Below are 60,948 nucleotides of genomic sequence, written 5' to 3' on the forward strand. Positions count from 1 at the left end.
AACTAGCTGAAAGTTTTCATTTTATTTGATTTCAGTTAACGTTTATTTTATTTCAAGTAACAAACATGTTTCTTTATGGTTTTAGTTTTAGTTAACCATGCTCTGAAAGATGACCAGTGCTTTCTGTTTTGTTCTTCACAGCAAGCTCCATCTTAGGTTTCCTGTTTTTGCGGGAAAAGTGGAAGGCACAGGAATTCTTGAGTGAGTTCTGCTCATCTTTCTTAGTATATAATATATTATATATATATATATATATATATATATATATATATATATATATATATATATATATATATATATATATATATATTAAAAAACAATAATCATAAATAGTGTTGATTGTTTTGTTGAGCAAGCTGTGTTTTAATAAGTAACAAGTAACTACTTATTTGTATTATTAATGCAAACAATTAAATGCAGTCCCTATGCAGTGTAATTGTTCAGACATTTCAGAAATGATTTCACACATTTTCTTTCGTTTGTAGAGCGCTACATCTTGACTTTCCTGGGCTGTGCCTTGACGGCGGGTGGCACTTACCTCTTTGTGACGTTTGGGCCGAACTCTCATGAAAAGCTGAATGCCGAGAACATAGTAAAACATGTTATTGGCTGGCCCTTCCTCTTATACTTGGTAATACACACCCTCATCTTTTAGAAAGTCATTGTGTGCTTATTTAATTAGTATAATATGCAAGTGTTTTTTGCCTGAGAATGATGTCATGCCTGAAATCATTACAGTCCAAATGATTTTTTTTTTATTATTGCAAATATTAAACCAATTTTTGTTGATGAGTGAAAACACCAGCTTGTCTTTTTCAAGTGTTGATTAGCATTGAATGCGGTTTGTGTTTTTCCAGCTTCTGGGGATCATCACATTCTGTCTGGTGCTGTATTTCTACAAAAAGCAGAATGCAAACTACCTTGTTCTGATTTTGCTACTGGTGGCACTACTTGGTAGGACAATTACACAACATATGTTGTCTGTAGAGCCCATTGTGTATAAAGAAGTCATAAATATACCAATGACCCAAAATAATGGAGCTTTGCCCCTTAGGTTCAGTGACTGTAATCACAGTGAAGGCGGTTTCAGGGATGATTGTGCTTAGCATCTTGGGTCCTCTACAGCTGTCATATCCCATATTCTACGTCATGTTCGTCTGCATGGTGGCTACTGTCGTCTTTCAAGCATCGTAAGTTTTGGTGTTTGTTGTGTTGATGTTCTGATGTTCTGTTGTTCTTTTATATGACTTGACTTTCTTTTTTAGATTTTTAGCACAGGCATCTCATCTGTATGATTCCTGTCTAATCGCCTGTGTGAATTACATTTTCTCCACAACATTTGCAATTGTGGCAGGTAGGACTTGCACATTTCTTTCTCTATCTTCATTTCAGCACCGTGTTATTGGTCTCATTCTCATTCCCATCCCATTTGTTTTGAAACAGGAGCCATATTTTATGAGGAGTTTAACCATGAAGACGTTCTGCACATATGCATGTTTCTGTTGGGGTAGGTTTTATGATGCATTCTAAGTACATACACTACCGTTGAAACGTTTTTTTTTGAGTTGTTTAAAGAAAGGCTAAAAAATACAGTAAAACAGTAATATTGTGAAACGACTTTTTTATTTCAAGATGTAATGTAATGTAATTTCTCATTATTATCAATGTTGAAAACAGTTGTGCTGCTTAATTTTTATGGAGACTGAAAATATATATTTGTAAAAGATTCTCATGATGAATAGAAAGTTCAAATGAACAGCATTTATTATTATTTAAAATAAATGTATTTATTATTAATTTTTTTTTTTTTTTTTTACAATTATAAATGTCTACTGTCACTTTTGATCAGTTTAATGCGTCCTTGCTGAATAAAAGTATTAATTTCTTCAAAAAAAATGTTTGACTGATCCCAGTCTTGTGAACTGTAGTGTATGCCATTCACAAAATTGCTGAATTTAATAATCACAGAAAGTTTACTAATTAGTTTTATTTCCTTGAATGTGTTAATGCATTAATTATGAAAAATGTAATATTTATATTAAATATTTATATCCATTGACAGCCCTAAATTTTACATTCAGTATCTCATTCATCAAGGTGGAAAATACTCACTATAGTACTATGTGATACACTGTAACACATCTGTGTCAGGAAGAAAACTGAAATTCCACACACGTTTGTTTTCTCAGCAGTAGCAGTTTGTTCAAACGTGTCTTTGTTCTTTGTAATTTTCCGCAGATGTGCTATATGCTTTCTTGGAGTGTTCCTGATTACTAAAAGCAAGAAGAAAGTCAAATCCTTTGAGCCATATGTTACTATGGACATGGTGAAAGGTATGTATATATATATTTATTTATTTTTCACCTTTTTTCATTAAGATTTGGAAAGGAAGCTGGTGGGAAGATAGTCATGTGCTTTGCTTGGAATCTGGCTCAAGATAAAAAGGCCAGCTGATGTCATATCTTATTTAGAGTTGGCTGATTTATTGTTATCGTCAAGCCAAACAACCAATCATGTGTCATCACAGGTATTCCAACCATTCACAACAAAGGCTGGGCTGTGCAGCCTGATTATAACGGCTCGTTTTCCTACGGAGCACTGGAGAACAACGACAGCGTGGCCCCTGTGACACTCCCAGTGGACCAAGAGCTGTCCGCCTCTCCCAGGCCTGTTAGCCCGTACCAACCATCAGAGCTGAAGAAAGACTGAGCGCAAATGTGCGTGAAATGAAATTAAGACTGATTTAAGATGAGAAATGCTACTCTGTGTTTAAGCATTACTGGGTTGATTATTGACAGCACTTATAGACCACAGTTCTGGAATATTGGACCATTCTAGAACTTCTGTATTTCTCTAGTTTCATCCTGAGCCAGGAAAGCAAGCTATAACACATGCTAGGATGCAAATAAGGACTTTCATTGGTGGCGTTGATTTTTATCCTAAGAAAGACTGGCATGTTATCTTATACTCATATCTGTAATCATGCTTTAAATGTGCTGACTGACATGCACTCCCGGTCTTTTATCAATGTGACAAAGCTCATGTCACTAACCTAAAAGCCTAAATATACCTCAGAAAATGTTTTGGATTCTGCTACTGCTTTGTACCAGAGATACTGTTGCTGGTCCAGCTTTATTAGCCAAAGACTAATGTGGATTTCACAATTCCCAGCTAGTTCTATACAAGTACATGTTTGGTACTGGCTTAATTTACTGAATGTACAAGCTCATACGAGTCTCGTTTTCCATTTTCAGGCCTAAATGTGTGCTGTGCCTATTATTTATTCCTTGTGCCTGTCTTAAGCATACCAAATAGACTTTCTGTTCAAATCTGCATGTTTATGGGTAATAGATTGAATATCAGAACACTGCTGGTGGTTGAAATTTACAGAGACCTTACATAAACTAAGAAACACTTGTGGATATTTTGTCATAAATACCATTGCTTAGACTAATGTGGTCAAATATTCTATTGCTGTTTTTGGCGTTTGGCTCTTTTTTTTTTAAGTTTAATGCAAGTAATCATTAATGCTGTATTTATGAAACCATTGCCTTGGACTTTTTTTATTGAACGATAATGGGAAACCTGACTGTCTAAGCAACATCAATACACTGAGTTTTGTTTAAGTGCAATTACTACTGTGTTGAGATCATGTAAATTTAATTGTTCATTTTTTTTTTTAAGAATTTTTATTTGGATTTAACCTAATGTTGTTTATAATATTACAACCATTCCACAATGACAATCATAATGTTTTTAACCAAAATAAATAATGAATAAAGACCAAGCTTCAGTCAGCATTCTGTGTTAGCACTGTGGTAAAAATCCTGTTGAACCAATAAAACGCATCTTTTTGTGACTGCTTGCTCTTTGATCTGTATTTACCTCTGGAGTATAGTTTATAGCTGTTTTACATAACCAATGTATTAAAACCTTGAATCTCAGTCATGTTGTTGTGGATTGTTGTATAATGGGGAATTTAACTGGAAGGTTGGAGGTTAGTCTCTCAAGGACTGACTTGAATTTGTAAAACTGCCTTTGTGTAATGAGTATTGTTATTTCATTGTTGGCCATGTATCCAGGACCATATCTATTTTAAGGAACCATATGTTTATTATATGACACTTTAGTAGGCTACTACATTATGGATGCCTAATGCAGCTCAGTACAGACTCAGAATTTGATTATGCAAGTCAAGATTACAACAGGCTGCCACTTCCTCATATTGAACACATAATGTAATGGCCATTTTGACTATAATTTATCTGTTACTGATAAATGTAACTTATACTGCTGTTACATGTAGGTCAGTGCACCACTACACATAGGCTACAAATAGTTTTTAATTATATACGTTTAAAATACGTTAATTCTTAAGTTAATTCATCAGCTGTCGAGGTAAAAAAAATTAAATAAATGTGTGTCAAAGATCATTCATGATGTATTCTGATGTCATATTCCAAACGGCGTCCTCCATCACACGTCATCAATTCTCGCTCTCAATCTCCACGAATCCTATTGGCTGATTATGAGATAAACCTGAATGTCATTGGTCATTCCTCACTGTCACTTGTCGTATTACAGTTTTTCTCAATTGCTTAAACACATTTCTTGAAACTATGCCTCGTATTCTCAAAACTGTAAACACAAATCCATAACGTCTCACCCAGTTCCCCAAACATCCTATTTTCAGGTCAAAATGAAGCTCTACACTCAAAACCATTCACTCTTGCTGAAAAACCTAACTTTGCCCTCAGACTGGACACACAAGCCCTCAAAATCACACACACTACAACACAGTCTGACTGCAATAATTTCAAAACAACATTTCCAAAACTGGTAAGTTATGTTGCCCTCACAAACCTTTTCACATGATGAACACAAAAGACACAACCAATGGATACATTGGCACATTTTTATTCATTCATGTACTACACAGTACAACACACTCACAAATTATTTTATTTTTTTACTCTCTCTTCTAAAAATTTTTTATTTTATTTATTTACTTACAGTAAGATGTGTGTGACCATCATGTGACAGTAAAAGAGCACACACAAACCTTATTCTAATATGGAATTGTATTGGAATGGTAAAGAGGGTTGGGACGTGACAGGAGGGCCTCCACTCAAGGATATGATATGATGAACAAGTCTAAGAATGTTCCACATATGGTTGAAATACCATCATTGGCCTTGAAAGATTACATTCTGGGAGTCAAGACTATAAAGGAGAAAGGATGCCCTCCCTTCACTGTCACACTCTGCAGCCACTCTGTGTGACTGTACGACTGCTGGCCTTTTCTTGCAAGAAAATAAACCTCATCAAACACTATTGGCAATGTTTGTCTCTTATTCAGTGGTAGAATTTTGTTTGCCACCACACCTCCCTGAAGGTTCTCGAGGCGACGGTAAAGCAACTCAAATTTGGCCATACTCGTAGCCCAGCCTCCCTCATAGTCATACCATTGACTAAGACATGGGCAACTAGTGTGGCTTGAATTTCATCTGAGACTGCTTGTCTTCTTGCCCTTGTCCTTCGTCCTCCTCCTTATCCCTCCTCGATCTCTTCCTTCATGTCTTTCTGGATCCATTGTTCCAAAACCCAATAAACTGATTTGGGCCCTTTTTGAAGGATCTGATTGATGTGTGTTAAATTTGGACTCTTAGTGTTTCCACTTGGGTAATTGTGTGCTAACTGAGCTGAAGCTGTGCTGACTTGAGTGAACAATATTGAATGCTAGTGCTTTATACATGACAACATGGTGTGTAGGCAATGAGAAATGAAGGGTTTTGTGTGTAGAGTTTTGCAGTGACAGTTCAACAAATCTGACTCATGTCAAAACAGGGAATAGTGTTTATAGTTTAGGGAAATGGGTGTGCTTTTTGATAAATGGCATTATGGTTTTGAAATTTTAGTTCAAAAGCCTGGTTATAGTGTTGAAGCAATTGAGAAAAACTGTAATAGCATACAATGCATTTACGGTTTATATGAAAATATGTCTGATTTAGTTTTAGCAATATCCCCTTATACCAGTCCGGCCTGTCGCTCAGATAAATATCATCAGTTGCAAAGATAACCGGTAATGTCAAGTGATCTATAAAACTTACATTATCATGCCATTACATTTTTCTGTGATATAACATATTCAAATGAAAGTGGCAGAATTAATAGAATATTACCTACGATGAACTCTTTATGACATTTATGTTGTCAGTGCTATAATCGGTTTGTTATAAAATGTAGTGCATCAGCGATGTTTTTCTCCGAAAAAGTCTGTGAATTATGTGTATATTACTCCTTTTTGTCGTCATAAATATACAAACAGCAACACGCATGTTTGCATCCTCTCCAGGTTAGCGAACACATACTTTATATTATAGAGACAGAATAATAAGATTACACTCATAAACAGTGTAGTCGTGTAACGGGCACAAGATGGCGCTATAACACACAGCGAGAGAGCTGTGAGTATATGAAAGTTCAAGCAAGTTCAGTTGTCAAGACATACAGAACAGAATTTTCCACTGTCAACAAGAAAACAATACTGTACTATTTTTATTTAGATTATTTATTTATTTATTTATTCATTTATTATTATTCGTTTTTTTATTGTATATTGACTCAAAATTATAACTACAATATGATTGTATATCTTCAATGTATTACCAAAAGGTTGTTTTGCATATATTGTTATTAATAGTCACCTTGTCAGGTTATTAGTCATCAGATCCTTTGTAAGTGTATTGATGCAGAAACTGGCTCCCTCACAGATCACCATTTCTAGTCAAAAAATGCACAAAAACTAATTTTTCTCTTTCCTAACTGTTTTACCTATAGCAAAACGCAAACTAGTTTGTTTTCGTATATCCTTGATTGCCTCAAAATGTCAACTGGATTGTGGCATTTTTGCTAACTCCCTCTCCTGGTGGGGCAGGGGAATGATGCGTGAAGTGGGAAATTGTGGAGCAACAGCTCAGAGGGTCACAGCAGCGACCCACGAAGAGGACGAAGAAGAAGAGATGGCATTCGGCTAGACTGAAGAAGACTCTGAAGAGATGATGGACTTGAGTGATCTACCTACAGCTCTGTTTGCCTGCAGTGTGCATGAGGCCGTGCTTGAGGAGGACAGGCAGAGGGTGAGAACAAATTAAATTAAATAAAAAATCTCTTTCTCTCCCCATTTTAATAGTTGATAATTCAGCTCATAGATAAACTATCCCAAAGTTCATTTTGGGATAGCTCACCCCAAAATGAACTTTGAAATGAATTTGGTCATAATTTTGTCATCTGTAAAATGTAAATTGAATCCTTTCCTCTGGTCTTTTTTTTTTTTTTACAAATTGAGTGTTCATCAGAGGGGTCCAAGACCCCATGACTTTTGGGAATGGATTCGAGGAGTTTTGTGGTTGAATGTAAAAAAGTAACAAATCCGGTCAAATTGACTCCCATAGGAATGAATGGAATGCGAGGAATGCTTCAGCACACATAGAAAAACCTAAACATGCTCAAAATTTTAACTAAAAATGCTAAAACTTTACCAAAAAAGAATTTTGTAATGTTTACATGTATATCTGAAATGCATACAGAAGTAAAATGACTTTAGGACCCAGGGCAAACAGCTCATTTGCTCCAAATAGTGCTATAAGGCCATCTAGTGGCCGCTAGAGTCATGAGATATCATGTTATATTATTTTTTTCCCACAAGAGGTCGGAAAAGACACCCAATGTAAGATATTTTGAGCTGAATTAAAAGGTTTAGGCATAAAATTGTGAGTTATTTTGAGTTGAAAGAATGTGAGGAATGCGCTTCTAAATGACTATTTATTTATTATTTATTGATTAAATGTAGTAATTTAAAGGTAAATAAAATGTAAAAAAAAAAAAAAAAAAGAAATAGAAAAAATATGATCAAAATGAATTAAAATAAGATTTCTGGACAAAGAAAAAATTAAGTATAATTTTAGGGCTTTAGGTCATTTTGACCCGCAAGGGATCTGTGTTGTTTTGGTCAAAAACAGTTGAAACGTTGGTGGAAATATCTTCTTTTGTGCTACACAGAAGAAAGGAATATATACAGGTTTGGAACGACACTCATTTTTGTGTGAACTATTCCTCTATGGTCTATGTGAGCTTGGGATGAGGCATTATGGGATAAAAGGCTTTCTGTTCCACACAACACACTCAGGTCCTCAGGCTTTGAGTGCATGCTTGCAAGGTCTCTATCTTTCCCAACAATCTCTAGTTTTCCAAATCAGGCATGTTCAAAACTAATGGAGGTCTTGTTGAAAACAGTTGTGCTGCTTAATTTTTGTGGAGACTGAAAATATATATTTGTAAAGGATTCTCATGATGAATAGAAAGTTCAAAAGAACAGCATTTATTATTATTTAAAATAAATGTATTTATTATTTTAAAAAACATTTTTTTTAACAATTATAAATGTCTACTGTCACTTTTGATCAGTTTAATGCGTCCTTGCTGAATAAAAGTATTAATTTCTTCAAAAAAAATGTTTAACTGATCCCAGTCTTGTGAACTGTGGTGTATGCCATTCACAAATTGCTGAATTTAATAATCACAGAAAAAGTTTACTAATTAGTTTTATTTCCTTGAATGTGTTAATGCATTAATTATGAAAAATTTAATATTTATATTAAATATTTATATCCATTGACAGCCCTAAATTTTACATTCAGTATCTCATTCATCAAGGTGGAAAATACTCACTATAGTACTATGTGATATACTGTAACACATCTGTGTCAGGAAGAAAACTGAAATTCCACACACGTTTGTTTTCTCAGCAGTAGCAGTTTGTTCAAACGTATCTTTGTTCTTTGTAATTTTCCGCAGATGTGCTATATGCTTTCTTGGAGTGTTCCTGATTACTAAAAGCAAGAAGAAAGTCAAATCCTTTGAGCCATATGTTACTATGGACATGGTGAAAGGTATGTATATATATATTTATTTATTTTTCACCTTTTTTCATTAAGATTTGGAAAGGAAGCTGGTGGGAAGATAGTCATGTGCTTTGCTTGGAATCTGGCTCAAGATAAAAAGGCCAGCTGATGTCATATCTTATTTAGAGTTGGCTGATTTATTGTTATCGTCAAGCCAAACAACCAATCATGTGTCATCACAGGTATTCCAACCATTCACAACAAAGGCTGGGCTGTGCAGCCTGATTATAACGGCTCGTTTTCCTACGGAGCACTGGAGAACAACGACAGCGTGGCCCCTGTGACACTCCCAGTGGACCAAGAGCTGTCCGCCTCTCCCAGGCCTGTTAGCCCGTACCAACCATCAGAGCTGAAGAAAGACTGAGCGCAAATGTGCGTGAAATGAAATTAAGACTGATTTAAGATGAGAAATGCTACTCTGTGTTTAAGCATTACTGGGTTGATTATTGACAGCACTTATAGACCACAGTTCTGGAATATTGGACCATTCTAGAACTTCTGTATTTCTCTAGTTTCATCCTGAGCCAGGAAAGCAAGCTATAACACATGCTAGGATGCAAATAAGGACTTTCATTGGTGGCGTTGATTTTTATCCTAAGAAAGACTGGCATGTTATCTTATACTCATATCTGTAATCATGCTTTAAATGTGCTGACTGACATGCACTCCCGGTCTTTTATCAATGTGACAAAGCTCATGTCACTAACCTAAAAGCCTAAATATACCTCAGAAAATGTTTTGGATTCTGCTACTGCTTTGTACCAGAGATACTGTTGCTGGTCCAGCTTTATTAGCCAAAGACTAATGTGGATTTCACAATTCCCAGCTAGTTCTATACAAGTACATGTTTGGTACTGGCTTAATTTACTGAATGTACAAGCTCATACGAGTCTCGTTTTCCATTTTCAGGCCTAAATGTGTGCTGTGCCTATTATTTATTCCTTGTGCCTGTCTTAAGCATACCAAATAGACTTTCTGTTCAAATCTGCATGTTTATGGGTAATAGATTGAATATCAGAACACTGCTGGTGGTTGAAATTTACAGAGACCTTACATAAACTAAGAAACACTTGTGGATATTTTGTCATAAATACCATTGCTTAGACTAATGTGGTCAAATATTCTATTGCTGTTTTTGGCGTTTGGCTCTTTTTTTTTAAAGTTTAATGCAAGTAATCATTAATGCTGTATTTATGAAACCATTGCCTTGGACTTTTTTTATTGAACGATAATGGGAAACCTGACTGTCTAAGCAACATCAATACACTGAGTTTTGTTTAAGTGCAATTACTACTGTGTTGAGATCATGTAAATTTAATTGTTCATTTTTTTTTTTTAAGAATTTTTATTTGGATTTAAACTAATGTTGTTTATAATATTACAACCATTCCACAATGACAATCATAATGTTTTTAACCAAAATAAATAATGAATAAAGACCAAGCTTCAGTCAGCATTCTGTGTTAGCACTGTGGTAAAAATCCTGTTGAACCAATAAAACGCATCTTTTTGTGACTGCTTGCTCTTTGATCTGTATTTACCTCTGGAGTATAGTTTATAGCTGTTTTACATAACCAATGTATTAAAACCTTGAATCTCAGTCATGTTGTTGTGGACTGTTGTATAATGGGGAATTTAACTGGAAGGTTGGGGGTTAGTCTCTCAAGGACTGACTTGAATTTGTAAAACTGCCTTTGTGTAATGAGTATTGTTATTTCATTGTTGGCCATGTATCCAGGACCATATCTATTTTAAGGAACCATATGTTTATTATATGACACTTTAGTAGGCTACTACATTATGGATGCCTAATGCAGCTCAGTACAGACTCAGAATTTGATTATGCAAGTCAAGATTACAACAGGCTGCCACTTCCTCATATTGAACACATAATGGCCATTTTGACTATAATTTATCTGTTACTGATAAATGTAACTTATACTGCTGTTACATGTAGGTCAGTGCACCACTACACATAGGCTACAAATAGTTTTTAATTATATACGTTTAAAATACGTTAATTCTTAAGTTAATTCATCAGCTGTCGAGGTAAAAAAAAAAAAAAAAATGTGTGTCAAAGATCATTCATAATGCATTCTGATGTCATATTCCAAACGGCGTCCTCCATCACACGTCATCAATTCTCGCTCTCAATCTCCACGAATCCTATTGGCTGATTATGAGATAAACCTGAATGTCATTGGTCATTCCTCACTGTCACTTGTCGTATTACAGTTTTTCTCGATTGCTTAAACACATTTCTTGAAACTATGCCTCGTATTCTCAAAACTGTAAACACAAATCCATAACGTCTCACCCAGTTCCCCAAACATCCTATTTTCAGGTCAAAATGAAGCTCTACACTCAAAACCATTCACTCTTGCTGAAAAACCTAACTTTGCCCTCAGACAGGACACACAAGCCCTCAAAATCACACACACTACAACATAGTCTAACACACTGGTGCAATAATTTCAAAACAACATTTCCAAAACTGGTAAGTTATGTTGCCCTCACAAACCTTTTCACATGATGAACACAAAAGACACAACCAATGGATACATTGGCACATTTTTATTCATTCATGTACTACACAGTACAACACACTCACAAATTATTTTATTTTTTTACTCTCTCTTCTAAAAATTGTTTATTTTATTTATTTACTTACAGTAAGATGTGTGTGACCATCATGTGACAGTAAAAGAGCACACACAAACCTTATTCTAATATGGAATTGTATTGGAATGGTAAAGAGGGTTGGGACGTGACAGGAGGGCCTCCACTCAAGGATATGATATGATGAACAAGTCTAAGAATGTTCCACATATGGTTGAAATACCATCATTGGCCTTGAAAGATTACATTCTGGGAGTCAAGACTATAAAGGAGAAAGGATGCCCTCCCTTCACTGTCACACTCTGCAGCCACTCTGTGTGACTGTACGACTGCTGGCCTTTTCTTGCAAGAAAATAAACCTCATCAAACACTATTGGCAATGTTTGTCTCTTATTCAGTGGTAGAATTTTGTTTGCCACCACACCTCCCTGAAGGTTCTCGAGGCGACGGTAAAGCAACTCAAATTTGGCCATACTCGTAGCCCAGCCTCCCTCATAGTCATACCATTGACTAAGACATGGGCAACTAGTGTGGCTTGAATTTCATCTGAGACTGCTTGTCTTCTTGCCCTTGTCCTTCGTCCTCCTCCTCCTCCTCCTCCTCCTCCTCCTCCTCCTCCTCCTCCTCCTCCTCCTCCTCCTCCTCCTCCTCCTCCTCCTCCTTATCCCTCCTCGATCTCTTCCTTCATGTCTTTCTGGATCCATTGTTCCAAAACCCAATAAACTGATTTGGGCCCTTTTTGAAGGATCTGATTGATGTGTGTTAAATTTGGACTCTTAGTGTTTTCACCTGGGTAATTGTGTGCTAACTGAGCAGAAGCTGTGCTGACTTGAGTGAACAATATTGAATGCTAGTGCTTTATACATGACAACATGGTGTGTAGGCAATGAGAAATGAAGGGTCTTGTGTGTAGAGTTTTGCAGTGACAGTTCAACAAATCTGACTCACGTGTCAAAACAGGGAATAGTGTTTTTAGTTTAGGGAAATGGGTGTGCTTTTTGATAAATGGCATTATGGTTTTGAAATTTTAGTTCAAAAGCCTGGTTATAGTGTTGAAGCAATTGAGAAAAACTGTAATAGCATACAATGCATTTACGGTTTATATGAAAATATGTCTGATTTAGTTTTAGCAATATCCCCTTATACCAGTCCGGCCTGTCGCTCAGATAAATATCATCAGTTGCAAAGATAACCGGTAATGTCAAGTGATCTATAAAACTTACATTATCATGCCATTACATTTTTCTGTGATATAACATATTCAAATGAAAGTGGCAGAATTAATAGAATATTACCTACGATGAACTCTTTATGACATTTATGTTGTCAGTGCTATAATCGGTTTGTTATAAAATGTAGTGCATCAGCGATGTTTTTCTCCGAAAAAGTCTGTGAATTATGTGTATATTACTCCTTTTTGTCGTCATAAATATACAAACAGCAACACGCATGTTTGCATCCTCTCCAGGTTAGCGAACACATACTTTATATTATAGAGACAGAATAATAAGATTACACTCATAAACAGTGTAGTCGTGTAACGGGCACAAGATGGCGCTATAACACACAGCGAGAGAGCTGTGAGTATATGAAAGTTCAAGCAAGTTCAGTTGTCAAGACATACAGAACAGAATTTTCCACTGTCAACAAGAAAACAATACTGTACTATTTTTATTTAGATTATTTATTTATTTATTTATTTATTTATTCATTTATTATTATTCGTTTTTTTATTGTATATTGACTCAAAATTATAACTACAATATGATTGTATATCTTCAATGTATTACCAAAAGGTTGTTTTGCATATATTGTTATTAATAGTCACCTTGTCAGGTTATTAGTCATCAGATCCTTTGTAAGTGTATTGATGCAGAAACTGGCTCCCTCACAGATCACCATTTCTAGTCAAAAAATGCACAAAAACTAATTTTTCTCTTTCCTAACTGTTTTACCTATAGCAAAACGCAAACTAGTTTGTTTTCGTATATCCTTGATTGCCTCAAAATGTCAACTGGATTGTGGCATTTTTGCTAACTCCCTCTCCTGGTGGGGCAGGGGAATGATGCGTGAAGTGGGAAATTGTGGAGCAACAGCTCAGAGGGTCACAGCAGCGACCCACGAAGAGGACGAAGAAGAAGAGATGGCATTCGGCTAGACTGAAGAAGACTCTGAAGAGATGATGGACTTGAGTGATCTACCTACAGCTCTGTTTGCCTGCAGTGTGCATGAGGCCGTGCTTGAGGAGGACATGCAGAGGGTGAGAACAAATTAAATTAAATAAAAAATCTCTTTCTCTCCCCATTTTAATAGTTGATAATTCAGCTCATAGATAAACTATCCCAAAGTTCATTTTGGGATAGCTCACCCCAAAATGAACTTTGAAATGAATTTGGTCATAATTTTGTCATCTGTAAAATGTAAATTGAATCCTTTCCTCTGGTCTTTTTTTTTTTTTTACAAATTGAGTGTTCATCAGAGGGGTCCAAGACCCCATGACTTTTGGGAATGGATTCGAGGAGTTTTGTGGTTGAAATGTAAAAAAGTAACAAATCCGGTCAAATTGACTCCCATAGGAATGAATGGAATGCGAGGAATGCTTCAGTACACATAGAAAAACCTAAACATGCTCAAAATTTTAACTAAAAATGCTAAAACTTTACCAAAAAAGAATTTTGTAATGTTTACATGTATATCTGAAATGCATACAGAAGTAAAATGACTTTAGGACCCAGGGCAAACAGCTCATTTGCTCCAAATAGTGCTATAAGGCCATCTAGTGGCCGCTAGAGTCATGAGATATCATGTTATATTATTTTTTTCCCACAAGAGGTCGGAAAAGACACCCAATGTAAGATATTTTGAGCTGAATTAAAAGGTTTAGGCATAAAATTGTGAGTTATTTTGAGTTGAAAGAATGTGAGGAATGCGCTTCTAAATGACTATTTATTTATTATTTATTGATTAAATGTAGTAATTTAAAGGTAAATAAAATGTAAAAAAAAAAAAAAAAAAAAAAAAAAATTGAAAAAATATGATCAAAATGAATTAAAATAAGATTTCTGGACAAAGAAAAAATTAAGTATAATTTTAGGGCTTTAGGTCATTTTGACCCGCAAGGGATCTGTGTTGTTTTGGTCAAAAACAGTTGAAATGTTGGTGGAAATATCTTCTTTTGTGCTACACAGAAGAAAGGAATATATACAGATTTGGAACGACACTCATTTTTGTGTGAACTATTCCTCTATGGTCTATGTGAGCTTGGGATGAGGCATTATGGGATAAAAGGCTTTCTGTTCCACACAACACACTCAGGTCCTCAGGCTTTAAGTGCATGCTTGCAAGGTCTCTATCTTTCCCAACAATCTCTAGTTTTCCAAATCAGGCATGTTCAAAACTAATGGAGGTCTTGCGAGCAGTACATTTTAACCTACATTCAGAAGCCAGCACTTTAAGGCCCCAAGGACAACATCTAATGTTGACACTGCGTTGCCTCAGCATTCATGGAATATTTTTTCTGCTCGTTGAAGCTGTAACCTCTTACCTGAGAAGTGGCAGGGACTGAGAAGAGCTTTTCCTTCTCCTGTGGTCCCAGCTAACAGGGAACGTTCCAATAACTTTTCACATGTAAATGTTAGGACAAAACATTCTTAAAATAATGTTTGAGGAACATTCTTATAATGTTATTATTAATTGTTACTATAAATTCTCATTATGTTCAGAGAAAACGTTTTTAGAATAACATTCTCGGAACATCCTTATAGGCCTGGTTTCACAGATTAAACCAGAACTAGGCCTTAGTTCAATTAGGACATTTAATTAGCTTTTATAAACGTGCCTTAGACAAAAACATTACTGGTGTGCATCCCGAGACAAAACAATGGTTCTGATATATTTTAAGATATTTCAGTGCATATTGCTTTCAGTTGAAACAGCTCAAACATGCTTTTTAGTCTGGGACCTTGTCTGTGAAACCGGGGGATAATGTTGTTATTATTTGCCGAATGTTTTCACAATGTTATCATAAAATGTTCTGAGTACAACGTTCATGGAACATCCTTACGATGTGAATGTTCTCGTAATGTAGAGAGAAAAAGTTGTGAGAACAACGTTCATGGAATGTCCTTACAATGTTATTTTTACTTGAACATTCTCATAACAATGAGAGAAAAAGTTCTTATAATAATAATAATAATAATACATGTTTTGGGATGTTTGCATAAAATGTGAGAACAATTTTAATGAAACGCCCTTAGAGTGTTATTTGTATGCTTTTCGCTATACACATTGTTTCAAAGCAGCTTTACGGAAAATCATGATAATGTTTATAATATCTTAAAATCTTTAGTTGCATTTAGTTCTCAGAACGTTCTGGCAAGGTTCTTCAGTAACGTTAATAGAACATTTGTTTCAAAACGTTCTTAATACATAAAAAAAAAAAAAAATCTGAAATATAATTTTCATAACTTAATGGGAATGTTTTAAAACATTCTAAGAACATATTTTTGTTAGCTGGGGTATAAGCGGAGATGTGATTTCTCAGCAGAGAGGGAGAGACTGGCTGAAAGCGTACCTTACTCCTCTGAAAACCTCTTGTGTTTATCTAAAAACATTAAACCCAAATCCGTAATTCTAGTGTTGGGAACACAAATGGACATCAGAAGAACTAAAACTGGTTTTCTTTTTTTCAACTAGGTCTCTTCTTGTTCTTTGTGTTTGATCTAAGCATCATATTATACATTTTCTAATATTTTTTTTACAGTTTATAATGTTAGTCAAGGGTTTTTTCCCGGTATTGTTGGTTAGTCCCATCCTTCAATAACTTCCTCTTTGCAAAGCTTCTTCATTACATTGTGACATGTTCAGAGACTGTTTGTGCTGTACAAGGTGTGAAGTTCAGACTGAAACGTTCGGGCACCTTTTTTCTGACATAGAAGATTTAGTTGACCTTTCCACATTTTACTCTGATCATTAGTTCTTCTAGGGTTCAATAATAATAATAATATTTTTCCACCTTACACCTTAGGTTCAAACAATACAGATTGTTTCCCTGCTCCAGGACCAGTAGTTTACTTGGCCAGCCTGCATTTTGTTAATTAGGTTTCTGACATCAGAAATCCAAGAATTTAGAAATGTGTTTTGCATCATACCCAGCTTTTAGGATTCTTTGATGAATAGAAAGTTTAATAGAACAGTATTTATTTGAATTAAATGTCACTTTTGATAACTTTAATGAATTTTTGTTTAATAAAGCATTATTTTCTATTATTTCATGTCTAGCCCATGTTAACACTAAGGCTTTGAAAATAGCATTAATTTGATACATAATATTTTATAACAATGTAAAAGTCTTACTATCTATTCATTTTTATTAAATTGTTCATTTCTTTAAACATATCTTTCTGACCCCAAACGTTTGAATGGTGGTGTAAATAAAACCTAAAAATAACAATTAGAAAATATATTTAGGTAAAGGCCCCGATATACTTCAAGCAAAATCAAAGGACAGTTCGAACAAAAGCAGGCCAAAAAAATTTTGTTTGGTGTTCGGCTTGGACAACATTGCCAGGTGTTTGCTATCAATACCAGTAAGAGCATGGCTAACATCTCTGTTATAGTGTGTATGTGCTATATGACTGTGAACATTGGTGCATTTTGTGTATTTGTGTGTTTGAATACTATATTTGGGTCATTATCCTGGGGGTAAAAAAGATGGATAAAACAGTGAGAACTAGATGTTACCCATAATGCATTTCACTCTGTGACCTTGTGTACTGCCCTGTAGATTGTGTGATTGTGTGATCTTGTACTAATGAACGCTGTTATTCAGAGCGGCCGTGAATGTACTGCAGTGACTGCGAGTGACAGCGAAATGGTATTTTGACAATCACTTTGTAACGTTAATCATGAGACGTCTATTCTAAATCACAATTTTCTCCTGTCAAAACAGGACAATTTATTGTACACACCCCTGAGGACTCTTGTGTGTGATTTGTGTCCTTCAGTAGAGATGGAAGCATCTTTACGGGCAAACAGCTGGCCTTTATTTTTGTTTTAGAAACTAGAGCCAGCCCACACACACACATACACACAAGCACACACTTCATAAGTCTTTCATTTGGTTGTGTCTGGCAGCCTGGCCTTGTTGTTTCATTAAGACTGTTGACCTGCTTTGGTGGCACGTGGACTCGCGACCCCCCTCCCCTCTCTGTTCACTGGGCTGTATCAGGGTCAAAGTCCTCTCTGGCCGCCCCAGCACAGAGACTCTTCAGATGGGTGTCAAAACAGTGGATCTGAGCCATGTATACTTAAATTAGAGTCTATAAATAGTCCCTTTATAAACTCACCCAAGAGATCAGGCCATTGGGAATGATGGATTTGATAGAAAATGTGTGATATGTAAAGGATAATATACATTCAGAAGTTATACAACATCATCCTGTCTGGGGTTAGTGATTATACATTTCATTATCCTGCTACTCACCAATGCTAAATATATATCTTTAAATAATAGAATTATATATACTACTATTCAAAAGTTTTGGGATTGGAAGATTTTTTAATCGTTTTGAAAGAAGTCTCATATGCTCATTGCTCACTAAGGCTGCATTTATTTGATCAAACATATAAGAAAATCAGTAATGTGAAATATTATTATAATTTAAATATTTAATTAATTTTTTTATTTATTCCTGTAATGGCAAAGCTGAATTTTCAGCAGCTATTATATTTTTAATGTCACATGATCCTTCAGAAATCATTCTGATATACTGCTCAAGAAACCTCTCTTATTATTATTATTATTATTAATGTTGAAAACAGTGCTGCTGGAAACCATGATACTTTTTTAGGATTGTTTTTCTAGATTTTTTAGATTTCATTTATTTTTTTGTAATGTACAATTCTTTACTGTCACTTTTGATCAATTTAATGCATCCTTGCTGAATAAAAGTATTAATTTCTTTATAAAAATCATACTGACCTCAAACTTATGAATGATAGTGTATATATACATTTTATTTGTGTTTGTTTGTTTGTATTGAATTGAACATTTGACCTGAAAATTAAAGTCTATTGTATAATGGTCATTATTCAAAAATATTTTCCAAACTCAAAACTTCCTCTTCATTCAAACATAACCGTTTATTGAAACTAAGTTGAATACACAATTTGTTCGGAACTTTTTCCTGACATGAGACATATCCATGATACCTATTTAGGGTTTAGCAACCACAGGTTAAAGTGTAAGCACAGGCACAAGCAGATAAGATATGTGATATGATATGATATATGATATGATATGATATGATATGATATGATATGATATGATATGATATGATATGAAAATTGACATCTTATTTATTTAAAAATTGTTAAAGACTTTGTAACCATATTGCGTAGTTGTGCTTGGAGTCTATTGGTTTATTTGTGATAACACAATGAAACATGCCAAATTGTGTGGACAAACATAATTTTTGTCCAGGCTGTCATATAAAGAAATCATAAACGCATGCAAAAACGAGAGAACCAGTCAAATATTAATAACTGATTATGTTGTAGTCAATGTATGCTTTTTCCTGTGAGCTTTTAGTTTTTCTGTGCATTTTTATTTTGTATTGTAAAATAAAACCTGTAGCTGTAGTTTGCTTTTTTTGCCAAATAATTTTGTCACATAAATACCTTAACCAAGTTAAGTGTCATTTAAAAACAAATATTCCCTTCCGGACATCACTTTTGGCCACTACTATATGATGATATGATGTGAAAAGTCTTTTGTTGATAAATTTGCAGAGACAAAAACGTCACTTAATGCAAATTGCAAGCATAGGATTGAAAAAATAAATAAACTTCTCAATTTTTTTAGAGTATTGCTAATCGTATTTTGTCCATTGTGTGTTCCATGTGTTAGAAGTTACGTGTCTGCTTTTGTTATGCATATTTCCTGTTTTTCTTGTTCTTCTTGTATCATGTTAATAGTTTTAAATATTGTTGGGCCTTGCACTTCACATTCGATTTTAACAACATTTTATGATAATTTACAGTGAACAGTCTTGCTAATGTGTTGGGTCGCCACTTGATGTCCAATGTAAAATCTGGGTCCTGAAGCAAAGCCACTTCCTTAAATGACACATCTGCACATTATTTATTGTATAATAAGGTTCATAAATAGATATACTGCATTGCTCATTTTAGTGCTGTAGTGAGCAGTCCGTGGTCCTGCTGCTGACCCGTTCATGAAAAAGATTTGAGAATATTGTGCTATTGTTATTCAGGTCAGGATATGGCTCATTTACATAGGTGACATTTTGGTGGGAAAAACATTGAAACTGCAATAGATCTAACCTGATTGATACAAACACAATACTATTCCTCTACAGTGCACTGGAAATATTGTACAAACTGATCTGATTCGTTGTTGTTGTTGTTGTTGTTGTTTTATACCTTTTTTACTTTCCACATGCCGTTTTTTAAATTATCTTCTATCTCAGCCTCTTCTACCCTCAGACTCTCCTGCATCCCATATCTGCTGCATCACCTTCTACTCCTCCTAGTGCCTGCACTCTCCTGCACCTGAACTCTCTCTCTCTCTCTCTCTCTCTCCTCTCACTCTAAATATCTCTCTCTCTTATTCTCCTCTCTGTGATATAAATAGCTTGCCCTAGTTTGTGATAGCTGCAGTGGTGCCAGGGGCTGGTACTGCAACACATGAGCGAGGTAGGCTGGCAGTCTTTACACATACACATTTGTAAGTCATGATGGTGCAGTGTCTCTGCAATGCTGTGTGCATGTGCGTCTGTGTGTGTGTTGAGACTGACCCTTCTAAGCACCGCCTCTTTCACAGATTGTCATCTAGAATCTTCCTTCGCTGGGATTAGAGAGTTTTCTGCCAGAACATTATACATTAAAGTTATAATCTAATCTAATTTCTTTAAAAAAAATTTAATTCTGTCATTTACTCACCCTCATGTTATTCCAAATATGTATGACTGACTTTCTTCTGCTGAACACCAAAGAAGATGTTTTGAAGAAAGTTGATAACCAAATTATTTCAGTTCCCATTTACTTCAGTTGTATTTCTTGTCCATATCAGGCCCGATTCTAGAATTAAATCACTAAGAGTGCTTCTAAAATTACTGAGGATGCTCTAGTTATTAAAGTGCAGATGTAATGTGTAAGCAGTGGCTCAGTACAGTGAGATGTTTATCAATGAAGCTGCCAACAATGCACAATAAACCTCTTACTTACATCATGTCTACACTTTGTTTGTTAAAGGGTTAGTTCACCCTAAAACGACATTTCTGTCATTAATTACTCATCCTCATGTTGTTTAGAACCCGATCTTCAGAACACAAATGAAGATATTTTTTATGAAATCAAAAAGCTTTCTGACCCATTCAGGTCCTAAAACACAACACAATGCCATTAGTAATTAAAAATATGGGTAAAACATGTGAAAAAAAGTCCTTCATATTACCAGTACATTGGGCACAATTTTGTAACGATTTGCTTAGAGAGGACAGTCCATTGCAGCTTAAAGGACAAGTTCGGTATTTTACACTTAAAGCCCTGTTTACAGATCATTTCTGATGAAATAGAACGGTTAAGATTAAAAATTGGACACATGCTGCTGTCCCGAGAATTTTAGGTTTCTTTCGCTTTCCCCCCACCTCCAGAATGGCTGCATATATGCACTGGAACAATCCTTCCTAAAACACATTAATTTGATTTTTGTGTGAGCATATCAGTGAACACCCCTGACCACTCGGTGAGTTTCACGTCTTTGTAAACGAAAGTTTAATGTGTTTTAGGAAGGATTGTTCCAGTGCACCTATGCAACCATTGTGGAGGTGGGGGGCACAGTCTATCAGTGGTACACTCCCTCAGAAAGTTAACAGATTCAGCAAAAGACCTTATTCACAGCCGCACCATCTTTGATTTTTAACGGGAATGAAAGAGAGGCTGTGAGGGACACACATCTCTTCAGTGGGTTATACTGTTATTTAATGTGTTTTTGGATTGTTCTGCTGATGAAACACTGCAAAAATATATTTCAGAGAAATTTCAGTGGACAAAAAAACCCAGACAATATGAACTGTGGAAAATTATGTGATCTCGGAGCTTTATAAAGCTTTTTTTCAATGGATGCCATTGAAAACACGGTAAGTCTATTCCTCACAGCCTCACTGTCATGGCACTGCTCTGAATAAGATCAGTTACTCTTTATGTAGAAGGGTGACACTTAGGGCGTGTCCGAATCCACTTTTGCTAGTTTAACGACGGGAAAAATGGTCGGCGCACACAGCGCATGGTCTAAAAGTTTTGTCGGGTCAAGCCGGATTCCACCATATCTTTATGTACACAATAATAATCTTTTACATTGTAATCCTTTTATTTTTAATATTTGGCATGTTTGTGTGCTGCTGCGCATCCCTATGTGTGTAATACGCAGAGTGTACATGCGTTGTGCACCCGCCTATAGGCGTATATTACTAATGCGCCCTTTAAATAGCCTAACAAAAAAATATAACGCCATTGACTTTAGACCAGGTTTTTGTTGGTCAATGGCACAGTCTAGCAACAATGTGCCCGCCCCGAACACACCTCGTTTTCAGACCAGCACACCCATAATGTATTAAATGGCTTAAATACATTTGCTATTTAAACAACGTGAAAATGATAACTGTGTCGGGCTGAAACTAGCAAAAAACACTTGCGTCGCGCTTGGCGCCGCATTGCGCCAGGTGTATGAAAAGGCCCGTTATGTTCCAGCAGGTCTGCTTGATCAGTTACCAAAGAAGCATGATTTTCTTGTCAAAGTGATCAAATGTTGTGTTGCAAAAATGAGTACACCCTCTTGAAAGTTATAAAACAATCTATAGTGCAAGTTAAGCTTTTGTTTTTTTGTTTTTTGCTAAGAAAAGAGCAGTAGAAAAGCCATGCAACTGTCTTAGATCTGGAAAAAGCTGTGTGAAGAGTGACTGTTTCATCTCACATAGTAAGACGTAACGTGCAGAAGTGAAATACATTGTTGTTGAACAAAAAACTTGTTTAGCCTTTTCCCAAGCCTATTAACAAAATAGATTTTTGGTAATCGGTTACAGGAACGTTCTCATAGCAAAAGAAGTCAATTCACATACCACCGAGTGATGTAATACAAAATCTTGAAACAGAGGATGCTCCCTATCCTGTGTTCTTGGGCACTTTTGTTAAAGTTGATCAAACATCAGGGCACTCAAGCATGTTATCACTCGACTGAATGGCCGTTTTCAGTGGTTATCAGCTCATAGATATGAGCCAGAAGGGGCCTCATCCATCCACATGGTTAATCACCGATACAAATAAGACTCCAAATCCAATCCCAGAGGAATACAGCTCGCCGGTAATCGGAAGTCTACTGAATGACGCGGCAACGTTGCGATATTTCCCGCTTGATATTTTCAGGTAAGACCATTTAAATGATAAAACCGAGCATTTAAACTGTAATTAATTAGTCAATAAGGGAAAACAATATATAAAATGTGTTTTAATGTTGAGTGACATGAGATTACCGTATTGCAATTAACCGTATTGCAATTGTGTAAACGTTATATAGGCTTTTACGTTATTAGCCTGTCGTTACGTTACATGCTTTATGTGAGCATTAACGTTGCTAGCATGTTTTTACGTCTGAAGCTAATGGGGAAATTTCGTTTTAAACACTAAGTTAGCCTGTAAAAAGGATTTTTCCACACTCTAAGACAGAAAGGCTTATTGCATAAGTTAGGCCTATATTGTGTGCTTGTTAACGCTTCACTGAAGCTATATCATAGGCCTACTCATATTGACTTGAATGAAATATTCAAACCCAAGACGTATTTTATGGCTGTTTGGAAACCTTGGGATCTTGACTAGAATGTAAATAAATTTCTGTGGGTTTGAACAAAGCTTGGCTGCATTTGATCCCACACGAGGAAGCTAACAATTTCATTCATGCAAAAGATGTTGTTTTAGGTTGAGGTGGCCCAGAGAGGTAGCCTAAGCCTTACAGTTGCTAATCTAGAAGCATTAGGCAAGTGTGTCTGAGAACGATGGTATGATCTGCAACACTGTCTTTTTTTTATTACTGATTTATTACTGACTAGCGTTTTCTTTCTTTGTTGTTATTCAACAAGAGATAACTCCCATTAATGAGAATCAAAAGGAAACCCTGAAATCCCTTTTTAAGGATGGAATGACACGAGTTGGTTCAGAATTAATACCAAGAGTTGCATCGGCTACTGGTTTGGACACCAGTGTCATAGAAGTAAGGTTTACTTTAGTGCCACACTAACAAACAACATGTCAAATAACTTGTATCATTCTGCTGCACAGCTTGTATAAATGAAGTGTTTTGTTAACATTCAGTTTAATTGGTGTAATACTCTTTCGTTATTTTTTCTTTTTCTTTTTCAGAACTGGATCGGTAATTACAAAAGATCAGTAATTACAAAAGCTTCGTCTGAGCCCCGGCCATCAAAGGCCAAAGTTCACATCAGAGAGCTGTCGCCTTACAATCTTTTTTGTAGGGACATACTCAGAAACAAAGGTGAGAGACAAAATTTAACGGCTGCTTTTAATTGTTATACTAAATGGTTTGTTGTTGTACTGTACATAGTGGCCCTTTTGACATCAGGGGTTTACAAGGGTCATGAAACAGATTTTCAAGATAGTATTTGGCAAGTACTTCACTCACGCAAGTTGCATTCATCAGTGTAAGACTGCTGTGTGTATTGAAAAGAATCATCAGGTCATCTACTTTACACTTTATATTGTTTTTACCGAGCTATTACAGAGAAATGGGTTTCACAACCCAAGTAAACCAGTGTGTTGGACAGATTGTTGTTGTATGAATTTACTTTAAAAAAGAGATGCTGACTGTCAAGTGTTAAGTTTTCTGTGCATTTATTTTTTCCTCAGGCACAATGAATGATATTAAGGGCAGGTGGGCCACATTGGGGGAAGATGAAAAGCAGAAATACTTTCAAGAGGCAGCAGCTCTGAGGCCACATGGGCAGGCACAGGACCTTAGCCCTGAGATCAGGGATGCCTGAATTAAAATGCACCTTAAGAAGCTGAAGTTAGAGGTTTGGAAAGAGGCTTAATTTGCTAGGCATTAGAGTTATTATTGTAGTATTAAATGAAAGGATGATCGACAGCAATTGTGATGTGAGCAGAACATTGTGACAGACAACTGGATTGTTTATCTGTAGATTGTTTCATAATTTCAAATGAATTCATCCCAAATAAATATTCCAGCTTATTTTTGTTTACAAGGCTATCAACATCAAATATTCTCACATTGAAGAAATAGTCAAAGGCTCATACCACCCTCTCAAACTAAATTCCTACTGGTTGGGCTAGTCTATTCAGATCAAGGTGGTCAATTGAAGCATTAGTAGTCACAAATGGCTATGAGTCAAATTATTAGTTGCATTTGGACTCTATGTAAACACAGCTAATGTATAGTTTATGTAACCCTGGTGGTCCCTGACCACTTATTTGCCACATGTGACAACACTGTTTTCATATATTGCCAAGCCCTGTTATGACTTGTTTCTTCAGTGTGCGTTGGGTTTTTAAAAGTAGGTTTTGTCTATTTTGTGTATAATCAATTATTTACTATTTTTGTGGTTGTCTTCTTTATCTAAATATTGTAAAGGTGTCCAAGCTTGAGGATTTGGGTGTGGAAACAGCCATTTTATCATTTGACTGCCAAAAGTCCACATTAGAGGTGTTTGAACTGAGCAGCAAATGAGCCACTGATTTCCTTGATTCAACGGACACAGTGAACAACTTTGCACTGCATTCGCAAAGGTATTGGTTATTTGAAAATCCACAGAAATAGACTCAGGCCCATAATAGTGCAAATATACATAATACATTTTTATGAAATTAATTGTTGCCTGTTGTTACATCTGTAGCCAGCTCCTCAGCCGCAACACCCAGTACCAGAGATCATGTGTAGTGTTCTGGTAGGAAAAGTGCAAGATCTATTCAACCAAAAATATAGTAAGCATAAGTTCAAATACTTTTAAGACTGATGTAAAGAAACTGCTTATCTTGATAACCTAATATAGCTTCATGAATCCATGGCATTATTATCAAATGAATAAATTATCTAATGTGCCCATAAACCATTAGATTATGACACCTTACCAAAATGACTGTTTGCAGCCTGTACACTGGATATCAACTAGAGGGGAGAGTCACAATTGTCCAACTGTGTAATATTGTGTAACGTGTGCATGCATGAGTGTGCCTGTGTCTTTCAGAGGAGGCCAGAGGTACTGGAAGGCTCCCCTACCAGTCCCTGGTGAATCAGGGCATGACCATTAAAGTTGCTGGACTGCCCAACAGCCTTACCCTCAAGAAGCCTTCCTTTTATGGAAGGAACCAATTGGTAGGCATTTTGAAAGCTGCAAAGGAGATTTCATTTGAAATAAGTAGGTGACATTACCAGTGGTTGTCTTTCTCCACTTGTGTTTTGGCAGACCATTTGGCTCTATGCAAAGTGGGGAAAATAAGTAAACTAAAGAATAATACAGGCCTACATGGAAGTCTTTGTATAGTGCTGGGCCATTGCATCTCTCTCTGTCCCTTCACCCCAACTGGTCAAGGCGGATGGCCGCCCACCCTGAGCCATGGTTCTGCTTGAGGTTTCTGCCTCTTAAAGGGGTCATATGATGCGATTTCTTGTTTTCTGTTGCTGTTTGTGCATGTATAAGATCTGCAGAGTTACAAAGCTCAAAGTCTCAAACCCAAAGAGATATTCTTTGTAAAAGTTAAGGCTCAGCCACACCTTCCTAAAACACTTCGTTCAAACACACCCCCACATCTCTACGTCAGTATGTGGGGGCAGAGTTTCATAACACCGCCCAAATGTATACGCCAAGAAAGAAGGCGTAACTTTTATTCTCACCAGCGCCGCCATATCGTGGAGACGCTGTGTTTTTCGTTGCGAAAGCCAAACTACTTTGTTTGGCCTTCCAAAAGACAGGAAAACAGTGGCTTTGCCTCTGTCACCTACAGTAGTGCTTGTTCATGGTAGGAATTGTTGGGTCTTTGTTAATAATATTATAAAGAGTATGGTCTAGACCTACTCTGTTTGAAAAGTTCTGTGAAATAACTTTTGATATGAACTGGCACTATATAAATAAAATTGAATTGAAACAGATTCAGGTTATAGATTTTATATGTGTCTTTGACAGTTTGTAAGGGATGTGACACTATGTCTCAGTTTCGTCATTATAATGTAGCACAATTTCTAGAAAGGCTCCTCTCCAGAATATCCTATAGCTGTTTAGTTGAATGTGACTAGTGACTGTGGCCCTTGGCAATGGTTTTGATCTTTTTCATGCTCATAAAACTATTCACTAATTAAATTCTATATATATAATTCCTGCGAATTAGGGAGTGAATGATGTGTGACACAGATCCTGGTGTCTCTATAAAGTCAATGAATTACCTGGCAGGGCAGTTTGTGTCCATAAACATGAAATGCTGGTATGGCCAACGAGATGTTTTTTCTCAAAACAATAATTCAGTTTTACACAGAAAATAAAATAAAAAGTACTTACATGCAAATGTGAGGCAACAACACAGGCAATGTCATATCTCACGCAATGTCTCACATCTTCGAAGTAGCTCATCGATGACATACAGGGGATAGGCTAATCTATTTCAACACAAATGTGAATGATGACACTTTATACTGAGGAAAAGTAAAAAAGAATTATACAAACAATATCCAGCCTCAAATTCAATACCTAAATACTAAATAAGGGCACTCAAAATGATCCAAACATTTTTCATGTTTTCTTATATTAGTGAAGATTATAGAATGGTGGTAAAGTTCAAATTTTGTAATGTTTTGGAATCTCCCATATACATTCCATGAGGTTCATATTTGGTGCCTGAAAAAAAAAAAAACTATTAAAATATGGCTTATGTTAGGGTCATGCTATTCTAAGCATTTTATGAATAGGTAGAATCAAACAGGGGAATTATCATTCTGGAACACTGGGTCTATAGTCAGAGATGTCACTACTGTGGCATAGACTTGCCGTTCTCCTTCACTCTAAAAACTCCTGGGTCAAAAATAACCCATAATGGGTTATTTTTGACCCAACTCCTGGGTTAAAAAGGGACCAACTAATTTATGGGTTATTTCAACTCAGAAAATTGGGTTATGCTTTTTGACCCACATTATGGGTTAAATACCTGACCCAAATGTTGGGTTTAAAAAACCCAACATCTGGGTAGAAATAACCCAAAAATTAGTTGGTCCCTTTTTAACCCAGGAGTTGGGTCAAAAATAACCTAACTTGGGTCACTATCCCAGTATGCCTTATTTCAGAAAATAAAACTTTGTTTTACATTATATTACACACTTCAAGCACTTTTACATTTTTATTGCATTAAATAAAAATCTATAAGAAAAAACACACACTTGGACATGTTTATTTTCATATTTATTTTAGGTCACACTGTAATAACAATATTAGAAATAAAAAATAGAAAAATAAACAACAATTCTCAGAAGAGCCTCAGGAATTTAAGCCTGGGGCCAACTTTGGGGACAAGATTTTTGATGGTGTCCTCATCAAAGAGAAGAAATGCCTCCTCATCTATCTGAAAGACAGAAAACAAGACAATATGAGTATTGTTAATAAGTCGAGACAATTGTGAACCACTCACCAGACACTCTTTCATTATCAAGCTAACAAATAATCACTTTTAAGGTAATGCAGTGGCTTTTTTATTTAATTTTTTTTACGTGGCCCAAATTGCTAGTTAACTAATGTGGTTCTTTTGCAGCATTAACATTACCCATTTTGTGTGAATGACATATTTTCTTTCATTAAAAAGTGTAATGACAGCCCATTCTTATGCATAACAGCTTGAAGACAAGGCACAGTAATCTTTTAGGGTTGTACATACCCCACTGTCGAAGAAGTAGTGACTTTCACAAAATCTTGCACTGACACATTTAAGTCTTATTAAAAAAAAAAAGTAGGTATAGAGAGATGATATAAGGGCAATAAGAGTAAAATGCTCACCTCTAAAATTCTCTGTCAGCTCAGACAGCTGCCACTCAGTTAGCTTATCAGCAGAGGTGGAAGTAACGAATTACAACTACTCACGTTACTGTAATTAAGTAGTTTTTTTGGGTACTTGTACTTTTTTGAGTATATTTTTAAATCTGTAATTTTACTTGTACTCAAGTACATATTAAGATAAGTAATCTACTTCGCTACTTGTAAAATCACATTTCGTTACTGAGTACAATTTGAATTGATATTCAAATCTTTGAATGGCATTTCGGTAGCCAATACAAATATTCGATCGTAAACGGACCAATAAAACCCCTGATATTTGGACTGAATGAAAGCCGCCGCAGTAGGTTTTGAAGAGCTGATCATGAAGGAGGCGAGGAGCTCAGAGTGATTAATGGCTGGACTGAAAGTTTGGAACAACAAACTACATAGTAGTATTGTCAAAATATCTATATTTTACCAGCTGCGCGTTCTCATTCTCTCATCTCAACGACAGCGAGTTTGACACACCCGCCTCCTCTCAGCGCGGGATTGCAGGTAACGTTAGGCCTATTACGCATAATTTTATTAATACCTGCAAGTTTCTATGGCATATTTTAATGGCAAATGTCACGAACAATATTATAACGCGAGGGCACATTCATGTAATCGCAGAAAACTGGACGCGAGCTCTCAAATATACGAACGAACTGGACTCGGATATTGAGTGTGCGCTCTCGGACTGTGTGTGTCATATCATGTGCAATCGCGAATATCTCCAAGTGGTTCTCACTGCAGACTCAAATGACGTCCAGCTCCAATCTCTCCATGCTCTTGAATTAAACGCTGTCAAAAGTTATGAAAAATCTAGTCTTTTTGCTAATTAAATTCAGTTTGAATTGAAATCAAGCTTCCTTGTGCTGTGTGTGAGCTATTGCAACAGTTCACGTTACCCTATTGTAAAGACAAATACACTGAGTGAGTAAATATTAGATTATTGTAATGGTTATTGATCAATGTTTAAATATGTAAACAAAAGCCTAAATTAAAATCTCACCTTATAAAGTGGACGTGTCTCTTTAGAAGACTTGAATTAAACTTTTCCATTCAAATAGATTACTGTTACAATGAGTGTTGTGCTTTTCAATGCTTGAAAATAATGATTGCCTTGACAAAATGGATGGACAAAAATTTAGATATTAAAATATTTAGTATGTAGTAGTTTTCCCGATGGTATTAAAAATTATAGGCTAGGCCTACTGAATATTGACATATTTCAAGGTGTCATATTGAAGTTAGAAATTCCAGTATCCACTAATTAATGTCCTTTGACAATAAGGTAAAAACGTGTTAAAAGTAGCTATTTTCTACATAAATCTATGATTTTGTTGAATATTTTTCATTGGTAATGCATTAACTATCGCCAGCTAAAAAGTAATTAGTAACTAGTACTCTGAGTAGTTTTTGAGAAGAGTAATTTGTACTTTTACTTAATTACTTTTTTGACACCAGTACTTTTACTTGTAATTGAGTATTATTTCAGCAATGTAACGGTACTTGTACTTGAGTACAAATTTTCAGTACTCTTTCCACCTCTGCTTATCAGCGACAAAACTGTGGAGAAAACATAGCAATATAGAGGTTAGCAACAATTTGAAGACTTGACCCGCTTCTTTAACTCTACCTAACGTTACTTCAGCCAGTAGAGCACTGTATAATATGATAAGCACGGCACAGCTGGTAAACATAACTCAACTATTGTGTTGCCTCGTCGCTCTGTAGCCGCAGCTATGGGGCTCGCACACCGGACGAGAAGCGCCGCGTCGCGTCTAGGACAACTCGAGGTATCGCTCACCGGACGTGCACTCTCTCAAGGGGCTCGCGAAGCGCAGCGCCGCGTCTTTAAAATTCGAACACATTATTCTCTATGAGTGTAACGGACACACACACACACACACACAGCGGCGGTCTGTCCGCGGCACCCAGCAACGGCTCAGGACCGTGTTCAAAATCGCGTCCGCTTGTGCGATAACGTTACCTCGAGTTGTCCTAGACCTAGATGTTGTCGTGATAGCCGCGGCTACATGCCAACCACAGAATTACCACGGCTAACGCTAGTCTCAACGTAGCAACGTATTTTTTTTTTTTTAGCAAATGGTGCTAAACTAGCAACAGGGACATGGACACAGAAAAGTTAACATTACATCAACACTGAAAATACTCTCTTACCTTGAATATAGATGAAGTTGCACCGATGAAGCACAGGCCAAAACGGATCGAGCGCGAAGCGACGGTTATTTCAAACACTGTTGTGAGAAAATTCCAGAACAACTGCGAGAGAGAGAAAGCCAACCCTATAACCCAGAACATGGGTTACTCTTTGAAAAATAACCCAGAAACCCAAACAACCCATGAATTGGGTCAAAATATTAGCCCTATAACCCAGAAAATGGTTACTCTCTGAAAAAATAACCCATAATTTTAACCCAACACAAATAACCCAGAAAATGGGCCGCCGCTCCCACCACGCGCATCACGCGCTGTGCGTAGGGCACCAAGTGCTGAGGGGGCACCAAAAATAGCCTAATGAAAAAAAAAATTATAATGCCGATATTATTTCATTAGCCTATAGAAATATTATTAGGCACATTTTAGCCATGTATATGTAACAAAAAAGGGGGAACAAGATCATTTATTTGCTCTAGTCTAGAAAGTACCGCCCCCCCCCCCCCCCATAATATCGACATAATATCTCGTTATTTCGAGATATTTCACATATTATGTCGAAATAACGAGATATTATGTTGATATAACATTATTATTAATAATAGCCTACATCTTTATTTGATTGTGCTGAATGTTGCGCTTGTTCAATTTAATAAAACTTTAATTGTGATCATTAAAATAACTGAATATTAAATATTTAGTGGCCAAGTTTTGCGCAGCTCCCCCTGTCAATGATCTAGCACACCCTCAGCACATGCGTTAAAAATTCTCTGGCGCCGCCCCTGCAGAGAAGCTACGTAGGCAGTGTAAATTTTATTTATTTTTTTTCGTTACCTCCAACCCCCGTTTTGAGTCGCCGGATTGTTCAGACATTGTATCAGAATTATGGATAGAGTATAGAGTTATGGATGTTATCCTGTTTTTTCTCCGTTCACAGAAGCACTACAGGTGAATACGATGATGAATCCCCCTATTCTGTTGCTGCTATTTTACATGCAGGCTAAAACAAAAAAAATATTTTTGGTAGGCCTATTTTTAATGGGTCACAGTCACTTGTTCATTCTAATTTAATTTAATTTTAATTTAACATAATCTTGTCGGTTAATGAATGGAAGATCGCGTCGGTTGAAGGTGGAAGCAAAAAAAACCCGAAATGAATTCAGTTTGTTGATAAAAAAAAACAAAAAACATTTCTCATTTCCGTTTAGTTTTTCTACTATCAACTAATAGTTATATTTTCCTTTATTTCAGGTTTATTTCGATTAGCATTTCAATGTTTTTAATAGTTTTAGTTTTACTTAACTAACCCTGCCTGGGCAAAACATCGACAGAACTGTCAATTTTACAACTCTTTCAAGCCACGAATTTTTACAAATATTCACGAATTATTTAATGCCTGTCTGGGACACAATATTAGGCCAATCACACTCATCCAGGCCAATTAACCTACAGCTATTGTTGCAAGCATAATTTACATTTCTTTTAAGAATAATGACTCAAATGTGGGAAAGAAATAACTAGGCTATGTTATTTTTATTAATGAATATAATATGAATAAAACACGAATTTAATTAGCCTACAAAAATCGGAACACTATTTAATTCTGGAAGGAGAAGCTTATAGGCCTATACCTACCAACAAATCTGCCACATTTTTTAGAAATAGCAAAAAATACATTCGTCTTATTTTTTTTTTCAAATAGGCCTATTTAAAACACACAAATTCATAGGGCATTCTATGGGTTATATCAATATGTTGTTATTCAGCACTTAGATGGAAATGTGCCGAGTTAAGCCAATACGACCTGGATTCTTTTCCTTGTTTAATAACTCCTCATATACGAGCATAAGAATTCGAATTGGATTACCACAAATGATCCGTGCTGAATTCGTCTGGTCTGACTCAGTTCATCATTGATTGGGAGAGAACAGTTCAAACTTACTGGCTGTGGAAATCAGTGGGCGTGTCTCATTATACTATAAGCAAAACGCCGTAAAATAGCGCGCGCTCTGTGCAACCAAAACGGCGTTTTTTACGGCGTCATATGGCGAGATGAACGGCGTAAAAAGCGGCGCTTTCCATGCACACTAAAACGCCGTCAAATACGGCGTCATTGACGTATTTCGCGCGACTATGGAACGCCTAATGGGTCATATTTCGCCACTTTCCTACGTCGTTTTGTTAAAAAAAACGCCGTAAAAAGCGCCGTTTAAACGGCCAGGACGCCGCTTTTTACGTCGCCGAAAAGCGAAACGCCGTAAAAAGCGCCGATGAATTGTGTAAACAACGGCGTATTTTTCGACGTTTTGGAGGCGGCGAAAAAAACGACGCTCTAAATGCCCATGTAACGCCGCTTTTTACGGCGCACAGTGTCCCCAATGACGCGTATCATAACGCGTCACAAGACGCGTACTGTTAAATGATAATGATCTCCACCCTGTCTTTTCCAAAGCCAATAAATTTGAACTGGTATCACCCAATCAGTAAAGAACAAGAACAGACGATATTAATCCAACCCAGCACAAGGATGAGATTCGATCCATGCCTCAGCTCACTGAATGTTGCTGAAACTTAGGTAGATGGTCTAGCTCACTGCTAACGTTATACCGCCTTGTAAGGCAAGCATATTTTATTTATCATTATAATAGGCCCACTTTAATCTGTTATTTTTCTATGTTCTTTTGTAGCACATTCTCGATTTTTTTCATCTGATTATTTGTAAAGCACTTTGCATAGCCACTTTATGCATTGTGCTTTATAACCTCTTGCCGCTACTCCCCCTTACACATTTGTTTGTGACGGTGTCATTGCTATGGGAACAATGATTGTAGACAGATAAACTGTAGCCAGTCGTATTGTTTGCCCAGTTGATTTGAAAAGCACAATCCAAACATAACGCAAGATCTCCGCTAGGTGGAGATAATATAATATAATATAATATAATCGTATGCCCTATTCTATGGCGTATAGCCAACAATTATATTGTATTTTTATGAAATAAAATCTTGAATTTAATTATTACAGTCAAACTTAACTGTAATAACGGAAATTAGGATACAATTATAACATGAAAAACAGCCCCAGCATGCGCTTGATGTTCGATGTCTAACTTCACAGTCAACTGAAACATGCAGTTTAATTTTAATAAATAAAGTATAGTCCTATCTATAATAAATAATTTATTAAACTGAATATATAAATAAGTCCTGCTGCACAGGTTTTTGTAATTATTGCAGATCATATAAAATAAATAATTAGGCATATTGATTGGCCTAGGCCTACTTGTTAAAAGAGCTTTGCGTTTTCATTTATTAGGCTATTCTACTGCTAATAAAAGAATGAACTAATTTATTAAATAAATAATAATATTGAAGAAATTCTCTCTCTCGCTCTCTCTCTCTCTCTCTCTCTCTCTCTCTCTCTCTCTCAACGTATAAGTCTGGCAAATGTATACGGTGACACATGCTGCCACATACTTTTTCCCCCCTCAATTATGTGGTAATAACGAGATCTTATGTTGTTTTAACGACATCTTTTCTCGTAATAACGAGATCTTATGTTGTTAAAACGACATATTTTTTTCGTAATAACGAGATTAATGTCGTTTTAACGACATCTTTTTCTCGTAATAACGAGATATGTCATTAAAAACGACATCTTGTTCTCGTAATAATGAGATGCTATGTCGTTAAAACGACATATTTTTTGCCCTTATAAGGACATGCAGTCATGTACAAAATATGCCTCTTTATCCACATAAAATTGACAGCCTATCGCGCCTTTATCACACTTTTACGTTCAAAAAGCTTAAGCAAACAGTAGCAGCCCCCAATCATGCAAAATTAATCAATGAGGGCCTTTTTTAAAATATATTTTATATAGGCCTATAAGGTTTTTTTTTTATATGATATATTAGGCTATATAATAAGATTTATTTTGTTAATAGGCTATATCTTCATAGAGATATCATTAAACAAAAAGTAGTCAAACACATCTAACAACATAGCCTAAGTTGTTTATTTTTTACAACATTGTGTTCTTATTTTGTTTAATTAACGAAATGTCAATCTTCGTCTTTATAACAGAAGATACAATACAATACAAAAATCTTCAAGATACAGCCACACAATCTTCACATGTAACAGATTGTCACCTTATAAACAGTCCTTTGGAATGGAATAATAAACCCTTATAATAAAGAAAAAGCTTCAGTGATAAAGATCAAATGCTGTACACAAAAGCAGATGAGCCCAGAATATGAACGCAATGAATTTAATACGTTAAGCGGTTTCCTTCCATAGAAACCCTTTATTATAAAGAAAATAAAGGTGGCTCTTAACGTGTCTTTCTATGGGAGGATATGGGATTGCGGTGCAGCAAATCCTTTGAATGGTATTCAATGCAAAACAAAAATGAAAAATACAAGTAGCCAATAAAATAAACAAATTATTGTGGCATTAATTAGCCCATAAACAATATTTATTTTAAAGCCTAAACGAATTTGTTTAAAGAAAAACACCAGCGTTGGGCGTTTATCTGTATAGGCTAAGTGTTTCAGCCGCTCTTTTCAAACTGGCGCAATAAAATGCAATAGAATTTGATTTGTTAAACATGAAGAGGAATTATCAGTCTGGCATGGCCGCTCGCTCTAACGTTAACCTATAAATGTTCGCTATTATTAAGCGCATATCCGAGTGTTTGTGCGGAGTGTGGAGCGCGCACTACATGACATGGAGGCGCCGGTGCCATCACTCGCATTTTCCTATCAACAGTGGAAACAACTTAAAAAATACTCCATTTCTGGTCATACAGAAAATAATAATACATCAGTCGCAACTACTTTTATTTGTGTAAACTCACAACAACAAGAACACGTTGTGCTTTTGTAAAATAAAAGAAAACGAACAGGGCGCGCTTTCATGATCTGTGAATTGGAGCGCATCTCAAAAATGAACTGAAAAACAGTGTATAGACAAGCCTCACAGACATGAGAAATCTAACTAACTATATAAAGTTTATTCAAAAAATGTCCACCAACGAAAAAAATCCAATGGCAAATACGGTAGCCTACCATCTGATTATGTAATCCTGTCCGTATGAAAGGCGCATCTAGGCAGCGGAGATGTATGGAGATATGTTTGCAGGGTGCCTAACCGCACTGATTTAGAAAAGACTAGTTCATTAATAAACAATTAAAATGCTTCGTTATTTTTTTCAGACACATTTATTATATTATTAGCCTACTTTTGCCAGTGCTTTGCGGCTGACAAGACAGGACAGGCATGTGACAGAGACTCATTTGGCCTTGGCTCATTTTCTGTGAGGAATATATATCAGAACACATTTTCAATGAAAACACGTACACCCCCCCTACACATTTATATTACACACAGGAGAAAAGTGTGGAAATTGTAGGTCCTGTGTTTACTCTGTCCTCCTCCTGTCAGGGCCTGCTGTTAGTGTGTGTGTTCTTGTATATGGTTTATGAGGACACAAATGTGTATAATGACATGGGTATTACAACGTAAACATGGTTTATGACGACATCTGTGTCCTCATACTAAAACATATGGTGTTTTTTGAAATTCAAAAAATGCCAAAAGTTTTCTGCCTACAGTTTGTTCCCAAGCAATGACACCGTCACAAACAAATGTGTAAGGGGGAGTAGCGGCAAGAGGTTATAAAGCACAATGCATAAAGTGGCTATGCAAAGTGCTTTACAAATAATCAGATGAAAAAAATCGAGAATGTGCTACAAAAGAACATAGAAAAATAACAGATTAAAGTGGGCCTATTATAATGATAAATAAAATATGCTTGCCTTACAAGGCGGTATAACGTTAGCAGTGAGCTAGACCATCTACCTAAGTTTCAGCAACATTCAGTGAGCTGAGGCATGGATCGAATCTCATCCTTGTGCTGGGTTGGATTAATATCGTCTGTTCTTGTTCTTTACTGATTGGGTGATACCAGTTCAAATTTATTGGCTTTGGAAAAGACAGGGTGGAGATCATTATAATTTAACAGTACGCGTCTTGTGACGCGTTATGATACGCGTCATTGGGGACACTGTGCGCCGTAAAAAGCGGCGTTACATGGGCATTTAGAGCGTCGTTTTTTTCGCCGCCTCCAAAACGTCGAAAAATACGCCGTTGTTTACACAATTCATTGTCCTGGCCGTTTAAACGGCGCTTTTTACGGCGTTTTTTTAACAAAACGACGTAGGAAAGTGGCGAAATATGACCCATTAGGCGTTCCATACTCTTTTGTCCAGTCCGGCGCCTCATAATGCGAAGGACGCGTTCGCGCGGACGAAGTTTGACAGACAGACAGTTGGCAACTTTTTTGGAAATGGCCCCTAAAAGACAGCAGGAGTTAGGATCTGAGAAAAGAAATAACAAGAAACTGCGAGATGATGCCCGTGCATCACTTGCAGGTAAGTCCATGTTTTCGTCCAATTCTTAAATACGGGAAATGTGCTGCTAACGCGCCTCGAACTTGGTGATGTTAATGTTAGCAAACTATGTTATTATAACTTATAACTTCGGTGCAAGCTAAATTGAGATTTTACTGTTAAACATGACCTATTTTACAAATAACTGACGCCAGCTAGCTGTTACTTTCTTTACTATTTTTCTTTAGATATTGAGCAGTAGTTTTTGGTTTATTTTGACGTGACGGTGGTTAATACTTTCTCAGTAAGTTAACAGTTAACGTTAGCAGTCAGTGCAGTGCACATGGTAGGCTAACAATTCCTGTTAAATATATAAAAAATATAAAATGTCATTATGAATGATATAAAGCAAACAATACTGTTTAATTGTGTGCATTATTGCACCTCATTCTATTATGATTTTATATTATATTTATCAAATAGTTGATAAATAAGGAATAAAGGGGGAGAACTCCTTGGCTGCCATGCTTTCAGTTTTAAATGTTTATAATTGTTTCCGGTATGAGATTCTTTGTTTGAATATTTTGTCTAATAAATGTAATTTATTCAAAGTGACATTGAATTTGGGAAAAACATGTCTGGATTATTTTGATAAATTTTTTTTATCTTGCTATTCTGTTTACTGAAGAAAAGTTTGCACTTTCAAATGTGTAGTGTGTGTTGGCTATTCTACATATGTTTACAAAGTCAGCAAAGCTGTGAAGATTGTACTTTCTCTTTTTAGTTTTCTTAAGTTTTATACTGTGATACTGCTATTGTGTTATTGGTATTGAGTTATATGTTTGGTAAGTTAAACTGACAAAAACAAACGTTTTTTTTTCTCGGGGTCGGGGTGGGGGGCATCATAAAGGAATTATGCTTAGGGCACCAAAATGGCTAGCTGCGGCACTGGAAATAACCCAGGAGTTTTTAGAGTGTTGGCTCATGTTGACAAACATTAGGGGCATTTCATGACGACAAGAGGCTCCAAACACTCCTGTAACATCAAGTTTCTTTGCTTGTTTTTATGACCTCAGCACGTTGCCAGCCTTGAAGTTACTGCAGTCCTAAAGATTTAAGCAAAACATAGATTTATGGGAGGAATAATGATCTTTTTTCACAAGTTTAATTAATATTTCATGAACTCAGTCCATGAAATTCTGCAACTATGACTAACCTTGTGAGGCTTTGAGCTGTCAAAATGTGATAGCAGGTATTCCTCTACATCCTATTCATCAACAAACACGTGGGTTCCATGTAATGACTCAACCGCACTTGTACCTGAGCTTTGCTTCCTCACAAAGCCAAAGTTGGCATCCAATGTCACAATCATATCTCCATCCGCCTGGAAAACAAACACTTAAAGTAATCCTGGTTTTGTATCTGCACCAGGTTTATACTTTTATACTATGACTATTTTATTATAATACTTTATACAAAAATTAACTAGGTTTGCAGATATCAATTCAATGCCATTAGGTCATGGAAAATGCAATCAGATTAATCAAACAAGAACCGCGCTGGAACTAGAACCAACCTTTGGACATGCTGGGCATACGGTCCCATCATCTAATTGTGGGCAAATATCTACCAAACTTCTTTGTCGGAAGTGGTGATGCCTAAAATGGGATATTGATTCTCCCACCAGGGCTCTGTAGAGTGTGTTAACCTAGGGTATAAGCAGCAGTCAGTGAAAACATTACTGTTTCGTATACTTACATCTGGTGATGGTGGTTCACTCAGAAGTTGTTATTTTATAGAAAAATATCAAGAATACTTTTGCATCCAAATGTACAATCCTAGATGGTTCCATAAATGTTTACTTTTAGTTGTGATAATTAATGATTTAGTACAATCAAGGAAGAAGGTGTAATTTTCACGTCCATATGGACTCGTCAGTCTTCTATGAAAGTAACTGAGATTTTCACTTCACAGACAAGACTTCAAACTGACCTCTGCAAACTGACTTGCCTCTGCAAGTGTGAGGTTATTTTTCCAGCGCAGGGTGTTGCAAAAACCCTCAACAGAAACCTGACACTCCAGTGACAGACAAACAAAAAGCTCTAGCAGAGGGATGTAGAAGGCTGTCTGGGGCTTGTCCGCTGTTGCTGGCCAGAGCCCATACCTTAGCAGAGTGCAGGTTTCTGGTTCACACGCACACATATTGACTGTGACGGAGCAGAGACGCCCTGCCAAATAAAAAGAGGGAAATAAAATAAAAACATAACCAAGTACTACTATAGAGACTACCATATCAGCATAGACTAAATCACGTGAGTGTGTCATCTATAACTTGATGTTTGTTATTATTGGAATCGGCAAACAACTTTTTTTCAAAAATGTATCACAAATTTGATTAATTCTTTATAGGAAATCATTACTCCACATGTAATAGGATTGAATTCCTTAACCTGTCAAGTAAATTTTGTATCATGTAAAATGAAAAACCTGTGCTGACAATGACCTTCATGTCCTTCGTGTACACACCATGGGTGCCATGGCCTTCAAGTAAATATAGGAATAACCCCAGGGAGGATGGCTCATAGTAGACATTCTGTAAGAAAGATTGATAGCTCTAACAATGTTTTTAAAACAAAAAACTCATGACACTAACAGTTGATACTACATAGTGTTAAAACAATTTGAAGTATCTAATGAATCTGTTGAAATTACTGTGAGTTTGCTGTCTGTATGTATTACTGCATGCTATTGTTATTACATTCCACTTATCAGAAAGATGCAGTGAATTTCTGTGAGTCCTCTTCAGACAAACCTCACAAAACACTGCAGTGGTGCTGCACTCAATGCACCTATAATCAGCATGTTCTAGGCAGACAACACACTGGGTAGTGATTAGTGCTGAACATTCAAACGACACCTTTAAGCATGTCATCCTTGACTGCATCCCAGGCATGAAGCTCTCTCTACTTTGCCTTACTGTATGCACTCTCAGAACATGAACTACAGCTCGGTGCCACATCATCAGGTTCAGCCTGTTGAGATGTAATAGACATGTAAGGGTCGGAAGGATGGGTCTGTTTGGAGTTGGGCTGGGGTAGACCTTGTCTAAGGTAAGAAACCTTTGCAGGGCCAGCGATACACCTCACCAACTTAATCTTAACGCTCCTGAAACGTGTGGTCTTAACTGCTTTTCCCATATCTGAAATCAAAATATTTGGCAATTATTACATAAAGCAAAGTGCAACCCGTACTTCTTATCGCAGCCTAAAAGACAGAAACACATCAGTGAACATGGGATGCAGATGAGGGATATGTATTTGGTGCCATAGATAGATAGATAGATAGATAGATAGATAGATAGATAGATAGACCCATAGATAGATAGATAGACCGACCCTAAGCTTCCTCGTGTGGGATCAAATCTAGCCAAGCTCAAACCCACAGAACTTTATTTTACATTCTAGTCAAGTTCTCAAGGTTTCCAAACAGCCATAAAATACGGCTTGGTATATGTAAATTGAATTGTTTGTTGAATTAAATAAAATGTGTACTCATTTTTGCAACCGTTCATTTAGGCAAAATTGGCTAATTTACTGATTTTACAGATATTGATGACGTTTTTCTCTGTTTTTATCAAGTATATGCTATGCATGAATTATTTTTATTAAGTGTAAGCGAAGAAATAGAAAAATATATATTTATGTTCAGAGGGGGTGTAGCCTATTATTGATGCTGAGTAGGCTAATATATTAATGATATTTCACAAGAATTAAAACTAATTTTTCAAGACTCCACAACCTTTTGTTTTGGACTTTCTTTAAGGTATTTCCAGCCATAAATAGGTGTGTCACTTGCCTACCTACATCCTGTTATATATTTATCCAAGTCTTTGTGGTCCTATGGCAGTGTCTGAGGTGATTAGAAGGAATTTATGAGGTGTCTTGCTCTGTATACTACAACTTAAAGTTGTCAGCTGAACTATTTGCCGTACTCTCAGTAAATCAAAGAAGCAGGACAACAATGACGGCGTCGTTTGTTGGCAAAACCGAACCGTTATGCGGCGTTCTGTTCTTTCTGCGTTCGTTTCTTTGAGAAGCGCGTGCACAAGAGAATAGAGAATCAAACGAAGAAGGCGATGACGTCAATGTGGCGGCCGAGCGCTCTGATTGGTCAGTGTGGATGAACCTGAGCAGCCTTCATGCGCTCGCAGAGCAGCATCTCATTCAGACTGCCGAAGAGTTTGAGTCAGTGCCTCATCAACACACAAAAGACTTTAAGCCTCAGAGAGCCGCACATATACAACAGGAAAAGCGAGCGAGAGAGAAAAGGGAATAAAAGACCCATTTTTTTATTTATCTGTTTACAAGCAGCAAAAGAGGGAATGCCATCGATAAACATGAAATTGGAGATGTTGACGCTCATCGCCTGCGATGTAGACACGGAGGTGTTTACATCCGACAAAATGCAGGTACTGCAAGTTTATCTATAAAGAAATTAAAAAAAGAAGAAAATAAATGCACGCTGTGTTTATGATCAGTCTGTGTCTGTGCGCGAGGAGCACTGCATGCGCGCGGTCTGTGTGACGTTGCACTCCGCCAGTTCATTGTTTTTCTCATCGCTGGAATTTTTTCTCAATGAATCCGCAGTTCACATTAACATTCTGCTGCATGCGCACCGATGGCGTCAATGCTCTGAACGACCTCGATGCAGAGCAGCTCCAGACGGGCTGCGCCACCCGTTTGTATAGGATGAAGCAGCCGGTGTGCACACTTAAGTTATGGTTAAAGGAATAGTTCACCCATAAATGACAATTATGTAATCATTTACTCCCCTTAATGTTGTTTCAAATGCTGTATGACTATTTGTTTCTTCTGTGGAGCAGAATAAGTACCTCAGTCACCATTAACTTTCATTGCATGCCCAAAAAGACATTTTCATTTTTTTTGTGTGTGTGAACAATACCTTTAAGAAAACTGAATTGATTCATATAGTTAATGTACTCAGTGCACACGAGTTATGCTGTAGATGCATACACAGCCTATTCATTCAACCTATGCCTTTTAGAATGCTGCAGGTATGTCAGGTATAGGACTGCACAGTGCACACATCTACCCATCAGACTGCGATAATCGATAAAGCTTAGTTTACCATGTAATTGATAACGGCACTTTATTTGAAATGAAATACGGATGGCATTGAGTACTTGTTAGAATTCCTCATTTGGAATTTATCCAGAAGTAGGGCACCCAGACACACTTTCGTGCATTCCAGCATGAGCCAGTGCAGTTTTCTGCAGTGTGCAATGGAATCCTAGATTTCACATTTAGGATTTTCTTGTAAATGCCAAATAGAAAAAGGAAAAAGGGGGAAAATATGTTTTTATGTTACACCTTAAACAGTTGCTTCTCAAGCAAACAAATACATGTTTTTGCATGTATTGCGTTTGTGACAATCGTTCAGATGGCTGCAGAAAACATGTCTGAGTCAGTCTGACACTAAAAAAGTCCCAGTAAGAATGTGGTGTCAAAGTGTCAATGTAGTTTATATGTTTGGTCAGTGTTTCAGTGCCATAAACTGCAGATAGAGGGGCAGGCAGTCAGACAGACAGGTGTTTCTGTGCTACTGCAAACTGCAGTTGCTCTGCTTTGCCTGCAGTGTTCTGCCCTGAGCGAGGAATGACAGGAGAGAAAGAAAGAAAGACAACTTAAGATTTATGAAATGAGTGTCTGAAAATGTGTGAGTGTCAGTATGTGTGCATATTGGTTCTAATCTGGGTTATTGGCCCGGGTTCAGGACACAGATTATAAAATACTGCACGTTCTCTACAGTCACTGATCTCTGCACAACAGCTTGTTTTGTTTTTTTCCTTGTTTTTTTTTTTATCCTCCGCTTAAGGTTTATTTCATTTACTCTATGCTCTGATTTTCTCATTGGATGGCAGGATTTAAAAAAAAAGCCATTACTCCAGAGACACAAATAGGTACACAAAATAGTAAATACACACACACACACACACACACACACACACACGTTTACTTGGCTATCTAAATGGGGACATTCCATAGATGTAATGGTTTTTATACAGTGCAAACTGTATATTCTTTCCCCTTACACTAACCCTACCCTTAAACCTATACCCATCACACAAAAACGTTTAGCATTTAAAAAAAAAAAAAAACTTGAATTACTTTATTTTTATACCAGATTTACAAATGAGGACCTCCCTAAAGGGAGGTTTTTGGAGATTTTGTCAGGTTTTGGTCACTTCTCGGTACAAATTTGTCCCTGTAGGGCTGAGCAAATATGGGCAGAACTAATTACTGCCCTAGTACTTCAGAAATCCTTTTAAAATGATAAACGTGGCACAATGGCCTTCATCATCACAGTATGCTAATGGCTATCTTGTGCAAGGGATTTCATCACTATGCTGATTGAGGACTGTTGGGACACTCCAGGCACAGGATGGTTAAATCTGGAGAAACAGAGTCGTTTGCACCTCAATGACACATCTCTACCATTTGCTTCACAGGACATATGCTTTCATCTACATACTGTTTTTTACTAGTGTGTTCAAACATGTAACTATGCCATGTTTGGTCTCATCTGACAGCCTATAAACTGAAATGAATGATGGTGAACTTAATAGAGATATTAAAGTATCCTAATGTACAATCTAGGTACTATAGAATGCATTGAGGAGAATATATGTTAATATTCGTCTCCCCCTCTTGATCCCCCCCTCCACCCATTTGCCTCATCTTTTGGTTTCCTGTCGGTCAGTTTCGGTGTTGGTATTCCACTCATGTTTAACAATGCTTTGCTCAGGGAATAAAAAGGAAAGTTAACTGTTGATCTGGGAGAAAGGCTTTAACCCCGCCACTCCCGCACACCGGTGCATAACCTCATACTATGAGAAAGGCTTTTACGGCCTCTTCTGCACAACAGTGCATTATTTGTTACAACTAAGTATTCTATACAGTATGTTGTTCCATTCTACTGTCTGTATATTTAAACATGTAACTTAATAAATAACTTTGCCTGCTTTAAAGGCTTTGAGAATATTTCCTTTTATCACTGATGATGTTTAAAGCTAAAGTGATAATAACTTTCGTTATCTAAACGTTCAGGTTAAATCCTATATTTTCCTATCAGTTCTAAGAAAGACCTTTACCATTAAAGAATAAGAGGTTAAAGAATAACAACAACTTTAATGGAGTCAGATTAATTATATTGGAGTCAGATAAATATTTGAATTATACACGTCATCCAATTATTGGTTCAAAATAGCAGCGTAATCTTCCAGCCTTACATCCCCAAAATATAGTTAAGTAGGTACACACACACAAGGCAGCTCATAAACAGTCAAGTTTTAGCTGGTTTCATTAGCATAAATTAATGAAAAAATTGGACACATGTAGTGTTTGATTCTGAATTTGGATACAATTAGATTTATAATGATATGCTTCACATAAACAATGAGTCTGTTAACTATCCTTTCATCAACATTTGTCAGACTAGTCAGTGGAGCAACTGGGATCTGAGCTTGCTCACTGGAACAGGTGTGGCGTACAGTGTTCGTGCGTGTTCAATGGAAAATTATGTGCTATGGAAAATATGCAGACATCAGCACATTCATTCTGAAGGTTATGGGCAGGACTCTCGACATTCACACATAAGCACACACATACATACCCCTAAATAGTTAACACATTGATGACATGTTTGCTGAGATGATAAACACATGTGTGTTTGTATTTTACTTCCCACTGATTTCCATAAACAGTAGTGAATGTCCATCAGGCATGATTATTAGGGTCAGTGCAAAGCAGCTGTCAGAACTATCCACCATTCAATGCCCTTTATTATGCTTTTTAATACATTTTAGCTGATCTGGATGTGATTGGATGGTTTTGTATGATGGTCAGTGATTTGGGTATGGTCCCTAGCAGAAGTGAAGTGACAATGGAAATGAAGAGTTCTGATATGACAGTACCCTTGAGCAAAGTGTTTAACCCCGGTGGCTCCCATGAGAGACTTTTCTTGCAATTAGTAAAATTCTTGCAAATACTGAGTAAATATCTAGAGAGATATCTGTCTGATATCTAGAGAGCAGGCCGAGGTCTAATAAATGTGTGTCACACGTGAAGCTCATTTTATTTTGCCCCATCTATTAATTTATTTAAAAAAAAAATTAAACTACATATTCATACAGTGCCGTTTTGACCGTTAGTATTTATGAATCACAGTGCATACATTCAAATGTATTTATTCAAGGGGTAGGAAAAAAGGAAACCCATTTATTCACAATATACTTACTCAAAATGAACTTTAAAACAAGTATGAACCTCAAATCATATGCTAGTATTCTCAAATTAGTTATAAAATGCTGATTAATTGACCCGTCAAGTATATCAGTCTAGAGTAGATGTTACAACAAACAGCACGATAGCTAAGTGAGTGACAGGTAAAACTGAAGGTAGCATAGGACTGAAGCATTCCTGGATCAGGTTGTACTCAGGTGGGTAATAGGATCTGAGCTTTTGGCAGGTGGGGAGGCTGAAGCCTGCAGCCTGAGATAGCCCTGCAACAGCCAGGCTAGAAGTGTGTGTGTCTCTCTCTCACTCTTTCTCTCTCTCTCTTCACTCATCTTAGATGGACTGATAGATGGATGAAACAGCAGGATGGATGGAGGAGGGAGGTTAGATACATCTGTAACCCGAGAGCATAGGTAGAGCTCAGATGTCACTCTGAAAGGTTAAAGGCATTCGTAGGTATGATGACGTTAGACAAAAGGCTGCTGGCCACCCACTTGTGTCCTTTTTCCTGTGGGTCGGGTTACCAGCTGACACAGCCTGTACATTCTAGTCCTAGCACTTCAAACAACCATCCTAGATTCTCGGTCCCTTTGTGGGAATAAGCATCCACTGATGTGACAACTGCGGTGAATTATATAGCTTTGTTGTCAGAGAATTAAAGCTTCATTCAGTTGGGTGGCACATAGTGTAGCTGAACCTTGGGTCATAAATATAGCTTTGCATCATTACATTTTTAAATATATTCTAATAGAAAACACCATATTCTAATAAGTTACTTTAAATTGTAATAATATTTATTTGTGAAAAAAAAAATTCAGATAAATATTTCAAGATTTTTTTTTTTGCTGTATTTTATGAGTGATTTTATTTGTTGAAAAGCCAGTGATATTATCATTCAACAGCTACTGTATTTTAAATCAAATAAATAAATATACATATTTATAATTGATCAAAAATACACACACACACACACACACACACACACAGGTTGAGGAGATTCCCCCTTCCATGTAAAGTGCTTTGAGTACCCAGAAAAAGCACTATATAAATGTAACAAATTATTATAATATTTTATATATGATATATTCAAATATATATTTCATATTTATATATTGCTATATAATCCTAATACAGATAATTTTCTTTGATTAGGAGATTGTCATAACCATAACCATAATTTTGTAAGTTGGTTTTGTAGTAATCAAATAAACAAGTAGAACAATTAATAAATGTTTTTTTTTTTTTTTTTTTTTTTTTTGTAGGCCTATTAAAAACAAGTAGGTTTATCTCCCTGTTCGGTCTCTTCCAGATCTCAGAAATTCCCATAACTTCATGGAATTCTGGGATGAATATCACCGCCCATCTCTGAGCTCTGGAAAATCCCCTGGGGCTTTTTCACCAGGCCTGTCAATTGGATTTGTTCTCTACCATTGATTCTAGTATAAAAACCACAACAGACCTGAGTGATGGCACCAATTCCACCAGAGCCAATCAGGGTGACAGCATTTGTTGTTGTTTAACTCTGTTCTGATAAGAGTGAAGGAAAACACAGTGCCCTCTGCATCTACGGCACATGTGATGAATCGCTTCTGCCTCTTACAGAGATTTCCTTTCTCAGAAGGTCAGGGATCAGCTTCTTTTGTGCAAAAGTGTTTTGTGCCTTGCAAATTGGCACCTTGCAGACAGATCGGCTGCTTGGCTAAATGACTCCTGTGTGACATTATGATAACATTTAGATTTTGTTTTCGGGGTTGGTCCTCCTGTTTCCAGGCTCTGTCTTGATTTAAGGCAGCGAAAGTTCACTCATGACAGGCAAACAATGTGAAAATGACTTATGGGAAATCAGATGTGATATGGTCTTAATGGGGGCATGTAATAAACTGTGTCTGTTTGTCAAGTTTAGTTATTGTGTTTTTGTCTATATTTAAATATAGTTGTAATACAGTGTTTCTCTGAATCCTGCTCTAGCATGTATCACCCAAGGGCTCTTTGATTGGCAGCTTGTCAGGGTTGTGTAACATCAGCAGGGTAATTAAAAACATCTCCCACTCGTTTAACGGATTAATCTTCTTAATTATTTATGGTTCTATTCTCAACCCAAAATCATGCCAGTGTCCCAGTGCACCATATGCCCCAGATTCTGGGACATATTCATTTTCTAATGGCTTTTCGGGTAACGAGTCCTTGTGTGGAGCTTTTCCTTATGTCACTTTCTGAAGAGAATGTAGTGTGAGGAAGAGATAAGTACATTGAGCACGCAAACTGCAGTGTAGGGCTAGTGATCGAATATTCATGATCTATTCACAATAATTCTGCATTGCGGATGTATAGTCTCTTAACTTGTGTGCTAGTTTCCATATAATGTATTGAAATGTTTCTTTAAAAATACATGTTAAATATTGCTGTTTATCATTATGTACTGTTATATTGGTGCATAGGCAAACGTATTCAAAAAAATATTAAATTTCATTCCTGTTCATTTGAGGAAAAACAGCGTGGAAAACCTTTTTTTACTGTATTTTACTTTCATTACGTTTTGAATCCACCACCTTGCTTCAGTGGTTGTTTGGTTGAAATAATGCTTCTGATATGAAAATCACAGAGCAAACAAATGAGGTATGAGATATATATTAATGTTGTCGAATGGATAATATCTAATATTATATTAATGGATATATAAACATAACATTTACCTCAATATTTACTAATATTCAGTGCTAAAACATTACTGATATTTAAGAGAAGATCAGATGTGTTACTGTCTTAAGAGAATACTGAACTCATTCGAGCATCAAACAACAAACTAATGGGATTACTTTGCACTACACTTTGCATTTGACATTAGTCACATTGTGTGACTTCTAAAATCAGATTTCATGTGTTTTTCTATTCGATCTACAAACAACTAAATGGATTTGAATCGGATACAACAAACAAATTGAACATTTGCCATGATTCTCTCTCCTCAATCTGTCTCTTACTGACTATTTCAAATGATTCTCTTAGTCTAATTCTCTGTGAGGTTGTCTGGCACTTCTAAGAGGCTTTTAGAGGATTTTTTGTATTTATTTAGAGTGTCACCTTTCTAAATCTCTCTCTGTGAATCTTTACCTTTCTCTGACTCTTTGTCTGATTTTTTTTGTGGGGGAATTTCTTTCTGTTTAAATCTCTATGACAAACATTCCATCTCTATGCAATGCTTTTTACAGACTTCATACATGGGCTATTCAGGACTAATGCTTGACTGAAGGATTGTAATGCTTGGCCTCACTAGCAGACATGTTTTCCACACAGGAACAGAAATCTCTAAAACATTCCACAGAATCCATAAAAAACGACTACAGGTTACTGTGAATTAATATAATTTTTTTGTTATGTTTTCTCTGGCTGTATAAAAAAGCCATACAAATAAATGTCTCTTTTAAGATGGATCTTTAAAATAATCAGTAAAAAACAATCATGAGTTAAAATTTCTAATGATTTACCTTTTTAGTATGCAACTCTCACTTTTTCTGATCACACTGTCTGGGTGTGAGTTTCTGCTAGATTTTTTTCTGGCTACAGTTTTCATCAGTATAGTGGTAAATGTTTCTCTGTGCCCTCCGTCAAGACTGACCACAGTGATCTCATGTGTCACCACCTGTTTATGCTTTCCAGGCAGGTAAAAGGTGTGCAAATACATGTGATTGGCACAGGTGTGAAGTGAGCCAACACACACACACACTGTTGCATAACAGTGTTACATGGGCCTTACATCACACCAGTGTCCTAGACACTTATCTGTGATGCACCGATTCCTGCCCGTGAAATGTTGGTATCAGGGTAAATAAGCTTTTGTTTACTGGATGCGATCTTTGAAGTTTCACTATAGTGTCTGTCCATCAACCATATACACTCACCTAAAGGATTATTAGGAACACCATACTAATACTGTGTTTGACCCCCTTTCGCCTTCAGAACTGCCTTAATTCTACGTGGCATTGATTCAACAAGGTGCTGAAAGCATTCTTTAGAAATGTTGGCCCAGGATAGCATCTTGCAGTTGATGGAGATTTGTGGGATGGACATCCAGAGCACGAAGCTCCCGTTCCACCACATCCCAAAGATGCTCTATTGGGTTGAGATCTCGTGACTGTGGGGGCCATTTTAGTACTGTGGGGGCCATTTTAGTACAGTGAACTCATTGTCATGTTCAAGAAACCAATTTGAAATGATTCGAGCTTTGTAACATGGTGCATTATCCTGCTGGAAGTAGCCATCAGAGGATGGGTACATGGTGGTCATAAAGGGATGGACATGGTCAGAAACAATGCTCAGGTAGGCCGTGGCATTTAAACGATGCCCAATTGGCACTAAGGGGCCTAAAGTGTGCCAAGAAAACATCCCCCACACCATTACACCACCACCACCAGCCTGCACAGTGGTAACAAGGCATGATGGATCCATGTTCTCATTCTGTTTACGCCAAATTCTGACTCTACCATCTGAATGTCTCAACAGAAATCGAGACTCATCAGACCAGGCAACATTTTTCCAGTCTTCAACTGTCCAATTTTGGTGAGCTCGTGCAAATTGTAGCCTCTTTTTCCTATTTGTAGTGGAGATGAGTGGTACCCGGTGGGGTCTTCTGCTGTTGTAGCCCATCCGCCTCAAGGTTGTGCGTGTTGTGGCTTCACAAATGCTTTGCTGCATACCTCGGTTGTAACGAGTGGTTATTTCAGTCAAAGTTGCTCTTCTATCAGCTTGAATCAGTCAGCCCATTCTCCTCTGACCTCTAGCATCAACAAGGCATTTTCACCCACAGGACTGCCGCATACTGGATATTTTTCCCTTTTCACACCATTCTTTGTAAACCCTAGAAATGGTTGTGCGTGAAAATCCCAGTAACTGAGCAGATTGTGAAATACTCAGACCGGCCCGTCTGGCACCAACAACCATGCCACGCTCAAAATTGCTTAAATCACCTTTCTTTCCCATTCTGACATTCAGTTTGGAGTTCAGGAGATTCTCTTGACCAGGACCACACCCCTAAATGCATTGAAGCAACTGCCATGTGATTGGTTGATTAGATAATTGCATTAATGAGAAAATGAACAGGTATTCCTAATAATCCTTTAGGTGAGTGTATATATACTGGTGGATATCAGTGCCATAGCAAAGAAATAACTTTTCTTTTTAAACAATTAATTACTTAAAATTTTATTAACACTGATTTGAGCTTTTAGTGTTTTATTTTTAATTTATTTAGTCAAAGTAGTAGATCATTTTAATATTATCCATAGCATTGAAATAACTATCTTCTTATCTGTATTAGCTAGAAGTTTAATATTGTCCACCCCTAGCATCAATACTTCAAATCCTTTTATCAGTATAAATATTTTATTTTATTTCATTATTTATGCATTCACATTTTACAGTTCATTTAAGGTTGTCATTGTATGTGTGTGTCCCCACCTCCACGAATCTGATTTCAACGGCACTAAACTAAAACTTTACTTTGCACAGGTCAGTACGGTAATCTTCTTTATGTCTCATTCTTCATTAAAGGAAAGAAATTTAAATTCTGTCATCTTTTATTCACACTCATGTCGTTCCAAACCTGAATGCTGATATCTTTAAGTTGTAGTGATAAGGGACTGTCAAAAATGTATAAAACATCACCATAAAATGTGACTTGTGCACTATATTCTGGCTTCTCAGCTTAACAGTAAAACATCCATAATCATCAGCATGGCAATACCAGCACTAACCAACTTATAAATTCATGGTGTTTTCAGCAGGGTAAACATGCAGTTTATTTTACATGCCACACACGCTCTCCCTTACACACACAAAGAGCTGCCGTGTCATGAAGGCGGATGTGCACTCCTTTCCCCCAGGTAGTGTGTAAGTCTACACCGCTTGCAGGAAATGCTCAACGCCGCGCATGAATTAGTGATTGACACATCTCTTCTTGCTACACAGTGTCTGAGTTCAAAACAAACTCTTGCTATGTGTGGGAACAGAAACACTGATATGCAATGCAAACACAAACATTTTGCATGCAGGAAATGAACATTTCGGATTAGTCTGAACAAGTTTTGTTTTGTGGAATCAATTTTAATATTGGTTTTTGCACTTTGGTGCAGGGGCTCCAGACATCAAATTCATATCATATAACATTTATGTGTTCAACAATATGTAATTACCTTAAACATGGGTCTTTGTTATAGTGCACATAGATGTTGTATAGGGTCAATCTAGAACTTGTTCTTGTATCCTATTTAAGAATTTTTTTTCCCATCTTGTATTCTCTCTTTACTTGCTCCATCAGCATGAATTATATGAATTTTGTTTTTTCTTAATTCTCCTCAGGAGCGGTTTGAGGCTCTGTTCAGGATCTATGATGATCAGACGTCCTTCCAGATGTTCAAGAGTTTCAGAAGAGTTAGGATCAGCTTCAGCACTCCAGAGGCTGCGGCACGCGCACGCATCGAGCTCCACGAATCAGATTTCAACGGCATTAAACTAAAACTGTACTTCGCACAGGTCAGCGCGTTAATCTTTATTATGTTTCATTCTGCAGTAAAGGGATTGTTCATCCAGAAATGAAAATTCTTTTACCATTATTCACCACCATGTCGTTCCAAACCTGTATGCTACATTTTCAAACTGTCCAAAATATTAAAAAGTTTGGGGTCAGTAAGATTCTTTTAATGTTTATAAAGGCTACATTTATTTGATCCAAAATACTGCAAAACAGTAATATTGTGAAGTATTATTACAATTTAAATGAACTGTTTTTATTTATTATTATCAATGTTGAAAACACTCTTACTGACCCAGAACTTTTGAACGGTTGTGTATTCATTCACATTCATTTTTGATAATCTTGCCCTCCATCTGCGTCTACCCTGTGTTCATGTCCAGACTTTGAAAAAGGCCCATTGGGTTTTTAGACAGATGAGAACCAATGCCAAAGAGATCTCTGGACTATCAGTGTAATATTAGCCAGAGGAGAGAACTGGAGTTTAGATTTTCTTTTCTTCTCTCTTAGAGGTCTGTCAGCAGGGGATAGTTAAAGAACACACAGTTCTCAGCACAGTAACACACACACACACACACATACTGTGGCGACATCCGTGTGATAATGATCATTATTGCCATTAATTATCTGAAATCAGACAGACACAATTATATTCCTAGAATCATTATATAGTAAATGTGATCCACGTGTTTTAATGGACACACTCCTCACAATGGTGCTGTGAATTTGTGTGCTGCTGTGTGGGAGTGCGGAGATGATCCAGGACATTGTGTGTCTTTGAACAGTAATAGAATAGCCTGTTTCCATTAGAGAGATGTAACTATGGTGAGAGTATTCCTTCAAATCAATTCAATATGGGCCTGAACTCTGCTATATTAAGCTTAGAGGATATATTTAATTTAAAAGGAGTGCACAAGTAGTTTATTCTTATTGTTTAGTCTTGTTTTGTGCTTTCCCAGCTCACAATTTTTTTTGAGAACGTTCCCATTAAGTTATGAAAAAGTTATTTCTGAATGTTCTCTGACCGTTCAAAGCGTCCAGTTTTTAAAAAAATGTTTTAAAAATGTTATATGATGTTATATATTTTGGTTATATGAACGTTAGGGGAACATTCCATTTTATCAATCTGCAAACATTATGGGAACGTTACTTTTGAATGTTCTGAAACAAGTATAATATAAAAAGAAAATAAAACATTAGACAATGTATACATAAAGTTTTTGTGCTAAAGTTGTAAGAACAATATGAAAGATAAGATAACTTTGAACGAACATTCTATTAACGTTACTGGAACGATACATTTTACACAACAAAAGTTACATTCTATAAACATTTCTTCATAACTTGTAAGAACCTTGTCAGAACGTTAGCCAAAGTTCTGGGAAAGTTCACTGTTGGCTGGGTTACCACCCCCTCTTTTTTTCTGTCTGGCCACAGGTGCAGAATTCGGGGGATGATGTGGACAAGGCATACCTTGCCCCCCCTCAACCTGTCAAGCAGTTCCTCATCTCTCCACCTGCGTCTCCACCTGTGGGATGGAGCCAGAGTGATGACGCCACACCTGTGATCAACTACGACCTGCTGTGTGCTGTGGCCAAACTGGGACCAGGTATGAAAATACACACGCATACGATCATCATACAAGCATGTGCCACATACTCCTACACATGCAAACAAGCTGTGTCTAGTTTTAAGTGTGTACAACCATCTGGACCAAATGTCTGTGTCCTCATTGATTTAAGCACTAATTTTCACTCCAACATGGATAAACACGCTTACAAACTTCTGCAGATAGATAAATTGACTCCAAAAAGCATTTGGAGCTAAACATATTTGTTATAAATCAAATGTATGAACATTATATCTGTAATTGAATGTGCTTTTAGTGCCCGAATAGTGCTCTTGTGCTTGTTTTGTGAAGTTTGGGGTCGATAAGAATTTGTAAATGTTTTTGAAAGAAGTCTCTTATGCTTAAACAGTAATATAGTGACATATTACTACAATTATTACTACAATTTACAGATATTTTGTATCTTAATATATTTAAATGTAATATATAGTAAATTAATGTATTTTAAATAAAAAATTGTAACAGTGTAAAAGCCTTTTCTGTGACTTTTGATCAATTTAATGCGCCCTTGTTGAATAAAAGTATTAAACACATTTGAGGCACATATTGTAGGTAAGCACTATGTAATGTTTATAAATTTGTTCATGAAAGTTAGGTAACACTTTAGTTTAGGGTCCAATTCTCACTATTAACTAATTGCTTATTAGCATGCATATTACTGGATATTGGCTGTTTATTAGTACTTATAAAGCGCATATTAATGCCTTATTCTGCATCCCTTAATCCTACTCAACACCTAAATTTAACAACTACCTTACTAACTATTTATTTATTGAGGCAAAAGTCGTAGTTAATAGTTAGTTAATACTGACAATTGGACCCTAAGATAAAGTGTGGCAGAAAGTTACTTAGAAAATAAAGCACTTTTTTGTCAGGGTTTTCTTGAGTTGGAAAAGCTTGACAACGACCCCTGATCAAATGCAATAGCAGCTAGAAGACAAAAAGTGTAAAGTAGCTGAAGAAGAAAATTAAACGCTAGAAGGCTAAAAATACATTAAAAGCATGCTGTATTGTGAGAGATTATTTTGGTTATCACTAATGTGTTAATGGTTGGTGAGCAGCTAATGTGTTTAAAGATAAATGTAACTGTAAGAGGTCAAATGTGGCAGCAGTGAATAGAAATGGACGATGTTCCCCTTGTCATGATCAGCATCATGTGTGCGCCCCCTGCTGGTGAATATCACAACAACACTGACTCCCTGCTATGGCAAACCTCTTATCACCTCTTATCAGTCTGGCTCGTTACTATTAATAGCAACTCTTATTCTGTTTCTCAGTGTTTGTGTCTGTAGTGTGTCCTCAATGGTGGTGCTTCTATTCTTTAATCTTGGGGATGTAAAATATATCAGTTTACTAAGGGTTCTAATCTTTTAATGGCTTTCAAATCTAACATCTTTTGTTATTGAGAGAACATTTCTCTGGCTTGTGCTTCTCAAAACATCTGCCTGATGCAGAAAAGAAGGCAAACCCGTCTAACATAACACGCCTGGACTACTGAGTTATCTGGATTTATTTGTAGATGATATGACAATATCTTGGACTGTTCACTCTTCAAAACTCATATTAGAGTTGTCGTTATAGTAACAAGTCTGTAAGATCAAACATGCTCTTAGCATATGTTTATTTAGCGTAAACAGGATCCAATCATGAAGGAGGTAAAAGTCTGTGCCAGTGGCCCTTCTTAGAAGAGCTCTATGAATAATAATAGTTAATAATAATAATATAGAATTTTAGAAAAGCAACATGTTGAATTAGAGGCAAAAAATTTAGTATTTTTCCTATGAATAATACTAATCTTAGAAAAGCACCATGTTGAACTAGAGGCAAAAATAGTAATTTGGTATACAGTAAATTAATTAATTACTTAAATAAATAAATGTAATATAGTTAAGTATATTATTATTATTATTGATAGATGTTAATGCTACAACATGCTAGCAAGTAGCAACATGTTAAATCATGCTAGCAACATGCTAATTCGTGCTAACAACATGTTAGTGACATTAAATCATGCTAGCAACATGTTCATTCATGCTAAAACATGCTAGCAACATGCAAAATCATGCAAGAAGCACGGTAATTCATGCTTACATGTTAACAGCATGTTAATTCAAGCTAGCAACGTTCTAAAACAAGCTAGCAACAGACTAATTTGTGTTAGTAAACATGCTAATTCATATTGACGTGTTAAATCATGCTAGCAACATTTTAAATCATGCTAACAAGGTGTTAAAACATGGTACTATAAGAAATTGTTGCGCTCTAAATTGACAAAAAATCCTTTTTCTTCAGGTGCGTGGAGCCAAAGAGATATGGAAAACGAGCAAGAAGGTGGCTGACCTTACACTGAATTCAGTACAGACTAAAGAAGTCTATCAAAACATTTATTTTTATTTTCTGCAAAGTAAATGAACAGGAGCAAACATTTCAGCACATTGCTAAAACATGGTAACAACATGCTAATTTGTGCTAGCAACATATTAAAACATGATAGCAACATGCTAAATCATCCATCTATCTATCCGTTTTTCTGATAGACTTTATTGCCTTCAAAACATTTTAAACTTTAAACTTAAAACTACTTCAAATGTAAAACCTTCAAACTTTAAGCTTTTAAAACTTTCTCAAGCCAGCTTCAAAGTTTGTCTTCAAATCATACTCAAACTTTTACTCATATTATTATTATTGATAATAACAACAACACTGATAAAAGATATAATATAGTCTTGGAAGAGTTGAACTAGATGATAAATAATTTAGTATAATAATATAATAATAATATATAAGGTATTATTATTATATTTATTAATATAATTATACAGTCTTAGAAGAGTTGAACTAAAGGCAAAATCATTTATTGTAATGATAATAATAGATGTAATAATATTATTTTAGAAGAGCAACATGTTGAACTAGAGGTGAAAATGATTTAATATATTATTGTTATTGTTATAATTATTAATCAGAGGCCATTTTATTGATTAAGAAATTCCTATGTGTTTAGGGTATATTTAGCTCATTTACATTAGCTGTACAGTCTGTTCAAGCCATTCTAAGAAAGTATTTCGACATGGTTAAGTTTTTCTTGTTTAACAACACCTGAGGTCAACATTAGGATCAAAAGACAATGCAAACATGACGGATGTAGTATGTCCGGGAATCTATCTTATTGTCTTTTCTCTATCTCTCTAGGTGAGAAGTACGAGCTGCATGCAGGTACAGAGTCCACTCCTAGCGTGGTGGTCCACGTGTGTGAGAGTGACGCTGAGGAAGAGGAAGAAGCCCGGCCAAAAGCCAAGATAGTCCAGACCAGACGTCCCGACGGTCCCCCAAAAGTCTACAACTAAAACCTTCAGCACATAGCACACGTTTTTTTCTCTCTCTCTGTGTCTCTTTCTCTCATCCAGGGAAAGGCACGCTTTATTTCAATAACAAAAAAAGCTAAACTAAGACATGGATGGATTGGGAGGGGTGCTCAGTGCACAGGTGACTTGTGGTGTTCTGAACTGGACTCGTGGACTGAACACACTGTCTCACTGCTGCCTCACGGGACAGACAGGGGGCGATGAGCTTGCGAACCCCCTCTCACAATCATAACACTTTCATTCCCTCATTTAGAGTCTTTGTCCCGTACCATTCAAGCTCAGTAATTGTAATTAACAGTCGTAGAAGTAGGTTACATGTAAGCTTTGTTATTGTTTGTCACTATGATTGACCATCAAAGAAAAAAAAAATGCTTTAAAAAAAGGAAGCGGACCCATTCTGCTTTCTCCGTTTCTCTCTTGACTGCTGTCGCGTTTATCTCCATATCGGTCAGGTTGGCACACCTACAGCGGTGCCGCGGCTCGCTGGGATTGTGACCTGTGTGCAGAATTATGCCTGTTCATACCGTGCTAGAATGGGATGACAAGTTGTTCGATGGAAACGATATGAGCGAAGGAGTCGAATGTTTCAGTCATGTCGGTGACGACGAGAGGGTGTTAAACATGTTCTTTCACTAAGTTAGATGTTTATTATTCTTACTGTGTATTTGATACCGCACATTTTTGCATGCTAACTGGTGTATTTTATACTCTGTTAAAACAACTTGGAACATATCTGACTGCTGTCTTTCAGAGGGGTGGCCTTGGAAAGTGAAGAAACAGTTGTCTGGTGTAAAGTTCGACATTTTGTACTTGTATAGCGCAATGTTCACTCACAGGCCAGAAAAAGCACATGTTATTATGGGTCTTAGTTTCACCCCATCTTTGTTTGAAGCATTTATGCTTAAGCTTTTTTAGTACCATTTGCATTGTTTAGCACTGACAATGTTTAGTGTCTCTGCATATGCTTACTGAATCTACACTGACATATGCTCAAGTTTCGAGGTGAAAATCAATGTGACGACTGACTTGGCCCAGAACCACTGTATGAATGCTTTACTCCTGTCATATCAATGTTAACTGTTGTGTATTTTGCATTGACAGATTAAATCTTTAAGGGATAGTTCACCCAAAAATGTACATTTTTGTCATCATTCATGCTGTGAAATTTTAATTTTGAAGAATGTTGATAACCAAACATTTCTGGTGCCCATTAACTGCCATTGTTTGAACAAAAACACATTTCTCAAAATATTTTCTATTATGTTGAAGACAGCTTTGGAACATCATGAGTTCATTTCTATTTTTGGGTGAACTATATCTAAGGTCTTTTATGTCTCGCAAATCCGAATTTTTTCCAGTTTATAAATCTGCACTGTTAATTCATACCAAAACTGTTACAAATTAATGAATGATGTAATTTTAAGTGTTTATGTGTTTAGTAATAATGTACAGTCAGTGAAGCAGAATCCAGCGATTGACCAATCAGATTGAGGATTGCAGAGAGGCATGTAATGATGGTGTCAAATTAGCCTTATTAAAAGTCATATTTCAGTCAAAAAAGGAAGAAAATCCAGTTAAATGTTGAATGAAATTCAATCATTTAAAAAAAAATTTATCGTGGCGATGTAAATCACATAAAAAAAGAAATCATGCAAACAAATAACTGTGATATTCATGTGACTTTCTAAATTGCCTTTGCTCCCTTGCTTACATGTAAGACAAAAGTGTTCTCTTTAATAACCAATCCTTCAATGACGAAGGACTCCTTTAGCAAATAACAAAGAAATACGAAATAATAAAGATAAACAACTAATGGATTTTTTTTTTTTTTGTAATTCTGCATGCTGTGACTTTTCCATAGATGCAGTCTTTCCCGTTTGTATTTCACTCTGAATGCAGCCCTTTTCTCCTGCCTGTTTCTACCTGTTTTTTTTTTTCAGGTGTTCAGTCACTACAGGGGCGAGAAACATGGGTGAGCAAAGCTCTTTGAGTTATCGATAACCAGCATATAGAAATGTTTTGGACTCTTTGAGTTCTGTGTGGGTTCACCTTAAAACAAAAGGAAGAAGTTAAGCGAAGTATATGAACACATGAAGCAAATTTGTACTGAGTTGTTACAGATAAGCCTGTCATTGGCAGCATAATGTATTGATTTTTTTTACTGTCTTTAAGGCTGTTGTTGCTTCGTATCAGTAAAATTATCTTGTTCTTTCTTCTTTTTTAAGGAAGGCTACAGATGGTCAGTTCTATCACTGTTGCTGTTTGGATTTAGATATTGTCTAGTACTGTAACTGTAGTTCATAACATGTGAACAAAGCAATAATTTACGGTTATATGTCCATGTTCTGTATGGTATGTTTTCTTTTTTTTTCTTTTTCTTTTTTTTTTGCAGAGGTGTTCTCTGATTCTTAGCTTGCTAATGCTTGTGTAAATATGATTATTTGTTTCTCATTGGCATATAAATATATAAATAAAGATATATATATATATATATATATATATATATATATATATATATAAAGAACTGATTCTTAAAAAAGTGCTGTATTGTGTTTATTTCACAAGTTTATTTAGTAGCAGGTACCTACAAAGGTGGCAGAAAAGTGTGCATCTTAAGTCTAATATTCAATACTGTTTAAGTGTGTGAATAACGTTTATAGACATCATATATTAATAGTGAATAGGAAGTCCCCACCAAGACATATTTACAACGTTTTTTACAACGTCTTTCTCATTCCATCTGTGTTTAAAGGAGCGGTCAAGTATGGGCAAAAGCTTTGAGTTTAATTCTAAATAGATGTTGTCCGTGTGAAATCTTACTCTATTTTTACTTGATGTAAACATTTCAAATTCATATTGTTTCAGGCTTTTTAAAAATCTCAGTTTCTCATCTTGTGCTCAAATGGTTCCATTTTGGATGGACAATATTTTTTTTTAACAGTTAAATAGCGATATAACTAAAATAATCGTCTTTGGCACACCAAGGTACTTGCAAGTTCTCGTCTGTGGGGACACAGTTACATGTGGTTTGGCACTGCAAGGATGATCAGCTTTATGGATAAATAATTTGCTTAAAAACAATGTGCGTGTGCTGCATTTATTTATTTGTCAGTAAGACGATAGGATATGTGACGTTTTAGTGTGGACGAGAAACTTTTGGAAAACGCTATTATGGACGGAGAGTGTTTTCAAATGTATCTAGATTAATGTAGACATAGTGTCTAAATACTTTTTGGTCTACTTTATGTGATAAGATTTATACATGAATATAAGTATTTAATACAAATGTTCCAATTTTCAGTAGGCCTATACATCATCAGATTCTCTGTATTGCTGTACTTATTTAATTGGGCACATTTACTGCCTTAGGCTACTTAAGGTGGACGATGATGCAATTTTCTTCTAGAAACAAACTTTGTTGTATTATTTTCATGTTATCACTGTGAAGCTGCTTTGATACAATCTGTATTGTAAAAAGCGATATATAAATGAAGGTGACTTGACTTGACTTGGTTATGAGCAGATTTTCAGTATACACATGACAAAAAACATAAATTCTGGCAGGTCTAGTTATAGCAGTACATCTTGTTCAAAGCTACTGGCTGTGATTCACAAGCACCTTATTTCCCTCAATGAATAATTCCCAAAAGGAGGAGTGAGAACATGTATAATTAGTATCTTTGTATCAGTATTTGTATCCCAGGAGACTGGGCTTAGATCTATGACAGGTAGAAACAAAAATCAGGTGTGTCCCATTCTGTGAGATAGAGAGGAACCTCCTTTTATTGTCAGTTAATAATACTGGAAAGTAGGCTAATTCGGTAACGGTTAATCTTAGCTTTGGTTGAAAAAGACA

The 60,948-nt window shown here is 36.3% G+C and overlaps 2 protein-coding genes, 2 long non-coding RNA genes and 1 pseudogene across 7 annotated transcripts in view; 4 read left to right on the plus strand and 1 right to left on the minus strand.

Moving 5' to 3' along the window:
- The window catches only part of nipal3 (NIPA like domain containing 3), a 6,979-nt gene extending 3,035 nt beyond the window's left edge, over window positions 1-3,944 (plus strand). The window contains exons 4-11 of the mRNA XM_082142682.1: window positions 142-201; window positions 486-631; window positions 858-954; window positions 1,055-1,190; window positions 1,266-1,354; window positions 1,444-1,507; window positions 2,239-2,333; window positions 2,528-3,944. Coding sequence (XP_081998808.1) covers window positions 142-201; window positions 486-631; window positions 858-954; window positions 1,055-1,190; window positions 1,266-1,354; window positions 1,444-1,507; window positions 2,239-2,333; window positions 2,528-2,709 — 869 coding nt within the window. The 3' untranslated portion in view covers window positions 2,710-3,944. The remainder of the gene's footprint in view (window positions 1-141; window positions 202-485; window positions 632-857; window positions 955-1,054; window positions 1,191-1,265; window positions 1,355-1,443; window positions 1,508-2,238; window positions 2,334-2,527) is intronic.
- A 4,351-nt stretch (window positions 3,945-8,295) lies between these two features.
- Window positions 8,296-10,563, plus strand: LOC309479963. The gene is made up of 2 exons (XR_014199481.1): window positions 8,296-8,951; window positions 9,146-10,563. It is a non-coding gene; the product is annotated as an uncharacterized lncRNA (long non-coding RNA).
- A 13,041-nt stretch (window positions 10,564-23,604) lies between these two features.
- LOC309479962 lies at window positions 23,605-26,766 on the plus strand (annotated as a pseudogene). The gene is made up of 6 exons (XR_014211688.1): window positions 23,605-23,865; window positions 24,015-24,147; window positions 24,519-24,685; window positions 25,261-25,415; window positions 25,527-25,610; window positions 25,874-26,766. The product of XR_014211688.1 is annotated as an uncharacterized misc_RNA (transcript).
- Window positions 26,767-28,055: 1,289 nt separating this feature from the next.
- LOC309479966 lies at window positions 28,056-28,709 on the minus strand. The gene is made up of 2 exons (XR_014199487.1): window positions 28,661-28,709; window positions 28,056-28,232 (listed from the first exon to the last, which is right to left on the minus strand). It is a non-coding gene; the product is annotated as an uncharacterized lncRNA (long non-coding RNA).
- A 12,526-nt stretch (window positions 28,710-41,235) lies between these two features.
- On the plus strand, window positions 41,236-59,562 carry rcan3 (regulator of calcineurin 3). 3 transcript variants are annotated; one of them, XR_014199480.1, is made up of 6 exons: window positions 41,236-41,724; window positions 51,926-52,099; window positions 53,535-53,706; window positions 56,020-56,058; window positions 56,920-59,064; window positions 59,318-59,562. XR_014199480.1 is itself a non-coding variant. In XM_082144283.1 (5 exons), exons 1-5 carry the CDS (start codon window positions 41,455-41,457, stop codon window positions 57,072-57,074), a joined length of 810 nt encoding a protein of 269 aa, XP_082000409.1. In that variant the 5' UTR covers window positions 41,236-41,454; the 3' UTR covers window positions 57,075-59,562. The 3 variants fall into 3 exon arrangements, 2 of the variants coding, with proteins under 2 accessions (XP_082000409.1, XP_082000410.1); XM_082144283.1 differs by having other exon boundaries at window positions 56,920-59,562; XM_082144284.1 differs by lacking the exon at window positions 56,020-56,058 and having other exon boundaries at window positions 41,393-41,724; window positions 56,920-59,562.
- The last annotated feature ends 1,386 nt before the right edge of the window (window positions 59,563-60,948 follow it).

This window comes from Leuciscus leuciscus (assembly GCF_965113295.1).
Source record: "Leuciscus leuciscus genome assembly, chromosome: 17".
Classification (NCBI taxonomy): domain Eukaryota; kingdom Metazoa; phylum Chordata; class Actinopteri; order Cypriniformes; family Leuciscidae; genus Leuciscus; species Leuciscus leuciscus.

Bases quoted from the DNA above. Each gene is read 5' to 3' on its own strand.
- rcan3 (XM_082144283.1), top strand. From the start codon at position 41,455: ATGCGCTCGCAGAGCAGCATCTCATTCAGACTGCCGAAGAGTTTGAGT. The intron at 52,100-53,534 runs GTCAGCGCGTTA...GTCTGGCCACAG, and splicing joins TAAAACTGTACTTCGCACAG to GTGCAGAATTCGGGGGATGA. The intron at 56,059-56,919 runs GTGGCTGACCTT...CTATCTCTCTAG, and splicing joins TATGGAAAACGAGCAAGAAG to GTGAGAAGTACGAGCTGCAT.